Here is a 72,089-nt window from a genome sequence, read left to right on the forward strand (position 1 = left end):
CTCTCATAGAATTCTTTGGCTGATAGAAACTATGACAACTAGATAAAATATGAAAAGAGCTTTTTAAAGGTATCATAGATAAAGCAAGGAAACCAGCATTGCTGCTGCTGCTGCTAAGTCGCTTCAGTCGTGTCCGACTCTGTGCAACCCCATAGACGGCAGCCCACCAGGCTCCCCCATTCCTGGGATTCTCTAGGCAAGAATACTGGAGTGGGTTGATATTTCCTTCTCCAATTCATGAAAGTGAAAAGTCAAAGTGAAGTTGCTCAGTCGTGTCCAATTCTTAGCGACCCCATGGACTGCAGCCTACCAGGCTCCTTTATTCATGGTATTTTCCAGGCAAGAGTACTGGAGTGGGGTGCCATTGCCTTCTCCGAAACCAGCATTAGAGAGGTCTAAATGATTACGTGAAGGGAAACACATTGAGGTGAGCTGCTTCTTTTTCCCCTGAGGAATTTGTCAATTCCTAAGCTGTGTGGAGCCAAGATGAAGAGCAAAAGGTAGTGATTCAGAACTTTGAGAAATTTAATGAAATAGGACACAAAAATTGGATTTATGGTTATTAAGAAAGCCAAGACTTCAAGGTCAAGATCCAATTAAAAAAAAAAAAAAAAAGGAACCACAGAAAATGGAGCTCCAAATTTTGAGCACAATTTCTAAACTACATAAGACAAGATGTCATGAAATCAAGTGGAAAGCAACAACTAAAAAGCTAAAAATTTAAGCAGAGCTTTTGGAAGTCTCATAGCAATACAGGCACAAAAACTAGAAAACTAAAGATCAGGGTCTGCCAGGCTTTCAGGTAAAAGTTCTGAATGGTTTTGTCCTAGGAGAGGCAAACCAGTTATGGATCAGCCCTCATGAAGACAAAATAGATTATGAAATCATTTTAATCCTTGATGACTAAGGTTATCTTCTTCTACTATATCTGGCCCCAAGAAGAAAAGTAAATTGTTTCTAGAGGATGAAACATCATCCAGAGAAATTTTTTAAACTCTTCATATACAATTTATGGCATTCAACAATAACAAAATATCACAAACATGCCATGAGTCAGAAGAAGGAAACCAAGATAAAACAGATAAGATAAATAAACCCAACAGTGATCCAAGATAAATAAACCAAACGGTGATCCAAGTATTTGAGTTATCAAATATTTAACACAACTTAAAAAAAAACCCTATGATTACTATGCTCGAGAAATTAGGTGACAAAATTACTGACATTAGAAAGAATCAAATGGAGATTCTAGAGCTAAAAAACACGCTTTAAATTAGCACTAAACTGATATTAAATGCCAAAGTGCATGCTCAGTCATGTCCAACTCTGCGACCCAAAGGAACATAGCCCACCAGGCTCTTCTGTCCATAGGATTCTTCAGGCAAGAATACTGGAATGATTAGCTGTTTCCTCCTCCACGGGATCTTCCTGACCCAGAGACTGAAACCACATCTGCATGGCAGGTAGATTTTTTTTTTTTTTAATTAAAGGGTAATTGCTTTATGGAATTTAGTTGTTTTCTGTCAAACCTCAACATGAATCAGCCATAGGTATACATATATCCTATCCCTTTTGAACCTCCCTCCCACCTCCCGCCCCATCCCACCCCTCTAGATTGATACAGAGCCCCTGTTTGAGTTGCCTGAGACATACAGCAAATTCCTGTTGGCTATCTGTTTTACATATGGTAATGTAAGTTTCCATGTTACTCCTTCCATACATCTCATCCTCTCCTCCCCTCTCCGCATGTCCTTAAGTCTATTCTGTTTGCTTTCTCCATTGCTGCCCTGAAAATAAATTCTTCAGTACCATTTTTCTAGATTCCGTATATATGCATTAGAATATGATATTTAACTTTCTCTTTCTGACTCACTTCACTCTGTATAATAAGTTCTAGGTTCATCCACCTCATCAGAACTGACTCAAATGCGTTCCTTTTTATGGCCAAATAACATTCCATTGTGTATATGTACCACAACTTCTTTATCCATTCATCTGTCGATGGACATCTAGGTTGCTTCCATGTTCTAGCCATTGTAAATAGTGCTGGGATGAACAACGGGATACATGGGTCTTTTTCAATTTTGGTTTCCTCGGGGTATGTGCCTAGGAGTGGGATTGCTGGGTCATATGGTAGTTTTATGTCTAGTTTTTTAAGGAATCTCCATACTGTTTTCCATGGTAGCTGTATCAATTTAGATTCCCACCAATAGTGCAAAAGTGTTCCGTTTTCTCCACACGCTCTCCAGCATTTACTGTTTGTGGACTTCTTGATGGGAAGCCATTCTGACCAGTGTGAAGTGATATCTCACTGTGGTTTTGATTTGCATTTCTCTAATAATGAGCGATGTTGGGCATCTTTTCATGTGTTTGTTAGCCATCTGTGTGTCTTCTTTGGAGAAATACCTGTTTAGGTCTTTTCCTACTTTTTAGTTGGGTTGTTTGTTTTCCTGGCAGTGAGTTGTATGAGCTGCTTGTATATTTTGGAAATTAATCCTTTGTCAGTTGTTTCATTTGCTATTGTTTTCTCCCATTCTGAGGGTTGTCTTTTCACCTTGCTTATAGTTTCCTTTGCTGTGCAAAAGCTTTTAAGTTTAATCAAGTCCCACTTGTTTACTTTTGTTTTTATTTCCATTACTCTAGGAGGTGGGTCATAGAGGATCTTGCTTTGATTTATGTCATTGAGTGTTCTGCCTATGTTTTCTTCTAAGTTTTATAGTTTCTGGTCTTACATTTAGGTCTTTAATCCATTTTGAGTTTATCTTTGTGTATGGTGTTAGGAAGTGTTCTAATTTCATTCATTTACACATAGCTGTCCAGTTTTCCCAGCACCATTTATTGAAGAGGCTGTCTTTGCCCCACTGTATGTTCTTGCCACCTTTGTCAAAAATAAGGTACCCATGGGTGCATGGGTTTATTTCTTGGCTTTCTATTTTGTTCCATTGGTTTATATTTCTGTGTTTGTGCCAGTACCATACTGTCTTGATGAATGTAGCTTTGTAGTATAATCTGAAGTCAGGAAGGTTGATTCTTCCAGCCTCATACTTCTTTCTCAAGACTGCTTTGCCTATTCAGGGTCTTTTGTGTTTCCATATAAACTGTAAAATTTTTTGTTCTAGTTCTGTGAAAAATTCCATTGGTAATTTGATAGGGATAACATCGAACCTGTAGACTGCATTTGGTAGTATAGTCATTTTCACAACATTGATTCTTCCTACCCAGGTAATCTCTCTCCATCTGTTTATGTGGTCTTTGATTTCTTTCATCAGTGTCTTATAATTTTCTGTGTACAGTTGTTTTGTGTCTTTAGGTAAGTTTATTCCTAGATATTTCTTTTCTTTTTTTTTTTTTTTTGCAATGGTGAATGGGATTGATTCCTTAATTTCTTTTTCTGATTTTTAATTGTTAGTATATAGAAATGCAAGTGATTTCTGTGTGTTGGTTTTGTATCCTGCAACTTTGCTAAATTCACTTATTGGCTCTAATAATTTTCTGATTCTATCTTTAGGGCTTTCCATGCACAGTATTATGTCATCTTCAGTGAGAGCTTTACTTCTTCTTTTCCAATCTGGATTCCTTTTATTTCTTTTTCTTATGATTGCTGTAGCTAAGACTTCCCTAACTATGTTGAATAGTAATGCTGAAAGTGGACACCCTTGTCTTGTTCCTGATCTTAGGGGCAATGCTTTCAGTTTTTCACCATTGAGAATACTGTTTGCTGTATGCTTATCATATATGTCCTTTACTATGTTGAGGTAGGTTCCTTCTACACCCATTTTTTGAAGAGTTTTCATCATAAATGGGTGCGGAATTTTGTCAAAGGCTTTTTCTACATCTATTGAGATGATCATATTTTCTCTTTCAAATTGTTAATATGGTGTATCATATTGATTGATTTCCGTATATTGAGGAATTCTTGCATCCCTGGAATAAACCCAACTTGATCATGGTGTATGAGCTTTTTGATGTGTTTCTGAATTCTGTTTGCTAAAATTTTGTTGAGGATTTTTGCATCTATGTTCACCAATGATATTGGCCTGTAGTTTTCTTTTTTTGTGTTGTCTTTGTCTGGTTTTGGTATCAGGGTGATGGTGGCTTCACAGAATGAGTTTGGAAGTGTTCCTTCCTCTGCAATTTTTTGAAAGAGTTTTAGAAGGGTAGGCATTAGCTCTTCTCTAAATGTTGGTAGGCTGCAGTCCATGGGGTCACTAAGAGTCAGACATGACTGAACGACTTCACTTTCATTTTTCACTTTCATGCATTGGAGAAGGAAATGGCAACCCACTCCAGTGTTCTTGCCTGGAGAATCCCAGGGACGGGGGAGCCTGGTGGGCTGCCGTCTGTGGGGTCGCACAGAGTCGGACATGACTGAAGCAACTTCGCAGCAGCAGCAGCAGCAGCAAATGTTGGATAGAATTCTCCTGTGAAGCCATCTGTTCCTGGGCTTTTGGTTTTTTTTTTTTTTTTGGGGGGGGGGGGGATTTTTGATCACAGCTTCAATTTCAGTGCTTGTAATTGGGTTTTTCACAATTTCTATTTCTTTCTGGTTCAGTCTTGGAAGATTGAACTTTTATAAGAATCTGTCCATTTCTTCTAGGTTATCCATTTTATTGCCATATAGTTGTTCACAGTAGTCTCTTATAATCCTTTGTATTTCTGCATTGTCTTTTGTAACCTCTCCTTTTTCATTTCGCATTTTGTTCATTTGATTTTTCTTTTTTTTCTTGATGAGTCTGACTAAAGGCTTGGCAATTTTGTTTATCTTTTCAAAGAACCAGCTTTTAGTTTTATTAATCTTTACTATTGTTTCTTTCATTTCTTTTTCATGAATTTCTGCTCAGATCTTTATGATTTTTTTATCTTCTACTAATTTTGGGCTTTTCTTGGTCTTCTTTTTCCAGTTGTTTTAGGTGTAAAGTTAGGTAGTCTATTTGATGTTTTTCTTGTTTGTTGAGGTAAGATTGTATTGCTATAAACTTCCCTCTTAGAACTGCTTTCACTGCATCCCATAGGCTTTGAGTTGTCTTGTTTTCAGTGTCATTTGTTTCTAGAAATTTTTTTATTTCCCTTTTGATTTCTTCAATAAACTGTTGTTTATTTACAAACATGTTGTTTAATCTCCATGTGTTTGTGTTTCTTACAGTTTTTTTCCTGTAATTGATATCTAGTCTCACTGCATCGTGGTTGGAGAAGATGCTTGATACAATTTAAATTTTATTAAATTAACTGAGTTTTGATTTGTTACCCAAGACGTGGTCTATTCTGGAGAATTCTCTATATGCACTTGAGAAGAAGGTGTATTCTTCTGCATTGTCCTCAAGATATCAATGAGATCCATCTCATCTAATGTATCATTTAAGACTCGTGTTTCCTTATTAATTTTCTGTTTGGAAGATCTGTCCATTGGTATGAGTGGGGTGTTAAAGTCTCCTACTATGACTGTGTTATTGTCAATTTCTCCTTTTTGTCTGTTAGTGTTTGTCTTATATAGAGGTGCTCCTATGTTGGGTACATAGACATTTACAATTGTTATATCTTCCTCTTGGATTGATCCCTTGATCATTATGTAGTGTCCTTCCTTATCTCTTGTAATCCTCTTTATTTTAAGGTCTATTTTGTCTGGTATGAGGATTGCTACTCCATCTTTCTTTTGCTTCCCATTTGCATGGGATATATTTTTCCATCCTCTCACTTTCAGTCTATATGTGTCTTTAGGTCAGAAGTGGGTTTCTTGTAGACAGCATATGCATGGGTCTTGTTTTTGTATCAATTCAGTCAGTCTGTGTCTTTTGGTTGGAGCATTTAATCCATTTAAATTTAAAGTAATTATTGATATATATGTTCCTATTGCCATTTTATTAATTGTTTGGGGATGATTTTGCAGATCTTTTTTCTTCTCCTGTATTTCTTGACTATATAAGTCCATTTAACATTTGTTGTAAAGCTGGTTTTGAACTACTGAATTCTCTTAACTTTTGCATGTCTGAAAAATTTTACTTCTCCATCAATTCTGAATGTAATCCATCCTGGGTACTGTAATGTTGGTTGTAGATTTTTCCCTTTCAATACTTTAAATAAGACTCATCAAGAAAAAAAGGGAGAAGAATCAAATCAACAAAATTAGAAATGAAAATGGAGAAATCTCAACAGAGAACACAGAAATACGAAGGATCATAAGAGACTACTATCAGCAACTATATGCCAATAAAATGGACAACTTGGAAGCAATGGAGAGGGAGGGTATGGGGAGGGAGGAGGGAGGAGGGTTCAGGATGGGGAACACAGGTATACCTGTGGCAGATTCATTTCGATATTTGGCAAAACTAATACAATATTGTAAAGTTTAAAAATAAAATTAAATTAAAAAAAAAACTGAACCAGGAAGAAACAGAAAATATTAACAGACCCATCACAGGCATGGAAATTGAAACTGTAATCATAAAACTCCCAGCAAACAAAAGCCCAGGACCAGATGGCTTTACAGCTGAATTCTACCAAAAATTTAAAGAAGCGCTAACACCTATCCTACTGAAAGTCTTCCCGAAAATTGCAGAGGAAGGTAAACTTCCAAACTCATTCTATGAGGTCACCATCACCCTAATACCAAAACCAGAAAAAGATGCCACAAAAAAAGAAAACTACAGGCCAATATTACTGATGAACATAGATACAAAAATCCTTAACAAAATTCTAGCAAACAGAATCCAACAACATATCAGAAAGATCATACATCATGAGCAAGTGGGCTTTATTCCAGGGATGCAAGGATTCTTAAGTATTTGCAAATCAATCAATGTGATATACCACATTAACAAATTTAAAGATAAAAACCATATGATTATCTCAACAGATGCAGAGAAAGCCTTTGACAAAATTCAACATCCATTTATGATTTAAAAAAAACCCCTCCAGAAAGCAGGAATAGAAGGAACATACCTCAACATAATAAAAGCCATATATGATAAACCCACAGCAAACATTATTCTCAATGGTGAAAAATTGAAAGTATTTACCCTAAGGTCAGGAACAAGACAGGGGTGCCCACTCTCACCACTACTATTCAACATAGTTTTGGAAGTTTTAGCCACAGCAATCAGAGAAGAAAAAGAAATAAAAGGAATCCAAATTGGAAAAGAAAAAGTAAAACTCTCACTGTTTGCAGATAACATGATCCTCTACATAGAAAAACCTAAAGACTCCACCAGAAAATTACTAGAGCTAATTAATGAATATAGTAAAGTTGCAGGATATAAAATCAACACACAGAAATCCCTTGCATTCCTGTATACTAACAATGAGAAAACAGAAGGAGAAATTAAGGAAACAATTCCATTCACCATTGCAATGAAAATAATAAAATACTTAGGAATAAATCTACCTAAAGAAACAAAATACCTATATATAGAAAACTATAAAACACTGATGAAAGAAATCAAAGATGACACAAGTGGATGCAGAAATATACCATGTTCATGGATCGGAAGAATCAATATAGTAAAAATGAGTATACTACCCAAAGCAATCTATAGATTCAATGCAATCCCTATCAAGCTACCAATGGTATTTTTCAGAGAAATAGAACAATTTCACAATTTGTATGGAAATACAAAAAACCTCAAATAGCCAAAGCAATCTTTGGAAAAAAGAATGGAACTGGAGGAATCAACCTGCCTAACTTCAGACTATAGTACAAAGCTACAGTCATCAAGACAGTATGGTACTGGCACAAACACAGAAATATAGATCAATGGAACAAAATAGAAATCCCAGAGATTAATCCATGCACCTATGGACACCTTATTTTTGACAAAGGAGGCAAGAATATACAATGGAGAAAAGACAATCTCTTTAATTAGACATGCTGGGAAAACTGATCAACCAACTTGTAAAAGAATGAAAATAGAACACTTTCTAACACCATACACAAAAATAAACTCAAAATTGATTAAAGATCTAAATGTAAGACCAGGAACTATAGAACTCCTAGAGGAAAACATAGGCAAAACACTCTCTGACATAAATCACAGCAGGATCCTCTATGACCCACCTCCCAGAGTAATGGAAATAAAAGCAAAAATAAACAAATGGGGTCTAATTAAACTTAAAAGCTTTTGCACAACGAAGGAAACCATCAGCAAGGTGAAAAGACAGCCTTCAGAATGGGAGAAAATAATAGCAAACAAAGCAACTGACAAAGAATTAATCTCAAAAATATACAAGCAACTCCTGAAGCTCAATTCCAGAAAAATAAATAAGTGACCCAATTAAAAAAAAAATGGGTCATAGAACTAAACAGACATTTCTCCAAAGAAGACATACAGATGGCTAACAAACACATGAAAAGATGCTCAACATTACTCATTATCAGAGAAATGCAAATCAAAACCACAATGAGGTACCATCTCACGCTGGTCAGAATGGCTGCTATCAAAATGTCTACAAACAATAAATGCTGGAGAGGGTGCTGAGAAAAAGGAACCCTCTTACACTGTTGGTGGGAATGCAAACTAGTACAGACACTATGGAGAACAGTGTGGAGATTCCTTAAAAAAAGTGGAAATAGAACTTCCATACGACCCAGCAATCCCACTGCTAGGCGTACACACCGAAGAAACCAGAACTGAAAAAGACACGTTTACCCCAATCTTCAGTGCAGCACTGTTTATAATAGCTAGGACATGGAAGCAAACTAGATGTCCATTGGCTGATGGATGGATAAGAAAGCAGTGGTACATATACACAATGGAATATCACTCAGCCATTAAAAAGAATGCATTTGAATCATTTCTAATGAGGTGGATGAAACTGGAACCTATTATACAGAATGAAGTAAGTCAGGAAGAAAAACCAATATAGTATACTAATGCATATATATGGAATTTAGAAAGATGGTAACAATGACCCTATATGTGAAACAGCAAGAGAGACACAGATGTAAAGAACAGACTTTTGGACTCTGTGGGAGAAGGCGAGGGTGGGATAATTTGAGAGGGTAGCACTGAAACATGTATATTATCATATGTGAAGTGAATCGCCGGTCCAGGTTTGATGCATGAGACAGGGTGCTCAGGGCTGGTGCACTGGGATGACCCTGGGGGATGGGATGGGGAGGGAGATGGTAGGTGGATTCTGGATGGGGAACACATGTGTGCCCATGGCTGATTCATGTAGATGTTTGGCAAAAACAACTACAATATTGTAAAGTAATTAGGCTTCAATTTAAATAAATAAATAAATAAATAAATAAAAATACTTTAAATATATCCTGCCATTCCCTTCTGGCCTGCAGAGTTTCTGCTGAAAGATCAGCTGTTAAGTGTATGGGATTTACCTTGTATGTTACTTGTTGCTTCTCCCTTGCTGCTTTTAATATTCTTTCTTTTTTAGTCTGTGTTTATTCTTTCTGTGTTTTGTCTTTGTTAGTTTGATTAGTATGTGTCTTGGAGTGTTTCTTCTTTGGTTCATCCTGTATGGGACTCTTTGTGCCTCTTGGACTTGATTGACTATTTCCTTTTCCATTTGGGGAAATTTTCAACTATAATCTCTTCAAACTTTTTCTCATATCCTTTCTTTCTCTCTTCTTCTTCTGGGACCCCTATAATTCGAATGTTGGTGCATTTGATATTGTCCCAGAGGTCTCTAAGACTATCCTCAGTTCTTTCCATTCTTTTTACTTTATTCTGCTCTTCATAAGTTATTTCCACCATTTATCTTCCAGCTCACTGATTTTTTTCTTCTGCTTCAGATATTCTGCTTTTGATTCCTTCTAGAGTGCAGTGGCACCCCACTCCAGTACTCTTGCCTGGAAAATCCCATGGACGGAGGAGCCTGGTGAGCTGCAGTCCGTGGGGTCGCTAGAAGTTGGACACGACTGAGCAACTTCACTTTCTGTTTTCACTTTCATGCATTGGAGAAGGAAATGGCAACCCACTCCAGTGTTCTTGCCTGGAGAATCCCAGGGATGGGGGAGCCTGGTGGGCTGCCATCTCTGGGGTCGCACAGAGTTGGACATGACTGAAGCAGCTTAGCAGCAGCAGCAGCAGAGTATTTTTAATTTCAGGAATTGTGTTGTCTCTGTGTGTTTATTCTTTAACTCTTCTAGGTCTTTGTTGATTGATTGTTGCATTTTCTCCATTTTGTTTTCAAGGCTTTTGATCACCTTTACTGTCATTATTCTGAATTTTTTTTCAGGTAGTTTGCCTATTTCCTTGTCATTTATTTGGACTTCTGTGTTTCTAGTTTGTTCCTTCATTTGTGTAGTATTTCTCTGCCTTTTCATTATTTTTTTTTAACTTATTGTGTTTGAGGTCTCCTTTTCCCAGGCTTCAAGGTTGAATTCTTTCTTTCTTTAGGTTTCTGCCCTCCTAAGGTTGGTCCAGTCGTTTGTGTAAGCTTCATATAGGGTGAGATTTGTGCTGAGTTTTTGTTTGTTTCTTTTTCCTCTGATGGGCAAGGCAGAGTGAGGCAGTAACCCTGTCTGCTGATGATTGGGTTTGTACTTTTGTTTTGTTTGTTGTTTAGATGATACATCCTGCACAGTGTGATACTGGTGGTTGGGTGACACTTAGTCTTGTATTCAAGTGGTTTCCTTTGTGTGGGTTCTCACTATTTGACACTCCCTATAGTTAGTTTTCTGGTTGTCAAGGGTCTTGGACTCAGTGCTCCCACTCCAAAGGATCAGGGCTTGATCTCCCTCCAAAGACCAGCCTAGGTCCAATCTATCAAGAGGAATTTCACCTGCAATGAGAAGGCCTTTACTTGAGTTCCAAAAGCCAATGCACAAGAACACAATGGAGATCTCTGACTCAGCGGAAACTCACTATTGCTTTCCACATGGAATGGCCTCCTTGGATTGCAACAGATGATTAGACGATCTGTCCTTGGCAGTGGTCAGCAGAACTGAAGCTGAGAGGGAACTAAAGGCAGAATCTTTACCACTGAGCCATCAGGGAAGCCCAAAATAGATGTTAGATATAGCACTAATAGAAGTTTAGTGAACTGAGAGAGTTAGCAGACAGGCTGGAGCATTATGGAAAAAAAGGAATTAAAAATAATGGAAAGAGTGTAAGAGACATAGTGTATATGTTTAATTGGAAGTAATAACAGATCAAAGAGATACTAAAATTGACAAGTGATACCAAGCCATTGATTCAAAAAAACTAGTGATCTGAAGCAGAATGAATCAGAATGAAGCAGAATGAATCATAACTAGGCACTTCACAGTCAAACTGAGAAGACAGTAAAAAGGAAAATATAATTGCAGCCAGAGAAAAGAAAGCACACTACATTCAAAGGAGAAACAATAAGAAGAGCAACTGACTTTCAAGAAATACAATGAAATGATATCTTTAAAGTGCCGAAATAAAATACTGTAACTGCTAAGCCAGGACTTGACTCTCAGGGAAAATACTCTTTTAAATGAAGATGAAATAAAGTTTATTTGGTGGCTCAGATGGTAAAGCGTCTGCCTGCAATGCGGGAGACCCAGGTTCAATCCCTGGGTTGGGAAGATCCCCTGGAGAAAGAAATGGCAACCCACTCCAGTACTCTTGCCTGGAGAATCCCACGGACGGAGGAGCCTGGTAGGCTACAGTCCATGGGGTCACAAAGAGTCGGACACGACTGAGCGACTTCACTTTCACTTTTCACTTTCAGAAAAGTCAAAAACTGATACAACTTATTGCCAGCAGACTACACTAAAAAAACACTAAAGAGATTTCTTAAAGTTAGGAAATACTGATCCTTAAAAAATAAAAAGTGAAAAAGTTATGAAGAATACTTTAAAAAGTAAATATGTGGATAAATCTATATGAACACTGACTGTATTAAGGAATTATAATAATACATTGAGAGGTTTAAAATATGCATAGAATTAAAATTCAGGTCAACAATAGTACACTAGATAAGGAGGGATTGAGTTAAAATATTTTATATCATTGAATTATGGAGGAAGTGGTAAAAGTATTAGTCTATAGAAGGCTAATAACGTGAGGATGTATGTCATAATCTCTAGCATAACCACTAAAAGAATAATTAAAAACTGAAAAACTAACAAGTCAATAGAAGGAAAACGGAATAATAAAAATTAACTGATCAATCTAGACAAATTGCCCATAATCTCCCAAGATTTCTTCAGCCCTTCATGGTATCAGTGTTATATCTTCTTATATCCATGAATTGTCACATTTTTACATGTACCTGACTTTCCCAAAAAGTCCTCTATCTTGTACATTCTATGATGATAAAACCTGAGAGTTTGGGCTGCATCAGCTACCACAGTAGTGTCCGGATTTGGGGGGGGTCCTCTCTTGTCCCTTCGGAGAAGGCAATGGCACCCCACTCCAGTACTCTTGCCTGGAAAATCCCATGGATGGAGGAGCCTGGTAGGCTGCAGTCTATGGGGTCGCTCAGAGTCGGACACGACTGAGTGACTTCATTTTCACTTTTCACTTTCCACTTTCATGCATTGGAGAAGGAAATGGCAACCCACTCCAGTATTCTTGCCTGGAGAATCCCAGGTACGGGGGAACCTGGTGGGCTGCCGTCTCAGGGGTCACACAGAGTTGGACACGACTGAAGTGACTTAGCAGCAGCAGCAGCAGCTCTTGTCCCTTTCTCATCATCTTTAAAAGAAGAGTAGCTGAGAGATCTAACGACGGTTAGCCTTGTTTCTCAGTGTCAATTTTTCATAGAAACATAGCTAAAGTATCTGCCCATTCTGTTGTGCATCTGTGGCCCCTAGACATTTTAACTACCCAGTGACTAGCCATCAAGAAGCAAATGAATTGCCCATTTGGCAATATTTTTGGGACTTACAGACATTGTGGCCATATCATAAGCACTAGTGGTTATTTGCCCTCAACACCAGAGAAGATGCTTCCCACCCTTCAAATGAAACAGTTCAACTTTTCTGCCATGTTCATTCCACATTTGGTACCACTGTCAAGAAAAGGGTTCAGTCAATCACCAGTAAGATACATTGAGGCAGGCTGAGTCACAGACACATGGGTGAGCAAAAAGCACAAGTCCCATTCTCTCCTTATCCTATAAAGAGACATGCTTGGGTTGGGTGCAGCTGGAAGCACCAGGACCACCCTGTGTCAATCTTCCTTTCCATACTATGAGCATGAAAGTGCCACGGTAAGCACAGGATAAATATTTGAGCTCGGGTGATGGTTGTTCAGCAAACATGTTGAAAACGAGAGCTGTTCAGCAACCTTGAGGGAAGTTGAGATCATGAGAAGCCCCTCACTTTATTAGGGGGATGGAGGAGCCAGTGGTCCCACTTAGCCCACTGTCAAGTCACCCTGAGGAAGCCTGTTATTATTCCATATATAATTTTTTTTAATTTCCCAACATGTTTTCTGGGAAAAGTTCTATGGTGAAATACATTTGGAAAATGCTGTATTTTATAGACCCTTTGGGAAATAACAGAATGATCTCTGTTCATTTCCAAGGCAAACCATTCAGTATCATGGTAATCCAAGTCTATGACCCGACCACTAATGCTGAAGAAGCTGAAGTTGAATGGTTCTATGAAGACCTACAAGGCCTTTTAGAACTAACACCCCCAAAAGATGTCCTTTTCATTATAGGGGACTGGAATGCAAAAGTAGGAAGTCAAGAAACACCTGGAGTAACAGGCAAATTTGGCCTTGGAGTACAGAGGAAGCAGGACAAAGGGTAATAGAGTTTTGCCAAGAGAATGCACTGGTCATAGCAAACATCCTCTTCCAACAACACAAGAGAAGACTCTACACGTGGACATCACCAAATGGCCAACACCAAAATTAGATTGATTATATTTTTTTGTGGCCAAAGATGGAGAAGCTCTATACAGTCAGAAAAAACAAGACTGGGAGCTGACTACGGCACAGATCATGAACTCCTTATTGCAAAATTCAGACATAAATTGAAGAAAGTAGGGAAAACCACTAGACCATTCAGATATGACCTAAATCACTTTCCTTATGATTATACAGTGGAAGTGAGAAATAGATTTAAGGGACTAGATGTGATAGGCAGAGTGCCTGATGAAGAATGGTTGGAGGTTCATGACATTGTACAGGAGACAGAGATCAAGACCATCCCTGAGAAAAAGAAATGAAAAAAAGCAAAATGGCTGTCTGATGAGGCTTTACAAATAGCTGTGAAAAGAAGAGAAGAGAAAAGCAAAGGAGAAAAGGAAAGCTATACCCATTTGAATGCAGAGTTCCAAAGAATAGCAAGGAGAGATAAGAAAGCCTTTCTCAGTGATCAATGCAAAGAAATAGAGGAAAACAATAGAATGGGAAAGAGAGCTAGAGAGCTCTTCAAGAAAATTAGAGATATCAAGGGAACATTTCATGCAAAGATGGGCTCGATAAAGGACAGAAATGGTATGGACCTAACAGAAGCAGAAGATATTAAGAGGTGGCAAGAATACACAGAAGAACTGTACAAAAAAGATCTCCATGACCCAGATAATCACAATGGTGTGATCACTCACCTAGAGCCAAACATCATGGAATGTGAAGTCAAGGGGGCCTTAGGAAGCATCACTACAAACAAAGCTAGTGGAGGTGATGGAATTTCAGTTGAGCTATTTCAAATCCTGAAAGATGATGCTGTGAAAGTGCTGCACTCAATATGCCAGCAAATTTGGAAAACTCAGCAGTGGCCACAGGACTGGAAAAGGTCAGTTTTCATTCCAATCCGAAAGAAAGGAAATGCTAAAGAATGCTCAAACTACCACACAATTGCACTCATCTCACATGCTAGTAAAGTAATGCTCAAAATTCTCCAAGCCAGGCTTCAGCAATACGTGAACCATGAACTTCCAGATGTTCAAGCTGGTTTTAGAAAAGGCAGAGGAACAAGAGATCAAATTGCCAACATCCGCTAGATCATCAAAAAAGCAAGAGAGTTTCAGAAAAACATCTCTTTCTGCTTTATTGACTATGCCAACGCCTTTGATTGTGTGGATCACCACAAACTGTAGAAAATTCTGAGAGGTGGGAATACCAGACCACCTGAGTTGTCTCTTGAGAAATCTGTATGCAGGTCAGGAAGCAACAGTTAGAACTGGACATGGAACAACAGACTGGTTCCAAATAGGAAAAGGAGTACGTCAAGGCTGTATATTGTCACCCTGCTTATTTAACTTATATGCAGAGTACATCATGAGAAACTCTGGGCTGGAGGAAGCACAGGTTGCAATCAAGATTGCTGGGAGAAATATCAATAACCTCAGATATGCAGGTGACACCACCCTTATGGCAGAAAGTGAAGAAGAACTAAAGAGCCTCTTGATGAAAGTGAAAGAGGAGAGTGAAAAGGTTGGCTTAAAGCTCAACATTGAGAAAACGAAGATCATGGCATCTGGTCCCATCATTTCATGGGAAATAGATGGGAAAACAGTGGAACCAGTGGCTGACTTTATTTTTTTGGGCTCCAAAATTACTGCAGATGGTGATTGCAGCCATGAAATTAAAAGATGCTTACTCCTTGGAAGGAAAGTTATGACCAACGTAGACAACATATTAAAAAGCAGAGACATTACTTTGCTGACAAAGGTCCATATAGCCAAAGCTATGATTTTTCCAGTAGTCACGTATGGATGTGAGAGTTGGACTATAAAGAAAGCTGAGTGCTGAAGAATTGATGCTTTTGAACTTGGTGTTGGAGAAGACTCTTGAAAGTCATTCGGACTGCAAGGAGATCCAACCAGTCCATCCTAAAGGAGATCAGTGCTGAGTGTTCGTTGGAAGGACTGATGTTGAAGTTGAAACCCCAATACTTTGGCCACCTGATGCAAAGAGCTGAGTCATTTGAAAAGACCCTGATGCTGGGAAAGAGTGAAGGCAGGAGGAGAAGGGGATGACAGAGGATGAAATGGTTGGATGATATGACCGACTCAATGGACATGGGTAAACTCTGGGGGTTGGTGATGGACAGGGAGGCCTGGTGTGCTGCGGTCCATGGGGTCGCAAAGAGTTGGACACGACTGAGCGAGTGAACTGAACCGAACCGGAGATCTATCTAGTAAATTAGTATCCTTGTGGTTCTAGAAGTCCCTCCATTTAAAAACAAAACAAAACAAAACACACACACACACACACACACACACACACACACACACACACACGTGTAAACAATGTTTTCCAAGTTTTCATGTTTTATTGTTGTTCAGTCACTCAGTTGTGTCACTTAGTCACTCAGTTGTGTTGTTCAGTCACTCAGTTTTTTGTGACATCACGGACTGCAGCATACCATTCATGATTAGAGAACCTTTTAATCACATCATGATTTTTAATAAGCCAGAGAACCACTGTTTCATTGAATAGATTCTATGAATGCTGACCCAGGACAGGCATGGCAAATAGATTTCAGCACGATTTCCAACTCTGACCAGTAGAGGTAGTCTAGAACATACTGTTGAGAAGAATATAAGAGTTTGATCTTATCAGAAAGAATACAATTATTGACAAACCATAGCTGCCGTGTAGGCAGACTATAATGGCAGTATAAGGGTAATGGACTTGCTGGCCTTAATCTAGGTTCTTTAGCTTCATTTTCTCTGGCAAAGGATTGTTCTAGTTCAGAATTAGTGACACAAGAATTCCTCCAATAGGAACTCAACCAGGAAAATGTGAAATCTTTATTCCTTATAATTTGTTCTTGTTCACTGAGTCTTTACTGAGTGGACTGGTCCTTCAGGAAGGGGAGGAGGTTCTTTATACTGAAGGGAATGCTCTCAAAGCTACCATATAAAATAAATCCTGGAATTGGAATCTAACTCCAAGCTCAGTACCCAGGAGGATACTCCATACCCAGATGTCCCCATGCCTGTAGCCTTGGTCAGGAGCATTTGAGCAGAATCTAGGAATTTCTCCCAATTCTCTGAAGCCTCTTTGGCTCTATCACCTATGAATATTTTGGGATCCTCCACTGTGAAGCTGCTCAGGGCTTTGGAGCCCAGTGCTCTCCACCTGGGGATCTGTTGTCAGAGATGTGGTTTTGTGTGTGTACCTGCACACCTAGAAGTACATACATGTACAAGTGTGTACAAACATAGTGGGGTGCACAAACACAGTGGGGGGCACAGATTAGGACTCACCTGATATCCACAGGGTCCAGGGCCAGAAGAAGAAAATTCTATGATACAAACCACTTCAGCAGCTGATGCTTCTTCAGTTTGCAGTGTCACCGGAGACACTGGTAGTCTGGAAGGAGGAAAAGGGAGACAAATGTTTCAGCTTTAATGGGATTTTCAAAGATGTGCCAGGTATTGTCTGTTGGGACTCCGTTGACACTCCCACCCTTCCCCTCCCCTGTGCTGAAGAGACTGGAAGCATTGAGATGAGAGTTCTCAGACTCCCTTGCCAATGTGAGCTCTCTGCATGAAATTTGGAAGGGAGCAGGGAGTTAGAAACCATACTTCCCCTCTAGCTGGAAAAGTAGATAAGTATCTTTCAACAGATGAGAGTTTAGTTTTCATTTTATTGTAGTTGATTTACAGTGTTGCATTAATTTCTGCTATAAGCAGATGTGGGCTTCCCAGATAGCTCAGTTGTTAAGAATCCACTTGCAATGCAGGAGACCCCTGTTTGATTCCTGGGTCAGGAAGATCCCCCGGAGAAGGGATAGACTACCCACTCCAGTGTTCTTGGGCTTCCCTTGTGGCTCAGCTAGTAAAGAATCCACCTGCAATGTGGGAGACCTGGGTTCGATCCCTGGGTTGGGAAGATCCCCTAGAGAAGGGAAAGGCTCCCTACTCCAGTATTCTGGCCTGGAGAATTCCATGGACTGTATAGTCCAAGGGGTCACAAAGAGTCAGACATGACTGAGCAACTTTCACTTTCACTTTCATAAGCAGATGTGAGTTTTGCAGCACCTGCTAGACTCCCTTACATGTTAATCACCCAATCACCCTGGAGCCATGAAACTCCTGTGCTGTCAGCAATGATTTTCTGCGGTTTTCTGACCTCTGGGTCTCCGAAAAAACTTTCTGACCTTTTTCTGTACCATGGTGATCCTGAAAGGTAGTGGTGGCTCCTGATCTGTACTCCTCCATTCTCTTTTTCACTTCTGGAATGATGACAACCAGAGTTCCCTGGAAATCATGTTGAAGAGGGCAGAAATGTCAACAGCCTGGGTCCATATGGGGAATGCCATCTGTCATTATGGAATACCAAAGGTTAATTTTTTTTTCTTGTTTTGTTATTCTTTCTTTAAAAAATTAGTTTAATTGGAGGCTGATTACTTTAAAATATTGTGGTGGTTTTTGCCATACATTGACAAGAATCAGCCATGGTGTACATTCTAAACCCCACTCCTACCCCCCTCCCAATCCCATCCATCTGGGTTGTCCCAGTTTACCAGCTTTGAGTGCCGTTTCATGCATCAAATTTGGACTGGTGATCTATTTCACATATGGTAATATACATGTTTCAATGCTATTCTCTCAAATCATCCCACCATCGCCATCAGCCACAGAGTCCAAAAGTCTGTTCTTTAGATCTACGTCTCTTTTGCTGTCTCGCATATAGGGTTATCGTTACCATCTTTCTAAATTCCATATATATGCTTTAATGTACTGTATTGGTGTCTTTCTTTCTGACTTACTTCACTCTGTATAATAGGCTCCAGTTTCATCCACCTCATTAGAATTGATTCAAATGCATTTTTTAATAGCTGAGTAATATTCCATTGTGTATATGTACAACTTTCTTATCCATTAGTCTGCTGATGGACATCTAGGTTGCTTCCATGTTGTAGCTATTGTAAACAGTGCTGTGATGAACACTGTAAACGGTAATAAACATTATAAACAGCTATTGTACACAGTGCTGTGTGGTAAACGTGTCTCTTTCAATTCTGGTTTCCTTGGTGTGTATGCCCAGCAGTGGGATTGCTGGGTTGTATGGCTGTTCTATTTCCAGTTTTTTAAGGAATCTCCCACACTGTTCTCCATAGTGGCTGTACTAGTTTGCATTCCCACCAACAGTATAAGAGGGTTCCCTTTTCTCCACACCCTCTCCAGCATTTATTGTTTGTAGATTTTTTTATGGGAGCCATTCTGACCAGGGTGAGATGGTACCTCATTGTGGTTTTGATTTGCATTTCTCTGATAATGAGTGATGTTGAGCATCTTTTCATGTGGTTTTTTATTTTATTTTATTTTATTTTTTTAGCCATCTGCATGTCTTCTTTGGAGAAATGTCTGTTTAGTTCTTTGGCCCATTTTTGATTGGGTCATTTATTTTTCTGGTAATGAGCTGCACGAGCTGTTTGTATATTTTGGAGATTAATTCTTTGTCAGCTGTTTCATTTTCTATTATTTTCTCCCATTCTGAAGGCTGTCTTTTCACCTTGCTTACAGTTTCCTTCACTGTGCAAAAGTTTTTAAGTTTAATTAGGTCCCATTCATTTATTTTAGCTTTTATTTCCATTACTCTGGGAGGTGGGTCATGGAAGATCTTGCTGTGATTTATGTCAGAGAGTGTTTTGCCTATGCTTTTCTCTAAGAGTTTTATAGTTTCGAGTCCTACATTTAGATATTTAATCCATTTTGAGTTTAGTGTATGGTGTTAGAAAGTGTTCTAGTTTCATTCTTTTACAAGTGGTTGACCAGTTTTCCCAGCACCACTTGTTAAAGAGATTGTCTTTTCTCCATTTTATATTTTTGCCTGCTTTGTCAAAGATAAGATGTCGATAGGTACGTGGGTTAATCTCTGGGCTATTTTCTTCCATTGATCTATATTTCTGTCTTTGTGCCAGTACCATACTATCTTGATGACTGTAACTTTGTAGTATAGTCTGAAGTCAGGCAGGTTGATTCCTTCAGTTCCATTCTTTTTTCCATGGTTGATTCATATGTAAGTAGGAAAGCAATTGTGTCTGAGCCATTATATATATATATATATATATATATATATATATACACACACACACACACACATATATATATATATACACATATATATATATATATATATATATATACCTTTTGGTCTAATTCAGCCTAATACAAGTGTTGTTCCATATGTGTAGTTACTGGTAGTCCCTGGAGTTTGTGGACAGGCAGTTGAGCTTACAAATAGTGTGTCTGGGCATCTGAGAGGTGCCTGGGGTCTATTTTCCCCATGGTGTTACCAGCACAGGTATGTAGACTTACAAAGAGAGCTATTTGGACCTTTTTCCTGGGCTCAGTACAGCTGGGTCCTCTTGAGTGGCTGAGACATGTACAACATGGAGGACAAGGAGGCCTGGATTGGAGATCACTGCAGTGGTTCTTAAAAAGTCTTAAGTAATCCATCATTGAGCACCCATTCCTTTACTATTCTCCTCCCTCACAAGCTCCTGTACAACAGAGGGAGGGAAGGAGTAGGGAGAAACATTGGCTGGGAAGTCAAGTAGATTAGGTCCTAGTCTCAGCCTATTAACAACTCTCTGAAGCTTCCTTTCCCTCCATCGGCTTGAGAGTCTTCAAACTCAGAAGGAAATTAGTGAGAAGCATCAGTACTGAGAATCAGAGAGCATCCCAATCCTATCCCTCATCCCTGATTATATCTGTGTCTCTGTGTGTCAAGCAGAAGTCATAGCTGCTAAACTAGAGGGTCTGAGAAACCTTATTTGGATTCAAGGTGTATATTCTGAGGACCAGTACATTAGCACCACCTGGGAGCTCATTAGAAACAGACTCTCAAGGCCCACCACATAACTACTGACTCAGAGTCTGCAATTTAATCCCAAGGGGATCCCTCTATGCCTTCAAGTCTCAGATGTACTGATCCAGAGGCGTGGGGGAAATGGCCAATGTCAGCTTGAAAATAAAGAATGGGATTTGCAGTCAGGAGACCTAGGCTCTACTTTGAGTTCTGCCCTTTACTTGCTCTACACAATTCACCAAAATATGTCACCACTCTCAACTTTATTCTTAAATGAGGTTGCTCTCATAACCACTGAATGGAGTAGAGGTTAATGGTATATATTCTGGAGCCAAACTGCCTAATCTTAATTGTTTATTTCATTTACTAGCTGTGAAGCTTTCAGTAAGTCACTTGACATGCACATCCTTCTGTTTCCTTATCTGGAAAGTATAGTTTAATAACGAGGGATTCTAATAATAATTTTAAGTTAGAAGTGAATATAAATAACATAGGACAGTGCCTAGCACAGCCTAAGTCCACAGCACATATTATTACACACCGGCTTTTTACAGCATCTTTTAAGAACACAAAGAGACCTTATTCCTTATGGGGTTTGCATGGTGTACACCCTTCTCAGCTGAAGGACACAAACACCCAAAGGCTGAGGTTCTAACCTCTAGGCCATCAGACATCCATGAGACTGGCTTCATGCTATCATTTTGGAGCCATCAACCAGTCCCCTGGGTTCGATTCCCACTTTGTCTATTCCAGCTCCACTCACTCCACACATTTTCCTGCCTGCGGGAAATCTGCAGGAGTAGCGGCTCAGAGAGCTATGCAGTCCACTCAGGAGATGAACACTTGAATTGGCCTTCCCTTTTCCTACAGAAACTCATGCAGTTCAAAAAGCAGAATGTAATCAAGGCATTGCTCAACAGACCTGTCACCACAGTCATTGCAGGGAAGACTTCCAGGAAGAGGGCGGTACCAGGGACCTTCAGCAGAACCCTACAGCTCAGCAAGAAAACAAGCTCCCTCAGCTGCCACTAGGCAAACCTAGACAGTGTATTAAAAAACAGACACATTACTTTGCTGACAAAGGTCTGTATAGCCAAAGCTATGCTTTTTCCAGTAGTCATGTATGGATGTGAGAGTTGGACTATAAAGAAAGCTGAGCGCTGAAGAGTTGATGCTTTTGAACTGTGGTGTTGGAGAAGACTCTTGAGAGTCCCTTGGACTGCAAGGAGATCAAACCAGTCCATCATAAAGGAAATCAGTCCTGAATATTCATTGGAAGTACTGATGATGAAGCTGAAACTCCAATACTTTGGCTACCTGATGTGAAGAACTGACTCATTGGAAGAGACCCTGATGCTGGGAAAGATAGAAGGCAGGAGGAGAAGGGGACAAAAGAGGATATGTTTGGATGGCATCACTGACTCAATGGACATGAATTTTAACAAGCTCCAGTAAATGGTAAAGGACAGGGAAGCCTGGTGTGCTGCAGTCCATGGGATCTCAAAGAGTCGGACATGACTGAGCGACTGAACATCAACAATAGCTGCTGCCCAATGCACATCCTCAGGACCTCTGCTCCTCAGAGGTGGGAAAATCCCAGCCTTGCTCTCTGAGTGCTGCTCCTTAGGTTGGCCACCTCCTCACAAACACCAAGCAGATGTACTGCTGAGGGCACAGTCAGAGTGTATTCACGAGCCCCACCCACTGGGATGGTTGTAACAACCAACCTGGGAATCTACAGCGACAATGTGTGCAGGGTCCCCATGGCTGGATGATTCCCTAGGATGACTCAGGACTTGGAAACACTGTTATGACTTCTCAGAGTCTGGGAGTCCTACTGAATTGTTATATACATATTTGATTTATGACAGTTAAAGTAAAATCAGCAAAGGGAAAGGCGCAGGGGTGAAGTCCAATGGAACCAGTTGTGAAATCCAGTTGTTCTCTCCCAAACGAGTCACATGGACAACACTTAATTCTCCCAGAAACGATCTGTGACAACGCATGCAGTGTCACCAATCAGGGAAGTTCAGCCATGACTAGGGGTCCAGAGATTGTACTGGAGGTCAGGCATGCAGGCATGCAGCTTCCATGTGACCACTTCAGCTACTCAGTCTACAGCCCCCAGATGTCAAATGAACACAGCATGGCCCAGGCAGACACAAAAAAGATGCTCATCATAAATCACACTGTTAGCAGGAGCTACCTGGTCAAATGAAACAGAGAGGGTTGAAATACAGAAATACCCTACTAGGCAGAACATACCAGGGTCTTTGGGGTGGCTTCCCAGGAGCGGACAAGGACCAGTCTTCATCAGACAGGCTTTTCTTTGGAATATAAGGGTTTGAGTAACTGGGATCTTCTGGAGTTACCATTTACAATGAATTTTAACTTATTAATAATTAGAGACTTAATTGCCATTTAGAAATGTTTTCAGTTGGGTATGAGTGGTGATCCTGGGCAAGGGTGGTGGCAAAGTGGAAGTCCACAGTGCAGGAAGGAGCAGTAATGGGGACTAGCATGCTCCCTAGTGTTGGGGAGAGGACAGCAAATGCTGCCACCAATTGCCAGGTGCCTGCTGTGGGCAAAGTCCTGGGTTTGGAGTTCTAGAGATGTTCCTTCAAGCAATCATGAGAACTGTTTGGATGGGTGGTCTTTAGCTATGATGTAAACGAGGCTCAAAGGGCCAGTAAGTGGTGGAGCCAAACCTTCTCTTCTATGGACAGAAAGATCCCAACAGCTGGGCAGAGTGTGGGTTAGAAGAATACCTTGGCATGTTTCCTGGATCCTGGATGCCCAAGTCACACTAGAAAAAAGCTGTCACTGTGTGAACAACCACACGTCCTTCACCAGCCCCTACTTTCTGTGTGAACACTCATTCCTGCCAAGTCAGGATATGGGGAGAGTCTGACCAGGACAAAAGACCAGGTCTTTCTGCAACTAGGGGTTTCTCTACTGTCCTAGGGACACTATCACACTAACTCCATTAAATTTCTCTTGCCTCTTGACAGTGTTGTCAGAAAAGGTTATCAGGTCACTTCTTCTGGAACTAGACAGGTTAGGATCCCCAAATCTGGCCATCATTTACAAATGCACAAAGAATTCATGGGGCGGGGAGTCCCCACTCACATGACAGTAAATAGACTCTTCTAGGGCTTCTACACAAGACTGGGACAGAGTCACTTCCCAGGAGACGTCCAGGTTGTAGATTTGGGCTATGATTCATCCAACTACCCTGGGAGTATCAATTAACTCATAGGGGCAAAGGGAAAGAGAGGGAGAAAGCAATGTGTTCATATGGAAGAATAAATAAATGTATGCTGGATGCCATGACTGCTTTCCTCACTTCTATCTCTCAACAGTGCCTGGCAGATATTGGCTGTAGCACAGGAGTGGGCGTTCTGAGCCCAGATTCTGCCCTGCCCAGACCAAGTTCTGCTTGCAACCAGGGAAGTGCCACAGGCACACAGCACACACTTAGCCTCTCTCCCCAAGACCCTGACAAGAAACAGAAAGCTTTCCTGACGAGCACTACAGGCCTTTTTAGCAGACCACGTTGCCACAGGCTGGCATCATCAGAGAAACTGTTCTCCCCTAATTTATGCTGCATTTTCAAAATGGGCAAAGCCCAGGTTCTCCAAAGATCCCCAGGCTCCAAGAAACCAGAACTCCTCGGTTTATTTCAGGAGAATCAGGCATCATGGTTTCTTCATTCGTGCATGCTGCCGGCCCAGCAACCTGGCTCCCATCCGCTGCTCCAGGCAGCTTCTTGAACTCTGCCTGACCTCTGCCCTCTGATCCCTGACCTGACACCAGAGCCCGGGTCCAACGGGCCGGCCCCGCCTCCAAGATGGCCGCACTCATGTAGGTTGTAGTTACGCTGAGGCTTCTTATTCTGATGATCTAAAGAAAGAGGAGAGCGTGGCTTTGCGGGATGGAGGGATGGGAACTCCCCAGGGAGCACAGCCACAAGGAGACCCGGCGGCGCAAGAGGACGGGGAGAGGAGGCCTCGGAGGCAGCGGACCCGGCTCCACTACGACAGTCTGCGCGGAGGCCGCTTGCCTCCCGCCGCCCGAGACGCCCCCCACCCCCCAAGCCCCAGCCTTTCGTACGACTCGTCGCGGAAAATGGTCGCACTCCCTCGTCGCTTCATCTAACCTCAGAGGGAGCCACGTCAGAACCAGCGTCCCTGAAAGGCGCCATGTTGCCCACTGGCTGTCTTGCCATCCCCCCAGCCCCCTCACCTCCCTCCTGCGCGTGCGCAGCACTTGGGCTCCCAGGGCAACGGGGAGCGGAAGTGTTCTGCTCACCAAGAGGGCGGTGCGAATTGGCGCTGGCTGTTTTACGCCCTCAGACCTCGGGTTCCTGGTAGTTTAGTAAGGGGAGGCGAAATTGGGGACGGGCTGGATGGGGAGGTCGGAGGGGCCGTGGGCCGTGGGTAATGAGCTCGCGCCCCGGGGGTGTTGAGTGTCAGGGCCGTGGGGCGGGGAGGGGACTACGGAGTTTACGAGCGAATGGTTCATTAATTGATTCCTTTAGCAACTGTTTACTTGGTGGTGGTTTAGTCGCTAAGTCCTGTCCGACTCTTGTGACCCCATGGACTGTAGCTCGCCTCTGTCTATGGGAGTTTTCAGGCAAGAATACTGGAGTGGATTGCCATTTCCTTATCCAGGGGAATCTTCCCAACCCAGGAGTCGAATCCGGGTCTTTTGCATTGCAGGCAGATTATTTACCGACTGAGCTATGAGGGAAGCCCAACTGTTTACTTAGTGCGTAGTGAATACCAGACAGCATTGTTGCACGTTAGTCATCACAATAGCCCCATGAGTAGGCACGATGATTCTCTTCATTTTACAGAGAGAAAGCAAGAACAGAAAGGCTCGGGCACGTGACCAAAGTCACACAGTAAACTACGGGGATCCTTGTTATTTTTTTCAGCATACTATTTATGTGTTTCTAACTAACATACCTTGAATTTATCACCTTTATTGCTTACTGTCTCTCCCCTGCTAAGAATATGGCTCCTCAAGATGGGGGAACTCTGTTCATCTAGAACAGGCATAGTAGGCACTCACCTCTGTTATTAACCAAAGAAAAGCAGCAGAGCAGGTGGTCAGCTTCATTCCAGAGCCCAGACTCTTAGGAAGTAAGGCAGTCCCTAGCTCTTTATCTAATGGTGGTGGTAACTGAGCTTACTAATGTCAATTTTTAAAACTAGAGGGAGGCACTGTGCCTTCTAGTGTCAAGGGAAACATTTGGATTTTCCTCAACTTTGCTCCATCATAGACGTTGCTAACTGCATCTCCTGTGTGGTCATTCCCTTTCCAGGGTCAGGGTTCATAACAGCCAACAGCTCACCAGCTTCAGATGCCAGCTGATCTACCATGGGCTTCCTTAGTTAGTCTACAGAAGACCCAGTCTGAGACCTCAAAAGGAGGTGAGTTTGCCTGGTCAAAGGTAGAGACATGGTCCTGAAGGGAAGGTCCTAGCAAAGGTATCTTTGTCTTTGAATCCTTGGGTCCTGCCTCCTTAGTAATAAGACAGCTCATTTGGGAATTCCCTGGTGGTCCAGTGGTTAGGACTCCATGCTTTCACTGCTGAGGGTCCAGGGTTCGATCCTTGGTAAGGGAACTAAGATCCCACAAGCCGAGCAGCCAGACCAAAAAAACAAAAAACCCTAAACCTCAAAAAGATAGCTTCTCTGAGGGGAGTTGGAAGAGAAGCACCAGACCAGACCTCAGGGCAGAGTGGGGAGATCCACAGGACAGACTCAAATGCTCTAGTTAGAGGTAAGTGGCTCACAGTATAGCAGGTTCTAGAAGAACTGAACCTGCAGTGCCCTCTGTCCCTTCCTTCAGCTGAGAGAGAGCAAGACTTCTAGCCACCATCAAGAGCTATGTCATGGTGGTCAGTTGAACCTCTATTGCAGGAGAGAGATGAAAGTTATGGATGGATGGAGGGATGCTGCCCTGCGGTAGTGCTAGCAAGGACATGATCAGGCTGGAAAGATTGACTCCCTACCTCCCAGGACTTTCTCCACTCTTAACACATTTGTGCACACAACATTTGTGCTCCCCTCTTGTGCTGTGGGCTATTTCAGTCAGTCCCATAGTAGGAACAATCCACTTGCCTATAGCAGAAATGTTGAATCTCCTCTGCCCTGACAAAATGACTAAATGTTTTTGGTTTCTGCATGTCTGTGAAATCTCAGAGTAGTCTCTACGTAGCCATCACCTAGCTATGCTACCCCATTTTCATGCTAGTAACTGGGTCTGGAAGCATGACTCACTAAGCTCCATCTTGCTGAACCCTGTGGTTCTGACACTAAGGCAGGGATTGCTAGAGTGGCAGTGGTTAACAAAAGCTCCTTGCTGAAAATTTGTTTTGAAAACTGCCAAATAAGGAAGAGCTTGGCAATCAAATGGCCATGATGGGAAATAAGGAAGTATTAGGGAGGGAACAGGGAGCTGGTGGGCCGGAAGGACCAGGGTGGGGGGGAGCAAGGTCAGTGGTTTCCAGTTCCATGTGGACGTGACCAATGCCAGGCCCTTAACCTCCCTCCATCCCCCTACCTTTCACCCTCCACCCCTTTCCCTTCCGCCCTGCACTCAGCCCTGGTTAGTCTCCTTCCTCCAAACTGCAAGTTGTCCCTGTCTCCAGACTGCTCAGGGTGTGTCACTTCAAGGGCTCAGTGTGATAATTAGGTGATTTGTAATGATTTCTCCTTTTTATTTTACTAGTAATTAATATTGTCAAAAGTGATAAAATGCAAGTAAACAAAAAAGGAAAGGTGAAATCAACCCTCAGAGGTAAGCGGGGTCAACATTTTAATAGACGTTCTTCAGTACATGCATATAGCTTAACAAAGGAGATCCCACCCACCTGCTTTCTGGTAACCTACTTTTAAATATGTTAAGACATGAGAACAGGATTCCATTGCATTTTTAAAGCCCATGTGGTATTTCCCATTTTGTGTGTCTTATTTTTTTTAAACTTGAGTCCCCTTTACTGGAGGTTTAGTTGCTTCCAGATTGTCGAATGGTGGAAACACCTAAAGTTAACATCTTTGCAAATAAATTATGATAAATTCCCAGGCATAGAATTCTTGAGAGAAAGGAAATATCAGGTTGTTAATGGCTTCTGAGTAGAAGTCTTTAAACACAAGTCATACATCTGTCTAGGGAGAGAAAATCAATTCCCATGAGATTGTGCAAAACTCATGGGATCTTAGCCAAGGGAACAGCCTGGAGCTACCAAGCCTTGTGTTCTGATCATCCTCACTGTGGGGCAGGGGTGATTGTTATTAGGTTGGTGATGGTGGTCTCAGGGCTGTGTGCAATGACCTTGACCCTCCTGATTCTGCCTTCCTAGATCTCCATCCTTGGTCTGAGCAGGACTGATGGTCATGTCCCAGGTGAGTTACTAATTTACCCCTACTTTGTTTCCTGTTAATTTGAGGCAGCAATTAGGAAATTATATGGCAACCTTGAAAAAATATCTGTTAGTTCCCTCAGCTCTGGCTGTTTTCTGCTCAACCTGTCATCCACCTCAGGTTTCTCCAGTCCTTCCTCTTTTCACCAAAAAGGAAAAAAAAAAAAAGGAACAAGATAGAGAAGAAAAGACATTTTTGTCTACTTCTTACTCTTGGAACTGTACTTCATATTTTTGCCTTCTCAAAGAAAATTGCTTAAATGCATAAACTTACCTTGCTTTTTCTATTCACTTTCAGTTCACTTTTTGCCTTTTCTTTATGTTTAAAATTGTGAAAGTGTCTCATGTTCTAATATGCATAAAATAAACAGTATCCAAAAGATCCCTATTTCTTCCCCCAGTACCACATTCTTCCTCAGAGATGCCCACTGTTAGCAGTTTGTTGATAAGGTGCTGTAGATGCATTTACTTCAGTTTAATTAACTAAAAATAGAGGTACATGTTGGAGAAGGAAATGGTAACCCACTCTAGTACTCGTGCCTGGAAAATCCCATGGACGGAGGAGCCTGGTAGGCTACAGTCCATGGGGTCTCGAAGAGTCCAACAGGACTGAGCAACTTCACTTTCATTTTTCACTTTCATGAATTGGAGAAGGAAATGGCAATCCACTCCAGTGTTCTTGCCTAGAGAATCTCAGGGATGGGGGAACCTGGTGGGCTGTCATCTGTGGGGTCGCACGGAGTCAGACATGACTGAAACGACTTAGCAGCAGCAGCAGAGGTACATGTAATGTGTATTTTTTCTCAAATGCCATCACACCCCCATACCCATCTTGCTTTTCCCCCTTGATTATATTATGAGTGTTGTTCCCCATCAGTACATAGAAACTGTTTCAGTTCCTCTTTCATGGTATGGATGTCTCATTTAACTATTTCTCTCTTCATGAATATTTGAGTTTTTTTGTTTTATTTTTCTGTTGTAAACAGTGCCTCATGAACCACTTTATATTTATCTGTTGGCCCACTAGTACAGGTATTTATGGAGAGTACACCTGGAAGAATTTTTGAACCAAAGGTATTCACACTTTAAATTTGCTTTCCCAAATCCTGGACTGATTGTACTTTCACAAAATTTTAAATACCAGATAATTTCTGTGTTCAACTCTTCTAGGCTGTTGTTGAAAGGTTAGAAGGAATCCAGTTCATGCTATGATGCCACCTAAATTCGAGGAAGTTACTACAGAAAAGTAAAAAGCGAAAGACCATTTTTATTTAAGAATATGGATGTGGAAATTCTAAAAATGTGTTCTGAATAGAGCATTAATAAATTGAATTGAGCATTTTTTAAAAAGTACTCTGTACCTAAACTAACACTTTGTTCAACAAAAGGTGAAAAATAATTTTCCTTCTCACCCTGTTTCCATATCTCCTTCATATTTCATGCATGCTGCCAGAAATCGTGTGTGCATATTTATTTGTCTCGATGGAAGAATCCCCCTTTCTTTTATTTTCTTCCTTTTCACATATTACAGCACATTCTAGTCCTTTCTGTGGCCATTTCATTTCACTGTGTGTTTGATCAACCTTAGCTTTTCTCACCTCAGCACTTTTGACCTTTGGGTCACATAATGCTATGTTGTGGAGGGGTGCCATGTGCATTGGAGGATATTTAGCAACATATCTGGCCTCTACCCTCTGGGTAGAGGGATGCCAGTGCCCTCCCCCCCCTCCCCCCCGCCTTGTTGTGACAGTGGGCTAAGGAGAAGTGTGTTGTTGCAGGAAACATTGACCTTCAGGGACGTGTTTGTGGACTTCACCAAGGAGGAGTGGCAGCAGCTGGACGCTGCTCAGAAGAACCTCCACAGGGATGTCATGCTGGAGAACTACAGCCACCTGGTCTCCGTTGGTGAGGAACCCGCCACAGGGTGACTGGAACACACCCCCTCGTGTTTCCCTCTCTGGGCTGCTGCAGCTCAGGGGCGTCTGGGCCCTGAATGAGGCAGGCCTCAGGCTCCCGGTCAGGAATGGTCATGCTCTCGCCTTCTCTGTGGATGGTCTGCACTGAGGGCCCACTGGCTAGGCTCACAGGGCAGTCACCAAAGCCAGACCATCCCCACCCTGCAAGAATGGGCCTTGGTTCTGGGATGCTGCAGGTGTTCATAACCAAGTCCTCTGTCATTTCCCCTCAACAGGATACCTTGTGGCCCAGCCACATGGGATCTTCAGGTTGGGACAAGGAGAAGAGGAAGCCAGGATAGCAGCTGGAGAAAGCGTGATGTGGAGCTGTCCAGGTAAGCCCATGCCAGGCCAGCTGGGCCAGACAAGGGGACCTTCACGGCTCAGGGAGATCTTGGCCTCAGTGGCACGTCCAGGAACTTGTCTCAAAAACCCCAGGCTTGGGGACACAACTGAGGGCTGATGGAACAAGCTGCTGTGATAGCTACATGATGCCCCACCTGCCACCCCTCTGCAGCCCCTTATTCTTGGGGTTCAGAAAGAGGCAGCTGCTATTGTTCTCTAGATCCTGTCTCCACCTTCTAGCATCTCCAGTATAGGGAGATGTGCCTAGGTTTGTCTCTTTCCTCTTCCTCCCCCTTTCTGAAAGCTGTTAAACCTTCTCTCTTGGGTATTTACATGTTCATCAGAAGCCAAGCAGATGGAAGGATGATCTTTCCTCTTTATTTGGCATATTGTGGGCCCTTAAAGTCTGAAATGCAGTATCTTTTACCTCAGGGAAATTATCCTGCCTGGTTTATTAGTTTATTGGAGTTGGGATGGACAAAAGAGCTTTGCTTAGTGACCTTCAGCTCTACCAGGCCAGGTACCACTGTGTCCTTGTCTGTTCTCAGTTTGAGGCTAAACAGTGTCAACTTCACACAGATTTCTGTTTGCTTATTTCTCTCAGGCCATTCCAAATCTTACTTGATTCCACCTGTTGTCAGATTCCTCCTCTTATCAATACTTCCCTCCTGCTTAACTCTTTTGTCTTTTGTAGTATCTCTGTCTACTAAAATAAGTAAACCTGAGAGCATATTACTTACACAGTGGCATGCTTCAGTGAGCACTGTCTGCTTTCCTGTTTGTTTGTTTTTGCTCAGGGTCCCTTATGGTGACCAAGGAAGTCTCGAGACATTGCTCTTCGTCTTTTTCTCTCCCACTCTTGGTGGTTACCCTTCACTGCACTCCATGGACCAGCAGCCTGGGCATGGCCTGGGCTCAGAGTAGAAGTGCAGATTTGGGATCCATTTCAGCTTTACTGAATCTGCATCTGCTTTTCAACAGCTGTTCAGAGATTAGTTTCATGGCTGCAGCTGTAGTCAGACAGGCCCAGCTGATTCCAGGTGACTCTCTAGATGGCTTCCCTAGAGCCCACTCCTGCCTGGCAGGTGCACCCTCTCACTCAGAGCATCCCTGAACCTTCTCCCAGGGACATTTTGACCTACAGTTTACTCTTTATCAATCAATCCCATATCTGCTGCTCCATAGAGATTCATCAGGGTTTCTGGTCTGCTGATGGCCTGCTTTTTCCTTCTTCCAGTGTTTCCAGGAATTGAGTCTCATTCTTATTTCAATATTAATTGTGGAAGGAGGAAGCACAGACTCAAAGGCAGCTTCCACCCTTTGAAGACACATTTCCCATGTTGAGTCTGAGTGTGCAGAACAGTCTGGGATATGAAGTAATTGCAGTGCGTTTGCAGTCACACCTCCAAGGGCAGCTTCTTTTCAAGGTTTCTAATTCCTCTGATGAGCATCTCCAAAGGTCCAGGGAATACCTTCACACCTACATTTCTCTGTTCGCTTTCCCTCCTATGAAAAATAAGGATTTAGTTCAATTAACCTTGATCTTCTGCTCTGCAGGGCTTCACAATGTTCGTTAAATTTTTATTTTTCCTTTCTTTGTTGGCTATCTATGTAACTTTCAGCAACATTGCTAAGCTTCTGTTTTTGCATTCCAGTTGGTAACTTTCTTTAAACTGTAGCCAAAAGCCTGTGGCTTAATTTTCTACCTGGAACACAAACCCCTAGAGGCAAGAGTCCATATCTTATTCTCATTCATCCAGGTGTGGGGCTGTAGAGGCACTAAGTAAGTATTGCTTTGATTGTTTTGGACTGGGGCAGAGGAAGGAGGTTTGTTATTCTTCCATAGCCCAGTGGTGAAGAGCTTGGACTTCGGAGCTCACAGCCTAGATTCAGATTCTAGCTTCTTCACTCACAAGCTGTCACTTTGTACACGTGACTTAGCTGCTCTTTGCCTGTTTGTAGAATGGGGCTAAAGGCTGAACTTACAGGACTGACAGAATTTAATGCGTTGATAAATGTCAAGCACCAAAAAAATGTGCATAGAAATAAAGGAAGTTCTCAATATATGTTATCACTCTTTGTATTATTGTTATTAGCCATATAGAATATTTGTTTAATGTAATGGTTGTCAACCAGAGGTGTATCACTTATGGAGGTCTAGTTATGTGCATTGTCACATTCCAGATAGTTCTGATATCCATGTCTAGTTCAGATTCATTGCTTTAAATGTCTGCTGACAGAAGTTCAAAGGACTGTGAGACTTAGCAAGGCCATCACCCAGGAGCATGGGTCAGATTGGATAGTAAATAAGAGCACATAGCCTCACTACTGGATAGCTTGGTTCTCTTCCCCCATTCCTCCATTCTTCAAGCTACTTCAGGGCTTATATTTTCCTCTGGGCCCTGGATGAAATCTCTGACAGATCTCATAAATTCTCAGATTGTTCAGAGATAATAAAAATCTTCTGTCAGGATCCACAGATCAAGAGTAGCCTCGCTGTCATATTTATTATTTTCAATTTGTTGAGGTTTTCACAGAAAGAACTACCTTTGTTAATTTTCTTTATTGTGTTTTCCATTTTGTTGATTTCTCCTTTTACATTTATTTCCATTTCTACTTCTTTGGGTTTACTTTGCTGTTCTGTATCAGTGTCTTTTTCCCTTCAACATTTTATTATAAAAATTTTCATACAAAACAAGCAAAATAATTATAGTTTGAACATCCATGTAATACCATTTAGATTCTACAATGAATGTTTTGCTGTATTTGCTTTATTGCCTATCTGTGTGCTAATTCCTCTCTTCTTCCATCGGTCTCCCTATTTTTTGTGTGTGGAATGCATTTCAAAGCGAGTTGTGGATATCAGTACACTTCACACCTAAATACTCCCACAGGCATGTCATTAACTAGAATAAAATATTTCTTAGTATTTTTTCTATCCTTAATGCTTAACAGGTATTTTCATAAAAGGAAATGCAAAACTAGCACAATATGATAGTGGGTTGTATGTGGTAATGTTTTAATGTAATTTCCAGATGCATTTTCCATGTACTGTCATGATATATGTAATTCCAGTGTCTTCTTGAAAATGAGGTTTGGGTTATTGAGGTATAATTTATATACCATGAAGTTCACCTCTCTTAAGTGTACAGTTCTATGTATATTGACAAATATATAGTCATTTAAATACCACCACAGTCAAGCTATTGGACATTTTCATTCCCCTAAAACATTCGCTTGTTCCTGTTTACAATTAAACTTCTCCCCTACTCTCACATCTGATCTTGTTTCTTCTAGTTTTGTTTTTTTCTAGAATGTTATATAAATGAATCTTATAGTATATAGCCTTATGCATCTTGCTTCTTTCATTTACCTTAATGCTTTTTAGGTTCATCTGTGTTGTGACATGTTTCAACAGTCTGTTCCTTTCTGTAGTCAAATGATACTCCATTTGCTTACCATAGACCAAGATATGCACTTTTGAATTTTTTCTTATTTTTGGTTATTATGAAAGAAGCTGGTATGAACACACTCATGTTTAGGCATTTGTGTGGGAATGTATTTTCATATTTTTGGGGTAAATAGAGTGGGATTGCTTGGTCATGTGGTAAGTGTATGTTTAACTTCACAAGACATTACCAAACTGTTTTACAGTGTAACTGTACCATTTTGGATGCCTACCAGCAACATATAAAAGTACTAGTGTTTTGCTCTCTTGACAGCACTTGGTATTATTAGTATTGTTAGTCTTTCTAGAAGCTGTGTAAGAGTAGCTCATTGTACAATGAATTTGCATTTCTTCAATAACTGATATTCAGCATCTTTTCATGTTCTTTTGTTTGCCATCTATATATCTTTGGTGAACTATTTCTTGTAATCTTTTGCCATTTTTGTTATTATTAAATTGTGAGAGTTCTTTATATATTCTGGATGCAAGCCCTCTATCACTATGTGTTTTCCAAGTCTTTACTCCCATGCTGTGGCTTGTTTTTATCTTAACAGTGTCTTTCCCAAAAAAGACATTTTTAATTTTGATAAAGTGCAATTTATCAAATTTTTCTTCTACGGTTCATGCTGTTATACCCTGTATAACAATTCTCTAACACAAGGTAACAGAGATTTTCTCATATTTTTATTTCAGAGGATTTATAATGTTAGCTCTTATATTTATCAGGCTTTCCTGATTGCCTAGTTGGTAAAGAATCCACCTGCAATGCAGGAGACCCCGGTTCAATTCCTGGGTCAGGAAGATCTGCTGGAAAAGGGATAGGCTACCCAATCCAGTGTTCTTGGGCTTCCTTTGTGGCTTAGTTGGTAAAGAATCCGCCTGCAATGCAGGAGACCTGGGTTTGATCCCTGGGTTGGGAAGATCCCCTGGAGAAGGGAAAGGCTACCTACTCCAGTATTCTGGGCTAGAGAATTCCATGGACTGTATAGTCCATGAGGTCACAAAGAGTTGGACACGACTGAGTGACTTTCACTTTCACTTATATTTAGGCCCATGGCCAATAATGAGATGAATATTTTTACCTGGTATGAGTTAAGGGTCATTGTTTTCCTTTTTTTTTTTTTGGCATATGCATATTTAATTGTTCAAGCAGCATTTTTTAGAAGACTGTGTCTTCTCCATTGACTTACCTTGGTACCCTTATCAAAAACAGTTGAGCACATATGCATTGATCTGTCTGCCAACATGGCAGACAGGTATCAGGTACAGGTATCAGGTACATGGCATCAGGTACAGTGAATCTTCCAACTTTGTTCTTTTCATAATGTTTTGGTCCTTGATATTTTCATATAAATTTAAAAATTGGCAGCTTGCCAATTTCTGCATGAAAGCCTACAGGGATTTTGTTTGGGATTACTTTGAGTCTGTGGATCATTGAAATACTAAGAATATTGAGTCTTCCAATTCATAAACATAGTGTATCTCTCAATTTATTTAGGTCTATAAAAATTTATCTCAGTATCTCAGTAATATTTGGTAGTGCATAGGTCTTGCATAGGGAATACAACTGCAATTTAATATTTCATTTTAAACACACCTATTTGCTTTTTGTCAGTATCTCCTTTGTGTGTTTTTTTTTAATTTAGTGGTTGCTCTAGCAATTAAGAGATACATACTTTATTAACCCTTTCACCACATATAGTTATATTTTAAGACTTCAAGTCATATGTAGAAAGTTTATAGCAATATAGGTCACTTCCCTCCCCTCTTTTATCTTATGCTATAGGTTTCAAATGTATCCACAACTGTCATACATATTTTAAAGAATTCAAAAGGAGAAAAATAGCCTGTATGTTTTTTTTTTTTTTGCACCCCCATGGACTGTAGCCCACCAGGCTCCTCTGTCCATGGGATTTCCCAGGCAAGAATACTGGAGTGGGTTGCCATTTCCTTCTTCAGGGGATCTTCCCAACCCAGGGATTGAACCTGTATCTTCTGCAAGTCTCCTGTATTGCAGGTGGATTATTTACTGCTGAGCTACCAGAGAAGCTCATTCTGTATATTTACCCAAATGTTTTTGTTGTGGTGGTTGTTAATTAATTTTAATTAGAGGTTATAGTTACTTTACAATATTTTAGTGTTTTTTTCCGTACACTCACATGAATCAGCCATGGGTGTACATGTGTCCTCCATATCCTAAACTGTCTTCCCACCTCCCTCCCCATCCCATCCCTCAGGATCGTCCCAGTGGACCGGCCCTGAGTGCCCTGTCTCATGCATCGAACCTGGACTGGCGATTTATTTCACATATGGTAATAACACATGTTTCAATGCTGTCTCTCAAATCCCACCCTTGCCTTCTCCCACACTCCAAAAGTCTGTTCACATGAATCAGCCATGGGTGTACATGTGTCCTCCATATCCTAAACTGTCTTCCCACCTCCCTCCCCATCCCATCCCTCAGGATCGTCCCAGTGGACCGGCCCTGAGTGCCCTGTCTCATGCATCAAACCTGGACTGGTGATTTATTTCACATATGGTAATAACACATGTTTCAATGCTGTCTCTCAAATCCCACCCTTGCCTTCTCCCACACTCCAAAAGTCTGTTCTTTACATTTGTGTCTCTTTTGCTGTCTCGCATATAGGGTCATTGTTACCATCTTTCTAAATTCCATATATATGTGTTAATATACTGTATTGGTGTTTTTCTTTCTGACTTACTTCACTCTGTATAATAGTCTCCAGTTTCATCCACCTCATTAGAACTGATTCAAATAAATTCTTTTTAATAGCTGAGTAATACTCCATTGTGTATATGTACCATAGCTTTCTTATCCATTCAGCTGCTGATGGACATCTAGGTTGCTTCCATGTCGTAGCTATTGTAAACAGTGCTGCAGTGAACATTGGGGGACATATGTCTCTTTCAATTCTGGTTTCCTCAGTGTGTATGCCCATCAGTGGGATTTCTGGGTCATGTGGAAAATTCTGAAAGAGATGGGAATACCAGACCACCTGACCTGCCTCTTGAGAAACCTATATGCAGGTCAGGAAGCAACAGTTAGAACTGGACATGGAACAACAGACTGGTTCCAAATAGGAGAAGGAGTACGTCAAGGTTGTATATTGTCACCCTGCTTATTTAACTTCTATGCAGAGTACATTATGAGAAATGCTGGGCTGGAAGAAGCACAAGCTGGAATCAAGATTTCCGGGAGAAATATCAATGACCTCAGATATGCAGATGACACCACCCTTATGGCAGAAAGTGAAGAGGAACTAAAAAGCCTCTTGATGAAAGTGAAAGAGGAGAGTGAAAAAGTTGGCTTAAAGCTCAACATTCAGAAAACGAAGATCATGGCATCTGATCCCATCACTTCATGGGAAATAGATGGGGAAACTAGAAACAGTGTCAGACTTTATTTTTTTGGGCTCCAAAATCACTGCAGATGGTGATTGCAGCCATGAAATTAAAAGACGCTTACTCCTTGGAAGGAAAGTTATGACCAACCTAGATAGCATATTCAAAAGCAGAGACATTACTTTGCCAACAAAGGTCCTTCTAGTCAAGGCTATGGTTTTTCCAGTGGTCATGTATGGATGTGAAATTTGGACTGTGAAGAAAGCTGAGTGCTGAAGAATTGATGCTTTTGAACTGTGGTGTTGGAGAAGACTCTTGAGACTCCCTTGGACTGCAAGGAGATCCAACCAATCCATTCTAAAGGAGATCAGTCCTGGGATTTCTTTGGAAGGAATGATGCTAAATCTGAAACTCCAGTACTTTGTCCACCTCATGAGAAGAGTTGACTCATTGGAAAAGACTCTGATGCTGGGAGGGATTGGGGGCAGGAGGAGAAGGGGACAACAGAGGATGAGATGGCTGGATGGCGTCACTGACTCAATGGACAGGAGTTTGGGTGAACTCCGGGAGTTGGTGATGGACAGGGAGGCCTGGCGTGCTGCGGTTCATGGGGTTGCAAAGAGTCAGACATGACTGAGTGACTGAACTGAACTGAACCGAACTGATGGCCATTCTATTTCCAGTTTTTTTAAGGAGTATCCACACTGTTCTCCATAGTGGCTGTACTAGTTTGCATTCCCACCAACAGTATAAGAGGGTTCCTTTTTCTCTGCACCCTCTCCAGCATTTATTGTTTGTAGACTTTTTGATAGCAGCCATTCTGACCAGGGTGAGATGGTACCTCACTGTGGTTTTGATTTGCATTTCTCTGATAATGAGTGACGTTGAGCATCTTTTCATGTGTTTATTAGCCATCTGTATGTCTTCTTTGGAGAAATGTCTGTTTGGTTCTTTGGCCCATTTTTTTATTGTTACTCAGATATTTTATCATTTCTGTTGGTCTTCCCATCCACCCTGCAGAAGATCCTGTTTCATTTCTCTTAGAATAAATCTGATGACAAAATCTCTTTGCTTCAGTGTAGAATTCTGGGTTGACATTTTTTTGCCTTTAGTAATTTTAAGAAGTTCCAGTATCATCTGACCTTCATTGTTTCTGATGAGAACATCAGAGTCATTTGAATAATTGATTCATATGCAGTGTGCTTTTTTTTTAACTGACTACATTCAAGATATTTTCTTTTAACTTTGCTTTCCAGATATTTGACTGTAATATTCCTGGGTGTTTCTGTGAGTTTATGTTGTTTCTGCTATGCTGAGCATCTCGAATGTGTCATTTTATGTCTTTTTCCAAATTTGGGACTTTTTTGGCCATTATTTCTTCAGACCTTTTCTTCTGCACTAGTCTCATTTCCTTGGAGGACTCCAGTGATGTGAATGTTGGACCTTTTGATACTGTCCCATGGATACCTGATGCTGTATTTCTTTCTTTTATTTTTCTCAGTCTTTTTATCTCTGTTCCTCATATTTGCAGGTTGGACCATTTCTCTCAGTTTCATTGACTCTTGCCTCTCTCGTCTCCATTCTGCTGCTTAATTCACCACAGGTGTTGGTTGTCTTTCTGCTTTCAGATACTATCTTTTCTAGTTCTAAAATTTCCATTTTTAATAGTTTTTTTTATCTCAGTTGAGAACTTCTGTTTATACATTCACTTCAAGTGTGTCTGCCTCATAGAGCTGTTTCCATAGCTGTTTAAAATGTCTTTGGTATTTCCAGCATCTGGCAGCTGTTGGTTATCTTTTCTCTTGAGAATTGGTCACATTTTGCTAGTTGTTTGTTATGTTGAATGATTTTGGATTCTATCCTAGATAGTGGTGATTGTTTTGTTGCTTTTAATCTTTATTTATCACTTAATAAACCTAGTTAGACTCATATCACTGGTTTTGTGTTGTCCTCTGTGGGTACTGATTCTAATCGATATGGTGTGCAAAGGCTTTGCTTTGTGTATGCACCATTCAGGGGTTAATTTGAGACTTGAATGATGGTTTAAGTCTTTGTGCAGTTTTCAGAACCTTTGCTGGCCTGCTTCATGGTTGTCTCCATGCATTTGTCACTCAGGTGTTAGTCTCAGACTGAGCTGTGGTTGAAGTATTACTTTCGTTCAGTTCTTAAAGCTTTGGTGTGAGGCTTTTGCTTGGATGAGCTCAGGACTTCTGGAGGTTTATATACCATTGGGACAGAGTCTTGTGAAAAAAGAATGAGGACTAAAAAGAAACACCCTGGTATACGGGCTGCTTCTTCACTTGACTCACCTTCAGAGTCTGCCTGCTTTATTTTGCTTTTAACTTGTCAGAATCCTGCATAGCTACTTTACATATTTTGTCCAGAGTTCTTAGTTGCAATGATCAGTAGGAGAGGGGCTATAGTAGACATACTCCATTGTGCCCAGAAATGGAAACCTTAGTTTCATTCATTCTTGCTTTTATCTTTATTATTTCTATCCTCCTGGTAGTTTGAATTTAATTTTCTCTTTTCCTAGTTTCATAAGGTAGAAGCTTAGATAATTCATTTGATAGCTTCCCTGTCTAATATAAGTATTGTGAATGCTATGACTGCCTCTAAGAACTGATTTAGCTGTTTCAGCCTCTCTGTATTATACCACAGTATATAAGAAACATACAAGAAACTGCATGTATTTAAAATGTATAATTTGATAAGTTTTGACATGTAAACACCCAAGAATGTATCACCAGAATCAAGATAGTGAAGTCATAGAATGAGCTGGGAAGTATTCCCTTCCCTCTTTAGTTCTTTTGGAGAATTTATATGAAATTGGTATTATTTCTTCCTTAAATGTTTGATAGAATTCCCCAGTGAAGTCATTTGTGCCTGGAGTTTTCTTTATAGGAAGGCATTAAACTACAGTGTCAATTTCTTTAATAGATACTGGATTATTCAGATTATTTCTTCATGAACAAACTTTGGTAACTTGTGTCTTTCAAGGAGTTTGTCCATTTCACCTAAGTTGGCAAATTGATTGGCATAAAGTTGTGCATAGTTATTTCCTTATTATGCTTTTAATTTCTGAGGGTCTGTGGTAGTCGCATTTTAGTTTTAAAATAGTAGGCATGTGTAGAAGTGAAAACTATGAACTTCATTTAAAGGGAAATCTCTCCCCCCACTGAAGCTTTTAGTACCAAAGGAAGCATGCTCAGCTTTTTCTTTCTTTACTCTACTCTCCCCACCCCTGGCCCCTGCCACTCGCTGAATCACCAACTGGGCCATCTCTGGCTCCTTGGGTGAAGCAAGTGAAGAAGGAGGGAGTTAGAACAAAAATAGTTTGCCCTAACTTATAAAGATATAATCTGATATTGACACCCTCTGCATGTGGCAGATTCTGGAGACCGATTTCTTTCTGTCCCTGATATGTTTTGGGCTTCCCAAGTGGCACCAGTGGTAAAGAACCCACCTGCCAATGCAGGAGACATAAGAGACACAGGTTCAGTCCCTGGGTCGGGAAGATCCCCTGGAGGAGGAAATGGCACCCCTATGGCAGCCCCCTCCAGTATTCTTGCTTGGAGAATCCCCATGGGCAGAGGAAACTGGTGGGCTTCAGTCCATAGGGTCACAAAGAGTTGGACATGACTGAGCACACACAAACTGGTATGTTTATGGTTTCTTTGGAGATGCCCCAGCTAGGGCCCTTGATTGCAGTTCCCTCAATATAGGTGGTGCCTCTTTTCCAGCAAATTATTTAATATATCTCCTTCTTGTCCTCACAAAACAGCACCATCGTAGACATCCAGTCTCTCTTTTCTAAGGTCACCTTGATGCTAGGAGAAAGCCCCCTCTCCAAAGTAACCCAACCCTGTTTCTATCCAGAGGGTCCACATCTGGCTTGTGGAATGTATGTCTGTGTGATGGGGCCTTGATCTCTTCATCATCTCCCCCGACCACCCAATGCAACCTTTTTTCTGTGGCCACAGACTACCACAACCTGCCTGTCACGTGTAGAATTTTCTAGCCACAAACCAGGTGCCAAGTCCCATGTGTCCCCCAGACTCTAGTGGACATATATCAAGCAGGTTGTCTCCTTGAAGTTATCCTTACTAGATTAGGGCTGGGGCAAAAGTACTCCTCCTGCCCCTATTGTGTGAGAGAGAAAATGCCACCGCTTTCCAACAGCTCTGTCTGAAGACGGTTTCTTCCTCAGCTTCTTAAACCTTAATACTACTTAATACCTACTTTTATTTTTTTTAACTCCTACTTGTAAGGTGTCTTACTGCAGAGGGACTCCAAGTGGTTTAGACCTACTCCTTTAAGTCCTGTAAAGGTCTCGACTGCAAAAGCACTTGGTAGTATTTTATTACCAGCCTTTGAAATTAGTAGGGTTTTTTTTTTTTAATGTTTTATTTTCTTGTAGTGTACCTACATCTTATATTTTGTACCTTCATTTATTAGATTTTGGGAGTCCTCTTTGGTTTTAGTCCTCTATGTCTACTTTGTAGATTTCATCAACTGTGGTCTATTTTAGGTCTGTACTTTGATTTAGAATGGCATTGATTGTATTTTATTTCATTTTACATTAGTTTGAAGTAAATTATTTAATTTTGGGGAAAAAAAAAAAGATTCACTCTCTTAGCAACTTTCAAATACACAATACAGTATTATTAGCTACAGTTGGGCTTCCCATGTGGCTCAGTGGTAAAGAATCTTCCTTCCAGTGCAGGAGACGCAAGAGATGTTTGATCCCTGGGTTCGGAAGATCCCCAGAGGAAGAAATGACAACTTACTCCAGTTTTCTTGCCTGGAAAATTCCATAAACAGGAGGAGCCTGGCAGCTAGAATCCATGTGATCGCAAAGACTTGGACATGACTGAGCGACCAAGCATACACACACAGCTATAGTCACCATGCTGTTACTACTTCTGCAGTGTTTATTTAGAAAGCCCCAGGCTGGAATCAAACTAAGAAAAAATGTCACTGCTGTTTCCCAATTTACAGTGGAGCTGCCTCCTCACCCCTCCCCCCAAGTTAGTATCACCTTAATCCATGTGTACAGATCATTGTTGAATCTTGAGATGTGGGCAAGAGAAGTGGAAAAATAAAGGGCTCTACCAATGGTTTTTTCAAAGCAGATGGCCTGCAAAGAGCTGTACTGATATCATGTTAAGCCAGTTCCTTCAGAGCATAGATTGCAACTGGGTGGCAGATGTAGTTTCTGAAATATGTGAAACTTTGGGTTTTGAACAGGAAGCATCAATGTAAAAATGCAAAGCTCTGTAACCTTATGCAGCCAAACTGATGATACAGACAATGCATGATTTAGACCAGTGCTGCCCAAGAGAACTTTCTACAATGATAGCACTGTTCTCTCTATATAGAACTGTAGTATAGGCACACTCCTTGGGCTTCCCAGGTGGCGCTAGTGGTAAAGAACCCTTCTGCCAATTCAGGAGACGTAAGAGATGCGGGTTTGATTCCTGGGTCAGGAAGATTCCCTGGAGGAGGGCATGGCAACCCGCTCCAGTATTCTTGCCTGGAGAATCCTGTGGACAGAGGAGCCTGGTGGGCCATGACTAACAAAAGAGTCAGACACAACTGGAGCAACTTAGCACGCATGCATACAGGGGCACACTCTACATTTTGGTAATCTGTTAAGTACGAATTTGTATCTTACTGTAATTTTTGTTTCCCTGATTACAAGTCAAGGTATTTATCATTTCATATTTGGTGTGGACTGGATTTCCTCTTCTGTGGCTTACTTGTTTATATCGTTTATTTGTGTTTTTGTTGGGGGTATTTGTCTTTTTCAGATCTATACAGATTCTTTATATAGTCCCAATTCTGATTTTGTGTATAGTCAATATCTTTTTAAAAAATTTTTATTGGAGAGTATAGTTGATTTACAATGTTGTGTTAGTTTCAGAGGTATAACTGAATCAGTTACACACACACATATGTCCACTCTTTTTAGTTAGTATTCTTTCTTCATCTTGGTTATTGTTGGTGTTTTTTGAGTAGAGGTTTTCTTTGTAATGTAATTTCTTTGTAATTGATTGATTTTTTAGTTTGTACTTTTTGTGTAATTTCATGTAACTTTTCTCTGACTGAGCTCATAAAAATGTAATTTTCTTCCCCAAATTTCATATTTTGCATTTTACTTTCTTAAAATCTGCCTCAGTCAGTTCAGTCACTCAGTCATGTCTGACTCTTTGCGACCCCATGAACTGCAGCATGCCAGGCTTCCCTGTCCATCACCAACTCCTGGAGTTTACTCAAACTCATGTCCATTGAGTCAGTGATGCTATTCAACCTTCTCATCCTTTGTCATCCCCTTCTCCTCCTGCCTTCAATCTTTCCCAGCATCAGGGTCTTTTCCAGTGAGTCAGTTCTGTGCATCAGGTGGCCAAAGTATTGGAATTTCAGCTTCAGCATCAGTCCTTTCAATGAATATTCAGGACTGATTTCCTTTAGGATGGACTGGTTTAATCTCCTTGCAGTCCAAGGGACTTTCAAGAGTCTTCTCCAACACCAGAGTTCAAAAGCATCGATTCTTTGGCACTCAGATTTCTTTATAGTCCAACTTTCACATCCATTCACGACTACTGGAAAAACCATAGCTTTGATTAGATGGACCTTTGTTGGCAAAGTAATGTCTGTGCTTTTTAATATGCTGTCTAGGTTGGTCATAGCTTTTCTTCCAAGGAGCGAGCATCTTTTAATTTCATGGCTGCAGTCACCATCTGCAGTGATTTTGGAGCCCCCCAAAATAAAGTCTCTCACTGTTTCTGTTGTTTCCCCATCTATTTGTCATGAAGTGATGGGACCAGAAACTATGATCTTAGTTTTCTGAATGTTGAGCTTTAAGCCAACTTTTTCACTCTCCTCTTTCACTTTCATCAAGAGGCTCTTTAGTTCTTCTTTGCTTTCTGCCATATATATAGGCATATATAAAATCTGCCTAGACTTTACATAATTCATGAAGAAGGGAACTATTAGTTGTTCTTTTTTCCCCATGTGGACATCCACTTGTACCATGCCACATACTAAACCCTTTCAATGGTGGTGTGGGATACCCCTTCAACTAGAGGTCAAGTTCCATATCTGTGCGGGGCTTTTCCAAGGCTCTCTATTTTGTTCCATTAGTCTGTTTGTCCCTTTGCCATTTGCATGTTTTTCTAACTTAAAATGAATATGTAAAGCACTTTAAAGTGCCTAAGTGAATGCTATTACATGTCAACTGTTATTCTTACTGTTCTTGATGTTGTTAATAGCTGGTAGGATGATTCTCCTTATCTCTTTGGACTCTTTGGTCTTCAAATAGGAATCTAAGGATTAGTTTGTCAAGTTCCATGGAAAACTATTGGAGATTTCAATTGCAATTGACCTGTGTTTGGAGATGAGTTGGAAGTATGTTGGGGTTTGGTATCTTTACTCTATTGAATTTTACCATCAGTGAACTCTTATTCAACCTGTCCTTTCTGCCATTTAGTAATATTTTGAACTTGTCTTCAGGAAATGCTTGCACATCTTTTGTTACACTTATTCCTAGATACCTCCTAGCTATTATTGCAATTGTGATTAGGATTTTTTTTCATAGTATGGTTCCTAATTGGTTAATACTAATGTATGACAATGCATTGGTATTTATACATTCAATTTGTGTACAGAAACCTGTCTGAATGCTTTTATTAATACTAATAGCTTTTAGATTCTCTTGGTCTTCTATGTAAACAATTATCTTCTTAAAAGCAATTTTGGATTTCCAGTTATCACTTCAGTTCAGTCGCTCAGTTGTGTCTGACTCCTTGCGACCCCATGGACTGCAGCACACTAGGCTCCCTGTCCATCACCAGCTCCCGGAGCTTGCCTAAACTCATGTCCATCGAGTCAGTGATACCATCCGACCATCTCATCGTCTGTCATCCCCTTCTCCTCCTGCCTTCAATCTTTCCCAGCGTCAGGGTCTTTTCCAATTATACATTTTCTTTTTCATTTCCCATTCTGTTAGTCAGGGCCTGTAATACAGTGTCTAATAGATATAATGATAGTGAATTCCTTATTTGTTTCTGATTCTAATGCAAGTATTGGTGAGGACAATGATAGAAATGTAATGATAGTCAATGTGTAAGCGTGTGCTGTGTCCCACAAATGCAGTACTCTGTCTGCTTTATATACGTTATAGAGTTTAATCCTCCAAATGATCTTGTAAAGGAAACTGGTTATTATTTTATAGATGAGAAACTGAGGCACAGAGAGAATGTGATTTCTAAAACGTTCATCATTAAGTATATTTGCTGTGGTTTTTTGAAAAAATACCTTTCATCAAAAGCTTTTATGTCCCTGGTTTACTAAGACATTTAAAAAAAAATCATGAATGTGTGGTATTTTCTTGAATGCTTATTTTCTGCATCTATTAAGAAGATACTTTTTTCTCCTTTAATCTATTAATGTGGTAGATTATATTAACATTTTTTCAATGTTGTACTGTTCTTGCATTCCTGTGCTAAACTCTTAATTAGTTTTAAAGCATTTTTAATTGATTGAATTCAGTTTAGTCATGTTTAAGAGTTTTCCATTAGTGTTCAGAGTGAGACAGATCTTAGATTTTCTTTTCGTGTACTGTTCTCTTATTCTGGTATCCAAGGTTATCCTCACTGCATAAAAAAGACTGTACTTTTTGCTTTTTTTTCTAGTTTCTGAAATTATATTGACTGAACTATACCTGTTCTTAAGAGTTTGATAGCAGTCATCTACAACAGCATCTGGATAGGAAGCCTTTTTTAGGGGAAGACTTTCAAGTACAGAGTAAGATTTATAGTTTTTTAAAAGCAATTCCTGATTTATTCATGTTTTCTCTATCTTCTATCAGTTCTGGTAATTTTTTAAGATAATCATGTTTCATCTGAGACTTCAGATTACTGACCTAGGGTAGTATTCTCTTTTGAGTAAAAAAGCTTTAATTTTTATCAAATTAAATCATGTCCATGGTTTAAAGAATAAAATAAATGTGATAAAACTATAATGAATGTCAAGGGCATAATAGTGTACTTGGTCTTAGCTAACAAGCTGAGAAACAGGGCATGACAAATATAAAATTCAGGATAGTGATTATCTGAGAAGAAAGAGAATGAAATGAGCACATGAAGAACTTCAAAGGTAAAAATAATTTTTTTAATGAGTGGTGGATATGCAGATAATTTTTGATATCTCTGTTCTTTATAATTTACATATTTCTTATGAAAATTATTTAAAACTTTATGCTATGGAAGATGAAGATTTAGCTCACTTCATTGTTTTTGCCATTCATACACACACACACACAAAGACTTCTTTTTTGAATATCAAGTTTTTTTCTTTTTTTTGAAGTATAGTTGATTTATAATACTGTGTTAATTTCAGGTATACAACACAGTGATTTGATATTTTTATAGATTATACTCCATTTAAAGTTATTCTAAAATATTGGCTATATTCCATGTCTGGTTTTTATTTTATACCTAGTAATTTTTATCTTTTTAAAAATATTTATTTGGCTGAGCCAAGTCTTAGTTGCAGCATTCGGGATCTTTAGTTGTGGCATGTGAACTCTTAGTTGCGGCATGTGGGACCTAGTTCCCTGATCAGGGATCAAACTCAGGCCACCTGCATTGGAAGCACATAGTCTTAGCCACTGGACCACGAGGGAAGTCCCAGTTTTTATCTCTTAATCCCCTTCTCCTGTTTTGCCCCTCCCCTTTCCCTCTCCCAATTGGTAACAGCTAAATTGTTCTCAGTATCTGTAAGTCTGTTTCTCTTTTGGTACATTTAATTGTTTTATTTTTTAGATTCCACATACAAGCGAAAACATACAGTATTTGTCTTTCTCTGACTTATTTCACTAAGCAAGACTCAATGGACATTAGTTTGAGCAAACTTCAGGAAATAGTGAAGAACAGGGAAGCCTGGAGTACTGCAGTCCATGGGGTTGCAGAGAGTCAGACATAACTTAGCAACTGAACAAATATACCCTCCAGGTCTATCCATGTTCTTACAGAGGGCAGAATCGCATTCCTTTTTATGGTTAAGTAATATTCCATTGCATGTATGTGTTTGTGTATGTGTGTGTCTTCGTTATCCATACATCTGTTGATGAACACTTAGGTTGCTTCCATATCTTGGCTTTTGTAAATAACGCTGTTTTGAACATTGTGTCTTTTCAAATTAGTGTTTTCGTTTTCTTTTCAAATATGTGTCTTTTCAAATTAGTGTTTTCATTTTCTTCGGCTGTATAACTAGGAGTAAAATTACTGGATCATATGGTAGTTTTTGTTTTTAACTTCCTGAGGGACTTCATAGTGTTTTCCATAGTGACTGCACCAGTTTGCATTCCCACCAACAGTGTGGGAGGGTTCCCTTTTCTCCACATCTCTGCCAACATTGGTTGTGGTCTTTTTCATAGTAGCCATACTGACAGGTGTGAGGTGATAGCTCACTGTGATTTTGATTTGCATTTCCCTGATGGTTAGTGATGTTGAACCTCTTTTCATGTGCCTATTGGCCATCTGTATATTTTCCTTGCAACACAAAGACTTCTTGTTTGCCCATGTTCCCAGTATGATTATACCATAAATTTGCTTTCCATCAATACTATTGTTTACATAATGACTATATGAACAAAATGACTATATGAACACTACAGATAGCCATGTAGTGACCTATGATTAATTTACCTTTTCTGTATAACTTTTAGTTTCCTCTGGTTAATAATTGCTTTGTTTCTTTCATTTGCTTTTTTCTCTGAGTACTTCTCGCTAGTTCAGCTTAAACACTTCATGACCCATGATCCAGAGTGATTTTAAATGTTTCCAGAGCTAAAAGTGCTCCAGCAATGTCATATGCCTGAGTTTGTCTGGGGCTCTCTGACCACTCCCTTCTGGGTGGATTATCTTCATTCCTGTTTTGTGCAGCCACCATCCTGACATCTCTCTTCACCATCATTCTGGGAATTCCCTCCACTTTCTCATTGTTGGGAGTCCTCATTTGCTTTAATGCCATGCCTTCCTCTACATTTCACTGGAGCACATTCTTCCAGTGCTTTCCTAAGAAAGAATGCAGGCCCATGGGAGATACTTTTTTTTTTTTTTTTTTTTTAGATTTTTGAATACCTGAAAGCATTTGTTGAAACCTCATCCAAGATGGGGAGTTGAGCTTGGAGTAGAGTTCTAGGATGGACATTTCTTTCCCTTAGATTTATGAAGGCATTGTTCCATTGTCTTCTGACTGAAATTTTCCTTTTGAGAACTCTGAAGCTTCTAAGACTTTTTCCCCCTTTATTTCCTGCTTTCTGACATTTCTTCATGTGTCCTAATAGGGTTCATTTCCACCCATATTGCTGGGCACTTGGTAGGAGACAAATCCCTACAGCGATAGTTGCCCCTTTCTCATGCAAATCCAAGATGCTGCAGGGCTAGACAGCTGCAGTTCAAGTCCACGTGGCAAGTAAGACTTTTTAGAAAGCCCTTTTCGCTTTGTGGGAGATTCTCAGTTGACCCACTAAATAAAAATAGGCACATCCAGGTGTCTCGACACCCAGGAGAAAATCAGGTATTCAGTGCCCCAGGTAGGCTAAAATCATCAAAATAGGGAACATTCCACAATCTGCATTCCCAAACATCAGCCAGGAGCCAAGCATGCCACGTTAACACCTTGCTGGACATTACCTTTACTGGTGCTCTCTATTTTTTCATGGGGATTGTAGTTACTATATACTGTTTGGAACCGAGTTCCAAGTTAGATCAAGGTAGTAACAAAACTCTGGAGATGGGGCTTCCAGTGGAGCTCCCTTCAGCTGCTGTGAGGATGCCAGTTTTCATTCCTTCTGGACCACAGAGTTGAGGAGCCAGGGGTCTAGGGTGGAGGTGGGGGTGGGGAGAAATAACACCAAGTAAAAACCACATACTTGGCTGTTCTCAGTGAGGTTCACTGGTGGTTCTTGAATAAATGCTTTTTAACGTGGTGTATGACTTTGGTTAATTTCCAAAGTCCTGAAATGATAGATTTTGATAATTTTGCCAATATTTTCATTGCTTTTAAGGGGAAGACAATTTACTAAGGTCCTCACTCCACTGTTCCAGAAGCCCTGCTTTAAGGCATTTCTCTTGAAACTGCACAGAAGTATAGAAAGTCATAGTCATAAGAAATACTGTCATAGTTACCTTCCAATAATAGCAAATGCTAAGATTTTGTCATTTGGTGGTGATGTTTTTTTGTTTATAAAAGAAATAGAGGTTTACAAATAAAGGTGAAGCCTCCCTTTTCCCCTCCTGAGTCCTCTTGCCTTCATTTCCTCCATAGGCAAGCGGTATCATGAATTTGGTGAGTATCCTTCTAACCCATGTTTTTATACTTTTACTGCATAAATTTGCACCGGTAATCAATATAGCATTCTTTTTGTAAATTTACCAGATTAGTGCCCTAGAAACCATAGGAGGTCTTTGTACAACTTACTTTCTGTATTCACCTTTGAGTTTACCTGTGTTAGATTTAATTCATTCATTTTAACTCCTGTATAGCATTCCAACATCTCAGTATCGGAGTCTACCAATCTAAGCCTCTATTGGTGGGCATTTAGTTGTTTCTAATACCTTGTTGCCATTCTTGTACATGTACATATTTGCAGAATTTCTCTGTGGTGTAACTGTAAGTATAATACATAGTGGAATATATACATTTTCAACATTATTAGGTGTCTAACCTTTTTTCTCTCATAAATAGAATCAATTTGTCATGTATATTTAAGTGTTTTGCATCTGTGTAACTGAAACTGCTTTATAATATTTTCATATTCTGTCCTTATTTGCTTTTGGCATCCAGGTCATTCTATTTTGTATAACATCAGATCAGATCAGATCAGATCAGTTGCTCAGTCATGTCCGACTCTTTGTGACCCCATGAATTGCAGCACGCTAGGCCTCCCTGTCCATCACCATCTCCCGAAGTTCACTCAAACTGACATCCATTGAGTCGGTGATGCCGTCCAGCCATGTCATCCTCTGTCGTCCCCTTTTCCTCCTGCCCCCGATCCCTCCCAGCATCAGAGTCTTTTCCAATGAGTCAACTCTTCGCATGAGGTGGCCAAAGTACTAGAGTTTCAGCTTTAGCATCAATCCTTCCAAAGAACACCCAGGGCTGATCTCCTTTAAAATGGACTGGTTGGATCTCCTTGCAGTCCAAGGGGCTCTCAAGAGTCTTCTCCAACACCACAGTATAACATAACCGTTGTTTTACCAATTTTCTTTGGTTATTAAGTGCCAGGTGTATCTGTCTATGATTTTAACATTTCCCATTTTGTTGTAATTGTCTTTTAAAAACACATAGCTGATTTTTAAAAGCACAATTTAATATGGTTGGCCTATACTTAATGGGGTTAACATTTATTTATTGTTCTATTACTGTATTTGTATTTCTTCTTTTAGAGGAAACTGTATTTTCTAAAGATCCTGCTTTTCCTTTACCTTTTTTCATGCCTTTGCTGGGTTTTCTTTACCCTCCCCCCATACCTTTTTCCCCTTTACTCATTTTCCTCCTGAGTAATTCAAGTACAAAGCATATTCTTAGCAAGCTTTGTGTATGGCAAATTCTCTGTTTTCTTGTCCAAAAGCATCTTTATTTTGTCATCTTCCATTACAATAATTTAGCTGGGGATGGAAATATCTAAGGTTGTCTAAGGTGACAGCTTGTCTCAGGACTTTGAAAATATTCTTTTGGCTTCTTTTTTAGCTGATGAAATCTGTTGTTGACCTAATTGTTTCTTTATAGGTGGTTTTTAAAATTTCTCCATGGTAGCTTTCAATACTTACTTTCTTAACGTCTTACAGTTACACAGAACTATGTCTCAGTACTGTGTCTCACCACACTCAGGACTCTGGACATTCAAGGGTAGGATATAGGGGATATATGTATACCTATGGATGATTCATGTTGAGGTTTGACAGAAAACAACAAAATTCTGTAAAGCAATTATCCTTCAATTAAAAAATAAATAAATTTTAAAAAAGGGTAAGATACATGACAGAAATCTCTCATTCATTATCTCTTCAAATGCTGCCTAGACTGGGGGTCCCTCAAGACCACTGCCACTTTCAGAGATTCTTGAGAGGGACTCCCAGGCCTCGGCATCTAGCTGTATATACAGCTAAGATTATTACAGCAATGTAATAAGGATATACAGGCCTCCCCGGTGGCTCAGCAGGTTAAGAATCTGCCTGTAATATCAGAGACACAGGAGATGCAAGTTCAGTCCCTGGGTCTGGCAGATTCCCTGGAGGAGGAAATGGCAACCCACTCCAGTATTCTTGCCTGGAAAATTCCATGGACAGAGGAGCCTGGCAGGCTGTCGTCCATAGGGTCTCAAAGAGGCAGACATGACTTAGCGACTGGGGATATAAGGATATACAACTAGAGCATAAGGGGAGAAGACAGGAGCAGAGTCTGGAGGACTCCATGTAGAGTTCCTTATGTTCTCTCCCTCCCATCTAGGGTCACACAGCACATACTTCTCCCAGCATTGAAAAGGCAGCAACATGTGTGTGTTCACGCACAGAGAAGCCCATTAGAGAGACTCAGCATCTATACATACACCCCACACTTACCAACATTCCAGACTCCCAGAAGGAAAGCAGATCACCTTGTTTGTACAAGCAGCCTTATCAGTTAGCGAATGGTGGGGACATTCCTGAACTCTAAATTCCCAGGTGGTAGCCAAGGGCCAGCCTTGCAAGCTGGCCTTTCTAAGTATAGGAGTCTCAGTGTTGCTCTAGTAACCCATTTCTTGGCATATTGCCTCTCCCTTTTTCTCTAGTCCTCCATTTGGATTAGCTGTTAAACCTATTCTGGAACTTATCATTTCTATATTTCTCTTACCATATTTCCATTGTTAGCTCTTCATGCTACATTCTGGGTGATTCAAGGTCTGTCACCTAATCTGTTAAATCTGTCTTTATCTATGACTAGATAGAAAGTAGGTAGAGTTCTTCCCTTATTTCTTTAAACAGTTGAAATATATTTATCTTGAAGTCCACATGGTTTTACTAGCTATAGTTCTAGAAATGGGAGTATCTTTTAATATATATGCTGCTTCTCTTTCATAGTAGGTCATTTCCTTGTGAGGTTGTTAATTTTATACTGTTAACTCTTCAGTGATAATTGGTATACCATAGACATCCTATGAGCCCTAAGCTATAAAAATACAAAAATATATCTTTTGGAAGATGTGCCACCACTGGGAACCTACGAATACAGGACCAATTTTTAGTCTAATTTTTTAGCTTAGGGGGCTCTCTACTACACTTATAATCATTTGGATTGAGTTACAGAACTAGGCTTTTGATTTTTTTTATCTTATTAATGTATAATTGACTTACAATGTTGTGTACACTCTGCTATATAGAAAAGTGACTCAGTTACACATACATATATTCTTTTTCATATTTTTTCCATTATGGTTTATCACAGAATATTGAATATAGTTCCCTGTGCTATACAGTAGGACCTTATTCATTCATTCTATACATACTAGTTTGCATCTACTAATCCTAAACTCCCAATCCAACTCTCCTCCATCCCCGCTCCCCCTTAGCAACCACAAGTCTGTTCTCTATGTCTGTGAGTCTGTTTCAGTTTCATATATAGGTTCATTTGTATCATATTTTGGGAGAAGGCAATGGCAACCCACTCCAGTACTCTTGCCTGGAAAATCCCATGGATGGAGGAACCTGGTAGGCTGCAGTCCATGGGGTCGCAAAGAGTTGGACACAACTGAGTGACTTCACTTTCACTTTTCACTTTCATGCATTGGAGAAGGAAATGGCAAGCCACTCCAGTGTTCTTGCCTGGAGAATCCCAGGGACAGGGGAGTCTGGTGGGCTGCCGTCTGTGGGGTCGCACAGAGTTGGACACAACTAAAGCGACTTAGCAGCAGCAGTATCATATCTTAGATTCTACATATAAGTTATTTCATATGGTATTTGTCTTTCTCTGACTTCACTTAGTATGTTAATCTCTAGGTCCGTCCATGTTCCTTCAATGGCATTATGTCATTCTTTTTATGGCTGAATAATATTCCACTTTGGATATATATCTTTTTTACCCATTCATCTGTCAGTGGACATTTAGGTTGTTTCCATGTCTTGGCTATTATAAATAGTGCTGCTATGAATATAGGGTGTATGTATCTCTTTGAATTAGTGGTTATGTCCCGATACATGCCCAGGAGTAGGATTGCTGGATCATATGGCAACTCTTTTTTTAGTTTTTAGAAGAACCTCCATACTATTTTCCAGTGGCTGCACCAATTCACATTGTCACCAACAGTATAGGAGGGTTCCCTTTGCTCCACACCCTCTCCAGTATTTATTTGTAGACCTTTTAATGATGGACATTCTGACCTGTATAAGGTGGTACTTTATTGTAGTTTTCATTTGCATTTTTCTGATAATTAGCGATGTTGCGCATTTTTTTCATCTACCTATTGGCCATTTGCATGTCTTCTTTGCAGAAATGTCTATGTCTTGTGCCCATTTTTTTTTTCAGGAAAATTTTTTTTATTGCCATATAATTGCTTTACAATGTTGTGTTAGTTTCTGCTGTACAACAGAGTGAATCAGCCATAGGTACACATATATCCCCTTCCTCTTGAGTCTTCCTCCTCCCCGCCCCATTCCATTCTTCTAGGTCAAAACAGAGCACCAAGCTGAGCTTCCTGTGTTATACAGCAGCTTCCCACTAGATATCTATTTCACACATGCTAGTATATGTATGCCAGTGCTATTCTCTCAATTTTCCCCACCCTCTCCTTTGCCCCTTTGTCCAGAAGTCCATTCTCTACATCCACACCTCTTTTTCTGCCCTGCAGATAGGTTCACCAGTATCATTTTTCTAGATTCCAGATGTATGCCTTACTGTATGATATTTTTCTGATTTACTTCACTTTGTATGACAGACTCCAAGTCCGTCCACATCTTTATAAACGACCCAAATTCATTCTTTATAGCTAAGTAATAGTCCATTGTATATATGTACCATATCTTTATCCCTTTATCTGTTGATGGACATTTAGGTTGCTTCCATGTCCTGGCTATTGTAAATAGTGCTGCATTGAACATGGGGTGCATGTATCTTGTTTGATTTGTAAATTGGAACTCTAAAAATGTATTTGTGCATGTGTGCTCAGTCATATCCAATTCTTTGTGATCCCATGGACTATAGCCCATCAGGCTCCTCTGTCCATTTTTCCCAGGCAAGAATACTGGAGTAGGGTGTCATATCTTTCTCCAGGGGATCTTCCCAACCCAATGATCAAATGTGTTTCTGGCATCCCCTGCACTTGCAGGTGGGTTCTTTACCACTGTGCCACCTGGGGAGCCCCCAAAATGAAGTGTGTTAGTTGCTCAGTTGTATCCGACTCTATGTGATCCCATGGACTGTAGCCCACCAGGCTCCTCTGTCCATGGGGATTCTCCAGGCAAGAATACTGGAGTGGCTAGCCATTCCCTTCTCCAGGGGATCTTCCTGACACAGGGATCGAACCCAGTCTCCATTGCAGGAGGTCTCTTTACCATCTGAGCCACCAGGGAAGTCCCCCTCCCCCACAAAATTATTTGTCCATTTATTTATTTATGGCCGCCCTGTGTCTTCGTTGCTGTATGCAGGCCTTCTCTAGTTGCAGCGAGCAGGAGCTACTCTAGTTGCAGTGCAGTGGCTTCTCTTATCATGAAGCTCAGGCTCTAAGCCCATGGACTTCAGTTGTTGCAGCATACAACTTCAGTAGTGAACATGGGCCCTGGAGTGTTTGGGCTTCAGTAGTTGTGGTGCACAGGCTTAGTTGCTCCACAGCATGTGGGATCTTCCCAGACCAGGGATTGAACCCATGTCCCCTGCTTTGGCAGGTGAATTCTTAACCACTGGACCATCAGGGATATCCAGAATATACTTTCTTCTTACCTGAGAACAGTTTTTCAAACACTCAGTTACCATTTTTTCTGTCTATCCTTTTTTCAGGAAGGCAGAAAGGATCCTTAGAAACAACACCTCCTTGCATCCCAGGGCCCTCCCTTGATGCGGTACTCACCAAGGACAACCTGAACCACAAGATGACCAGCATTATGACCCTTAGGCCCATTTTTTGATTAGGTTGTTTTCTTGTTATTGAGTTGTATGAGCTGTTTGTATATTTTGGAAATATACAGATTTTGGAAATATACAAATATAGTTTGTATATTTAAGCCCTTGTTGGTCTCATCATTTGCAAATATTTTTTCACAGTCCATAAGTTGTCTTTTCATGTTGTTTATGGTTTTGTTTGCTATGCAAAAGCTGGTGGCTGAGATGGTAAAGAATCAGCCTGCAATGTGGGAGACCTGGGTTCAATCCCTGGATTAGGAAGATCCCCTGGCAGAGGGCATGGCAACACACTCCAGTATTCTTCCCTGGAGAATCCCCATGGACAGAGGAGCCTGGTGGGCTACAGTCCATGGGGTCACAAAGAGTTGGATACAACTGAGTGACTAAGCACACATGATTTCATTTGCTGTGCAAAAGCTTATAAGTTTGATTAGGTTCCATTTGTTTATTTCTGCTTTTATATCTATTGCCTTGGTAAACTGACCTAAGAAAACATGGGTATGATTAATGTCAGAGAATGTTTTGCCTATGTTCTTTTCTAGGAGTTTTATGGTATCCTGTCTTATATTTAAGTCTTTAAGCCATTTTGAGTTTATTTTTGTGCATGGTCTGAGAGTGTGTTCTAACTTCATTGATTTACATGTCATAGGTAATTTGATAGGTATTGCATTAAATCTGTAAATTCCTTTGGGTAGTATGACCATTTAAACATATTAATTTTTCCAATCAAAGAGGATGGGAGTTTTTTCCTTCAGACCATCTTCAGTTTCCTTTATCAATGTTTTAGGTTCTCAGCGTATTAAGTCTTTCACCTCTTTGGTCAGGTTTATTCCTAAGTATTTTATTTTTTGATGTGCTTTTAAAAGGGATTTTTTTTTTACTTTTCTGATATTTCACTGTTAGTATAAAGAAACATAAACAGTTTCTCTGTGTTAATCTCGTATCCTGCTACTATGCTGAATTTATCAGTTCTAGTAGTTTTTGTGTGGAGTCTTCAGGGTTTTCTATGTATAGTATCATATCAGACTTTTAATTTTTTATATATAATAGCATTCTTTCCAGTTTCCTTGACCAGTGGGGAGTCTTTCTAGTTCCTGTTTAACAAGCATGGATACCCTTTGTGGTTCCTACTTTAAGTGAAAATCACATTCCAGTTTCCTGAACATTTGTGCCCTGTAGTCTGGATTCCCCAGTAAATCCTCAAGCTTCAGTTTCTGTTCACCCCATCACTTTAAATTCTCATTTCACTTTTGATGTCTAAAATTTATATTTTCTTGGTCTTGAGCTTGACTGTGAATTAAATTATTTTTGTTAAATATAGGCCAGCATTTCTTTGTATTTACAGTTGAGGGAAGTGGTGGAGTATAGGGGGGGTGGTGGAATATAGGGAGGGTTCATTCACATCAGCTCAGGTCCATTAATAGGAGTTCACAGCAGGCATTTATGAATTAATTTTGTCCCATAACATTATCATAGAAATACTTACAAGTTTGATGAATCATTGCATTTTTCCCTAGAATTCTGGAAAGTTAATGACCAGACAGATAACCACAAGGAAAGCCAAGACAAACTTCTATGGCAAGCTGCATCCATAAATAAGGAAACACTGAAGAATAAAAGTGGCCAAGAATTCAGAACATATGGAGAAATCATTTATCCAAGCACAGGCTTTGTTTCTATAGGACAAAGACTCACTAAATATTATTCATGGGGAAAGTGTTCAAAACATAATTTTAATTTTCTTAGTCAAAGTAGAAGCTGTGTAAGAAAGAAAGGTGATGAATGTAAGGCATATTGGAAATTATGCTTCCATTCTAATCTTGATAAAGCTCAATCTGGAGAGAAATTCTTTGAGCCTAATGAACATGGAAAAGCCCTCCACTGTAAGCAAGCTCTTAATAAAAGTCCAAGAATTCAAAATGGGGAGAAACTCTATCAATGTTCTGAATGTGGAAAAGTGTTTATCCAGAAAGCAAACCTTGTTGTACATCAGAGAACTCACACTGGAGAGAAACCTTATGAATGCTGTGACTGTGCAAAAACTTTCAGCCAGAAGTCAACCCTAATTGCACACCAGAGAACTCATACAGGGGAAAAGCCATATGAATGCAGTGAATGTGGGAAAACATTTATCCAGAAGTCAACTCTGACGAAACATCAGCGAACTCATACAGGAGAGAAACCATTTGTATGTGGTGAATGTGCAAAAACTTTTAAGAGTTCATATCACCTTATTAGACATGAAAAAACACACATTAGACAAGCATTTTATGAAGCTATCAAATGTGATAAGTCCAGCCTTATATATCAAAGGACTCATATGGGTGAGAAACCTGAGTGCAATAAACATGGGAAAGGCTTTGATGAGACACCCACACCCATTAAACATCAGCTAACTCATACAAAAGAGACACTTTATGAGTGTAGTAAATGTGGAAAAGGCTTCAGGGGAAAGTCACATCTTTCTGTTCATCAGAGAGTTCATACACGAGAAAAATCCTATGAATGTAGCATATGTGGGAAGACTTTCAGTGGAAAATCACATCTCTCTGTCCATCATAGAACTCACACAGGAGAGAAACCTTATGAATGCAGAAGGTGTGGGAAAGCATTTGGTGAGAAGTCAACCCTTATTGTACATCAGAGAACTCATACAGGAGAAAAACCCTATAAATGCAATGAATGTGGGAAAGCTTTCAGTGAAAAGTCACCACTGATTAAACATCAGAGAATTCATACAGGAGAGAGACCCTATGAGTGCAGTGAATGTAGGAAAGCATTCAGTAGGAAGTCAACTCTCATTAAACATCAGAGAATTCATACAGGAGAAAAACCTTATGAATGCAGTGAATGTGGGAAAGCTTTCAGTGTGAAATCAACTCTCATTGTACATCACAGAACGCATACAGGAGAGAAACCTTATGAATGCAGAGAATGTGATAAAGCCTTCAGTGGGAAGTCAACTCTCATTAAACATCAGAAAAGTCACACAGGAGATAAAACCTATTAATATACTTACTAATAACCTATAATATGATATAATAACATATTATAACCTATTAATATATTAATATAGAGATAATTTCACTAGTTATACCTCATTATATATCAGTTCATCCTGGAGAGTAACCTTATAAATATCAAGAATGTAAAAAACTTCATATACTATTTAATGTTCATTTAACTTAAGAAAGCACAAAAGCACAATTCCAGAAGCATCTGATAAATGTGACCAATTTTTCATCCAGAATTCTTACACGAGTGGAGAATTATATATCAGAGAATTCAGAAGTGACAAAACTGTCAATATATTGATATAGAAAAAATTTACAAAGAATTTAAATGTCATTGACTATCAGAGTATGCTGAAAAGAAACTAAGAATTTAAAGTCTAGAAAACTGTTAGAAGTTATGAGAGAAATATGTTCCATATTCTATACCACACATTTTGTGGGAAAGGTCTAGAGGTTCCAAACAAGCACTCAGTAATTAAGACATGTTCACTGTGGAGTAAGTATGACATTTTTGAAAGAAAAATATAAAGTATAAAATTACTAATCCTAGCTATGGCAAACTACGTTCACTTCTTAAACAAATAGGAAAATTCCTCCCTTAAGTGGTATAAAGGGGGATGAGTCATTATGATCCCTGAAACAAGCACTCAAACAGGAGATCTTACACATGTTCATCAACACTTTCAGTGTAAAATACAAACCCCTTTCAGAAAAGGCATATAGTAAGCTTTAACACACCTCACTTAGGAACATAGCTTACAACTTAATATTTAAGGGTGACCATTTTATGGTTACATTTTATGCCTCATTTTATTAGTCAATAAAAATTTTTAATTTTCAGATTATCTCCCTTAACACAATATTATTTAAAATAGGAAAAAAATTGATTATCCAATAGTCAATTGATTCAAAATTGACATATCAATAAGATAGAATAGTATGCACTAATTAAAAGTGTTCTTACTGCTGCTGCTAAGTCACTTCAGTCGTGTCTGACTCTGTGAGACCCCATAGATGGCAGCCAACCACGCTCCTCCCTGGGATTCTCCAGGCAGAAATACTGGAGTGGGTTGCCATTTCCTTCTTCAAAAGTGTTCTTATGTTTGAGAATTTAAGGAAATGTTCATGATAATTGGCTAAGTGAAAAAAAATTTTAAATGTACCATATGATTTACATTGTAAAAATGCATTGAGAATGGATATGCAGCATTATATGAGTGATTCTGGGTGGCAGAAAAATAGTTTTATACTGAGTAAAATTATATGCACATATATGTATACAAATATATTTGTTTTATATTTGTATGTGTTTTAGATTGTATAGGTGGACACAGAACAAAATGCTTAGAAGGAAATATACCAAATTATTAAGCAGAGTATCCAGATTATTACTTGGGTGTTAGGACTGTTGATTTTTTAATTTTTAAATGTAGTCTCCAGAAACTACCAGTAAAATAAATTGTTTAAAGTAATCTTGGGCATGCTTGATTCTGTCTTTCCATCCATACTTTAATGTATGACATCATTGTTTTCTTAAAATAACCCCATTTTCATGTATGTGTATATATTCCTTATTCCTTTTTCATGTGGTTATCTGAGGGTATGGTTTTGAGTATATGTTTTGCATCTTGACAGTGAATATCCTGCAATTTTAATATCTGTGTGATTTTTTGGATAAAAATGTGTCTCCATAGTTATTTACTCTGTGACCACCAAACCTCATTACATAAATTATCAGCTAACAAACTTTACAGGTGAGGTAGTAAATTGGTCAGAGGTACAAGTAATGAGACAAAACTGACTTCTAACACCAAGTAGAAATCTCTTCAACTGTGATACTTGTGAATGTTCTTATTCCCTCTTTTCTCCTTGTCCTGTTGTCATCAGTTGTGTCAGGCACATCCTAGGTGACTCCAGTGATTTATGCCCTATATAATCCTCTCTGCTTAAGTGTAGGCAGAACTGAGACTTGCTTTCAGCCAATAGTTTATGGCAGAGGTATAGGATGTCACTCCCATGACTATGTTATGTTATACAACACTTCATCTTAGGAGACCAGAGAGAAAATTTCCTTGCTGGCCTGATAAAGTAAGCAGCCATGTTGAAGAAATACATGTGACAAGGAATTGCAGCTGGTTTCTAGGCCCTGAAGGAGCCCTGAGCTAAGACAGTGGGACTTGGGTGGCAAGCTCATGCAGGCAAGAAAAGTAGCAATAGACAGCTACTTTTTTCCCACAAGGAGCTCGCTGATTGGTAAATGGCATAGGACAGATTCAGAGATGTATAGCAGCCAAGAACCTTATGTGCGAAGGAGATCAACTTGGAGATCAGACCCCACTAGTGATTATGGGCCCAGGTAATTATCAGAGTTTCAGTTGGAACTTCTGAAGAACTTAGGAGGAAATTCATAAGAAAATATAAGTTAATCCCAATAATTATATACTTTTTTGCTTAGTTTTTTATTTTTCTGGAGTTTCTAACAATGCTTTTAAAAATTTTCTTGTTTATTTTTCCAGGGTCATAAAACATACAATCGTATCAATGGAATTCTCCTCTCTGGTATTAGAATTCACGATAGTTAATAACTTTGAGGGGGAGGACTTAGAAAGGGCAAGGGGAAGATCCTCAATTAGGGTCAATAGCAGGCTAGAAATTTTTTTTCTCTGAAGAATATCTGTCTGCAGAAGATGGCATCGCTATGCTCCAAAACCCTCACAGGCTGTACTGTGACTCACATACAGGGACCTTCCAAAATTTCCATACTCCATGTCCATCTGCCACAAACACTTCATATGCTAGGTCATTTGGTAATCCACACCTATTGCAAAGTCTATTCTTGCTCTAGGCCACACTGAAAATTGGCAGTTTTGTGGGTTATTCAGTAAATGGAGCAGAGCAGCAGGATAGAAGGAGGTTTATTGTGCCTAGTGCTCCTCATGAGTTACGGGACCCTGCTATCTCAAAAGTAGTATAATTCTCTGACACATATTTCATGACCTTACTCAAAAGTCTAAGGGGCTTGTTTCTCACTCTGCATCTTTTCCCACCACTGACACCTTCAGCCCCTTAGGGCAGCCAGACCATATGGTGCAAGCAACAAGACTGTTGGCACTAGAGCCTGGGCTAACTACAGAACCTTTCCTGCCCTAGGCCCCAGTCAAAGCTGGCAGCCTTTTGTGTCACCTGGAATATGGGCCAAACAAGTATTTCTAGGTGTAAAATGTGTCACCTCTGATCCCAAAGAGGACCTCAAGGTGCTATATTTCTCTCTTGTGAAGTTAAACTTGGTGTGGTTGAGCTTGTGGTAGTTTAAACTTATTCTCTGGGATCCAGCTGGTTTCCTCAGAGGCCAGAAAGATGAAATAAATAGAACTGTGGTAAGGACCACCACCCCTTAACCCCTGACCTGGCATGGGCTTACCTGGACAGCTCCACAGTGGGCTTTCTCCAGCTGCCATCCTGGCCTCATCTTCTCCTTGTCCCAACCTGAAGATCCCATGTGGCTGGGCCACAAGGTATCCTGTTAAGGGGAAATGACAGAGGACTTGGTTATGAACACCTGCAGCATTCCAGAACCGAGGCCCGTCCCTGCAGGGCTGGGATGGTCTGGCTTTGGTGACTGCCCTGTGAACCTAGCCAGTGGGCCCTCAGTGCAGACCATCTACAGAGAAGGCGAGAGCATGACCATTCTGGGCAGGGGGCAAATGCCATTAGGAATTCCTGACCAGGAGCCTGAGGCCTGACTCATTCAGGGCCCAGATGCCCCTGAGCTGCAGCAGCCCAGAGAGGGAGACACGAGGGGATGTGTACCAGTCACCCTGTGGAGGGTTCCTCACCAACAGAGACCAGGTGGCTGTAGTTCTCCAGCATGACATCCCTGTGGAGGTTCTTCTGAGCAGCATCCAGCTGCTGCTACTCTTCCTGGGTGAAGTCCACAAACACATCCCTGAAGGTCAGTGTTTCCTACAACAACACATCCTTAGCCCAGTGATTAGCTTGCAGATGGAGATAGTACGTCAAATCAAGTGCCCACTCTGTGCCCATCCTATGTTCTTCATATGTAGAAAGATTTCAGCCCTCCCCACCACCCAGGAGAACCCTGACAGATGAGGACAGGAAGGTTCATAGAGTGCAAGGTCACCTGCCCCGGGTCACACAGGTAGGAACTAGGAATCAAAATCCATGCAGTCTGGTTTCTGCACACACACTTTTAGACACTGCATTGCCTTTCTCTATGTAATTGTTATACTGTTCATCATCCACAATTTGACATAGTGTAGTATATAGGGTGCTTATGTAACTAAAATTATTTTAAACTATGGGAAAAGAGATGAAGTGTTAGAAATATCTCACCCTGGAAGTTCATTCTTTCAACATGTATTTATTGACTAGAGACCAAGCTGATAAGTTCTGAGGATTCAAAGATTAATAATAAACAAACACCTCCTGAGTTGAAGGAGTTACATACATTCTAGTAGAGGGAGAAAAACACCACTTATAAACTTACACATGAAAGGGCAGGAGGAAAGGAAGAAGGCAATGGCAGATGTAGGGCAGGGAATCCAAAAGAGGAAGAACTCAGTTCTGCTTGGGACCGACAGAGAAGGCTTTGGAAGGGATGTAGATCTAGAACAAACAGTTCAAAACATAGCCACTCAATCATGACCAACAGCACTGATTATCAGGTCAATCACGAGTCAAAGAACAGGACAGTATCTGGCCTGGTCAGCAAATTTAGGTAATAAAGAAAGGTCTATATTTGATCTTATCACCACCAAACAAGGATTTACTGCTCTAACTGCCTGGAGAGCAATAACCCACCCATTTCCATTCTGGATCCCATCCTGTCCCACTCCCCCTCGGTGGCCTTAAATTCAAGAAGACATGTTGCAGCCACAAGGCCCCCATGGGCCATGTGTGGCACCAGTTTACTCAGCTTTGCAGAGGGAGACAGGAAACAGTGGGCCAAAAGGTAGTAACAGGCCTGTGTCACCAGCAGGAGGACTTTGTACAATCCAGTAGCTCAACCTGCCCCTGCCACTCCCCCCCCGCCATGTACTAGTTGAGGTGCCCAGGAACCACACTGTCAAACACAGCCAGTATCTGGCCTAGAAGCCAAAAGCTGCTCCATACACCAGTATCTCTTGTAACAGACCCCCAGGCACACGTTTTGCCAAGTTTTACTTTCATTTTAGGTTCAAAGGATTCATTAGCAAAAGAAACCACTCGTTACTCACACACCAATTTGAATATTTAATACAGGATTATCTGACTTATTTTCAATATACAGTCATTAAAAGAAAAGAAATAGAAGCAACAGAGAGAAGTAACAGCATATACATCACCAAATTGGGCCAACACCTACATCCAGAATTTAACAGCGCTGGGACGTCCCAAGTAATAGCAATCTGGAGTCCCAATTGGGAGAGGGTCCTGGGCAATGCCTCCACCCCACTGGCGAGATCAAATTGCAGCTTTGGGGGCTCCTGCTTATAATCCCAGGCTGCAAATTGATACCATCATCAGTTTGTGAACAAAAATGCAGCTCTGGTTTTTCTTTAAACTTTGACAGTGCTGTTTATTCCATCTTCTGAGTCACCAGATTTTCCAGACCCCAGAGGCTGGCCAGGCCTCTAAGAGCTCAAGAAAATTCCAAGACCCATTCCCTCTCTTATCTAAAGAGCTGCTTGATAGCTGGTAACAATCTGCATGCTCATAGGCAGGCACGTAACCCAGGGAGTGTCCAGGCAGGTCAAAAGCAGGTCAGAGGCCTGCTACCTTGCCTCTGAAGCCTGAACAAGACTACCTCCATTTTAATTTCCCTAACAGCATATTTTCCAGGGTCCTGGTGAAGGACATGCTCAGTTATGAGAGTTACCCTGGACCCAGAAAAACCCAAATCAATGGCTTCCTACCAGCTATTTTTAGTTATTTGCAGGCCTCCCAGTCCAGGTGAAGTTTGTTTACCAATAAAGAATCATACTGATCCTAAGTAACAATGCCTGGTAATACAGCTGTTATTCCACAATTATTGGATTTACAGAGACACAAAGCTAAAGCCAGGTTATCTCAGATTTCTGTGATGAGGAGAAAGAGTTTTATTCATACTACACTCAATGTTATGCTTTAATAATGACAATGAAGGAATTTAAAAACTACTAATAGATCCTATACATACAGGGTCAGAATTTAGTTCAGAACGAAAGCATCTCAAATTGCTGCAGAAAAGAGGTTATTAGCAAAATCTGGCTACGTATTTATGCAGGAAAAAAGCATACCATAAAACTGCATTAGCTACCCCACTCCAAATTCCAAAATAAATTACAGATGAATTAGAGATTTAAATGTGTGCAGGATAACCATAAAATTACTAGTTAAAAGTTTTTATAAATGCAAAATAGCAAAAGTCTTTCTAAGCCATCCCCAAATTCAGAAAACATACAGTTAAAGACGGGCAAACTTGATTACCTAGACATTAGAAATATCTAAATTGAAGAAAATAACTTTAAATTCTCAAACATCAATATCAAAGTGGTAATGATATTTGTTTATTATATAACAATGATCTAATTTCCTTCATACACTAAAATTCTAACATCTTTAAGAAAAGAACCACAACCTACAACTGGAGGAATGTGAAATAAATTTATAATAGTATACCATTTATCACCCTTCAGATTCTTTTTCTTATTGAGATATAATTGACATATAACACTGTGTAAAGTCTGGATTTCCCTGGTGGCTCAGTGGTAAAGAATCAGCCTGCAATGTGGGAGACTCAGGTTCGATCCCTGGGTTGGGAAGATCCCCTGGAGAAGGAAATGGCAACTCACTCCAGTATTCTTGCCTGGAGAATCCCATGGACAGAGAAGCCTAGTGGGTTGCAGTCCATAGGGTCGTGACGAGTCGGACACTGAGGAACTGAGCATAACACATACAACATATTGACTTGATACATTTATATTTTGTAATATGATTACCACCAGTAGCATTAGTTAACACCTCTATCATGTCACACAATTATAATTTCTTTTTTTGTAGTGAGAACAATTAAAATGTAGTCTCTTGGCAACTTTGAAGTTTATAATACAGTATGGTTAACTATAATCATTATGCTGAGCATTAGATCTCCATTAATTATTTATACTCTTCAGCTTCTTAAACATTAAATAGGTTAATACCTAGTGCAATCAAGTGTGTAGAAAAATAACAAAGAAGTTATAAATGATTTAAAGCATTGGGTATGGGTGGAGCAACTGGTTAATATACATCAAAATGTATATTACAAATACTCTTTAATGCAGCAGTGCCATTTCTAGGATTTTACTCTAGAGTTTTTGATAAGTCAGTTAAGAAAAGACAACAGAATGGATAAAATGTTCATACCAACAGAAATAATTAGTTGACTAAAAATTTCATTTAGGTTTTTCTGTAAGATGGTATGGAAAAACCTGAATGAACTTTTTGGCCAAACCAATATAAGCAGCTGCTAAAGATACAAATAGATTATAAATCTCAATAGAGTTCAAATATATGCTGATTAAATAGTAAGAGACTCTTTTTTACCTATAAGGTTAGTAAACATTCAAAAGATAGAGAAGAGCCACTGTTCATGAAGGTATAGGAACATGAGTACTCTTAGTGTGGCAATAACTATTACATTTTTTTTTCTCATATTTTAACCAGGACTCTACCCTACTGACTTCCCTGGTGTCTCAGACAGTAAACAATCTTGCCTGCAATGCAGGAGACCCAGGTTCAATCCCTGGGTCAGGAAGATCCCCTGGAGAAGGAAATGGCAACCCACTCCAGTATTTTTGCCTGGAGAATTCCATGGACAGAGGAGCCTGCCGGGCTACAGTCCATAAGGTCACAAAGAGTCAGACTCCACTGAGTGACTAACACTTTCTTTCTATCTTACTGGAATATTTATATGGCCATATGGATGTTAAAGGCAGCATTATTCATATTAGCTAAAAGAAAAGGGACATGACTCAATGTCCTATGTTCCTGGGAATTCAATAATGGTGGCATGACAGTCATATCACCAGGTGACGTCGCTTCTGATAAAAATGACCTTTGATAGTAAACAAGCTGCATCTGGACTTGGAGGATGACAGTGTTTAAATTGTTATGGCTACACTCTGAAATGGCCATTATAACAATTGGCTGACATGAAAAGATGTCTGATGTATTTTTGTTAAATGATAAAAAGCACTTTAGTCAGAGTGGAGAGTGGAGGGATATTCAACATTTCTGCCAGAGGCAGGAGGGATGTTCATACTAAGGGATTGACTCAAATCCAGAAATAGCCCATGGCATAAGAGGGAAGAATAAGGTGTGTACACAAGTATGTCAGCATGGGGGAAAGTCCTGTGAAATTGTAGCCGAGCAGGACCCTTTGGGGTCTTCCCAGGCAGATGTCCTCCACCTGCCTCTTGTTTGTAGAAAAACTAGTCTCCTAGGCCTTCCCTCAGTTCCAAAGAATAAATTTAATCAAAGAAATGAGAAAATGCAGAAACAAAGGAAAACAGTAAAATAAGACAAAAGAGTAATAGTTAAGTCATTAAACAAAGTCAAATACTTCTGGTTCCTTCTCAAGGACTATAGATAATACTTCTGAGCCATATCCTTTGAGCTGTTTTGCAGAGACGGAAACTCTTACCAGGTGGAAGAAGTTAACTGCATGTTGACTACAAGCACAGAGACCCCCAGATGGGTTGGAACCAGAAGGTGGATAATGTTAACTCCCACTTATCTTACCACAATTTGATCAGAAAAATGTTTACAAGCTGATCATGGATCCTATAATCCCCCTCAGTTACCCTGTCTCAGTCACCCTGTTGTAAAAAAAAAAAAAACGTTTTCCTGACAGTCACCAGAGAGGTCGGGTCTTTTAAGCACTAGCTGCCTGGACTCCTTGCTTGGTGCCCTGTAATAAATGCTGCATTTTCCTTCACCACAACCCAGTGTTAGTAGATTTGGCAACCAGATGCAATTTGGTTTGGTAACATGGTGGGGAGTGATCTTTCCTAGCTTGATTCTGCCCTCACAGGCACTACAGCAGGGCACCTGCCCTCATGGCAGTGTCTCTCCAAACACTTCTAACTTTCATCTCTCTCCTCTGATAGGGATTTAACTGCCCTTTGTAACCTGGTCCCTCATGGGTGGCTGGAAGTTGAGTCACCATGCCAGTGTTGCTCTCTCTCAGCTGGGAGAAGGGACAGCACATTGCAGGCCCAGCTCTTGTAGGATCTGCTGTTCTTTGAGCCTTCCTCCTCTGCCCTGGTGTCTGGGTTCAGGGTTGAGGCATCCCCTGCAACTCCCCTCAGAGGAGCTTATTCCTAAGGAGGCAGAACCAAACACATTTCTGCAGAACCATCACTTCAGCACCCTCTCGCTGCCTCTGACCTGGGAACTTGCCTCCTTATGAGGTCTTTTGTAGATTAAGGAAACGCATGGCAGGTCAGCAGGTGTTTGAAGCTAGTGAGCCATTGGCTGTTATGAACCCTGACCCTGGAAAGGCAATGACCACACATGAGATGCCATTAGCAAACCATATGATGAAGCAAAGTTGAAGAAAACCTAAATGTTTTACTCAACACAAGGAGGCACAGTTTTTCATTCTGTGTTTAAGAGGTAAGGGCTCAATTGCTGACAGGGTCTCCTTCAGGATTTTGGGCCTCTGGATGCGTGCAGGGATCTGGGCCTTTGGACCGCCACCTGGCACTGGATTTGGCCCTTGCTGCTGGAGCCACCCACCTGGGCCTGAGTACTGATGTTGAGGAAGACTCTTGAGAGTCTCTTGGACTACAAGGAGATAAAGCCAGTCAATCCTAAAGGAAATCAGCCCAGAATGTTCATTGGAAGGACTGATGCTGAAGCTCTAATACTTTGGCCACCTGATGCGAAGAAGTGACTCACTGGAAAATACCCTGATGCTGGGAAAGACTGAGGGCAGGAGGAGAAGGGGACGACAGAGGATGAGATGGTTGGATGGCATCACCGACTTGATGGACATGGGTTTGAGCAAGCTCCAGGAGTTGGTGATAGACAGGGAAACCTGGCGTGCTGCAGTCCATGGGGTTGCAAAGTTGGACACGATTGAGTAACTGAACTGAAACAAAGAGCTCGATTATCGGTAGACAATGAGCTACAACTGCTTTACTTCTTTGAGAGTCCAGCCTCTGAAATCAAAGTCCTCTGCAGGTTTCACTCATTCAATATAAGAAGTGAGTGCCTACTATGTACTTATTCTATGCGTTGGATATACAAGAGTTCCCTGATTGTGTGGAGCTATACTTTTGCAGAGGAGAGAGAGTAAGCAACAAACTTGATAAGTAAATTAAGGGTATGTTAGTTAGAAAGGCATAAGTGCTATGTGGGGTGGGGAGGGGGGGTGGAGTGCTACCTGTAAGTCCTTTGCATCCTCCTCAGCCCTAGTCTGGCTAAGGCTCTCTGCCCCAGTTGGGGAGGGTTTTTTTCCCATTCCAGTTTGAGCAGCTAATAATGAAACGGAAGCTGAGATGGACACAGCACAAGCTTTATTCAGTGGCCAAAGAATGGAGAAGCAGGAACTAAGTTCACAGAGCAACTTCTCCTCACCCACCTGCAGCAGGGATTTAATTTTAAACAGTGAAGACAAAAGGGGGAGGAGTGAGGCTGAAGATGGGGATGCATATGCATTAGTCTAAAGACGCTTACTCCTTGGAAGGAAAGTTATGACCAACCTAGATAGCATATTGAAAAGCAGAGACATTACTTTGCCAACAAAGGTTCGTCTAGTCAAGGCTATGGTTTTTCCTGTGGTCATGTATGGATGTGAGAGTTGGACTGTGAAGAAAGCTTAGAGCTGAAGAATTGATGCTTTTGAACTGTGGTGTTGGAGAAGACTCTTGAGAGTCCCTTGGACTGCAAGGAGACCCAACCAGTCCATTCTGAAGGAGATCAGCCCTGGGATTTCTTTGGAAGGAATGATGCTAAAGCTGAAACTCCAGTACTTTGTCCACCTCATGCGAAGAGTTGACTCATTGGAAAAGACTCTGATGCTGGGAGGGATTGGGGGCAGGAGGAGAAGGGGGTGACAGAAGATGAGATGGCTGGATGGCATCACTGACTCGATGGCCGTGAGTCTGAGTGAACTCCGGGAGTTGGTGATGGACAGGGAGGCCTGGCGTGCTGTGATTCATGGGGTCGCAAAGAGTCGGACATGACTGAGCGACTGATGTGATCTGATCTGACTGGGGAGAAGGTGGTGCTTTTTCCAGGGGGTGTGGTATTACCCCCTTTTATCCTTTTATTATTATTATTATTGTTTGGTCTTTAATCTCTGGTCATGGCCACCGGTAAGTTATCTAAAATGCTAATGTAATAAAATCAGTGTATACTGAGACCCAGGGTCTGTTGGAGATCTGAAGAGTGAGCATCTCAGTCCCAGCTGGTTTGTAGTTTCCTTTCTAATCTCTGGGCCCTTTAACAGTAAGATTTCAGTTAATTCCTGCTAAAGGTGGGGGTTGGCATGTTTTGAGTAAGTTGGAGCAGCCCTGGCAACAAAGGGATCCTTTGGGTTTACTGTGTGACTTTGGCTAGGTTTCTAAGCCCTTCTGTTCTTGTTTTCTCCCTAGAAAATGAACAGAAGGGCAGTATCAAAGTACATACAGGGCAACTATGAAGACAAATGTGAAAAACAGTGCCAGGCATTTAGTAGACGCTGAGTAAACAGTGGCTGAATTAATCAATTAATGAAGCAATCACTCGCTGACCCCTGGAGCCCGCCCTTCTCCCACCACAGAGGCCTGGTCACTCAACACCGCCCCCACCCCAGGGGAGGGAGCTCTTTATCCATGGCCCCTCCTCCGACCTTCCTAAGTGGCCGATCCCCAATTTCGCCTCCCCTTAATCCACCACCAAGAACGCGAGATCTCTGGGCGGGTAACACCAACCAGCACCAACTTGCACCTCCCTGGGGTCAGCAGAGCACTTCCGTTCCCCGTTGCCCGGGGAGCCTGAGTGCTGCGCACGCGCAGGAGAGGGTTGAAGGGGCGAAGGGCAACCCAGCCAATGGGTAACATGGTACCTTTAGGGACACCGCTTCTGACGTGGCTCCCTCTGAGGTTAAATGGAACGACAAGAGTGCGACCATTTTCCGCGACAAGTAGTACAAAAGGCTGGGCAGACGTCTCGGGTGACGAGAGGCGAGCGGGCTCCGTGCGGACTGTCATTGCGACCCGGTTCCACCGCCTCCAAGTCCCGCTCCTCCGGTCCTCCTGCGCCGCTGGGCCTCCTTGTGGCTATGCACCCTGGAGAATTCCTGCCCCTCCATTCCCCAAAGCCATGCTCTCTTTCTCAGAATAAGAAAACCAGCACTGGTCCCCAGCAGCACATAGTTTGGGGCGGGGCCGGCCCATTAAAGAGGGGTTATGGTCCCAGGTCAGTGGTCAGTCCAGAATTGGCCTAGAGGAGGGGCTGGGCAAGGTTATACTTTAAAAGGTTATAGTCCGTTTAGTTATTATAAAATATTGACTGTATTCTCTGTGTTGTACAATATGTCCTTCTGGGTTATTTTATACATAATAATGTGTACCTCTTAATCTTCTACCCCTATATTGCACCTTTTCCCCCTTCCCTCTCCCCACTGGTAACCACTAGTGTATTCTCTATATCTGTGAGTCTGTTTCTTTTTTGTCATATGCACTAATTTGTTGTATTTTTTAGATTCCACGTGTAAGTGATATATGGTATTTGTCTTTGTCTTACATTTTATTTAGCACAATAGCCTTTAAGTCCATCCATGTTGTCACAGAGGGCAAAATTTCATTTTTTATGGTTGAGTAGCTTTCCTGTGTGTTTGTGTGTGTTCGTGTGTGCATGTGTGCATGTATGTGTGTAGTCACATCTTTATCATTCATCTGTTGATGGGAATTTAGGTTGCTTCCGTATCTTGACTATTGTAAATAGTGCTGCTATGAATATTGGGGTCTGTGTATCTTTTTGAATTACTGTTTGTTTGTTTTTTCAGATATGTAGCTGGGAATGAAATTACTGGGTCACATGGGAGTTGTATTTTTAGTTTTTTGAGAAAACTCTGTACTGTTTTCCACAGTGATTGCAGCAGTTTACATTCCTACCAGTGGCGTACAAGGTTTCTCTTTTCTCCACACTGTTGCCATCATTTGCTTGTGTTCTTGCTCTCTTTCCTGATTTTTTGGCCACACCATGTGGCTTGTGGGATTTTAGTTCCCTGACAAGGGATTGAACCCACACCCTCAGCAGTGAAAATGCATTACAGATGTAGTCTTTACCGCTGAGCTACCAGGGAAGCACAAAATGTCTTAAATATGTAACCTTTAAAATTAATCTGGTTTTAAATACTCAAACAATGCCTTAATAGTCTTCTCATTGCAGAAATATCATTGCAGCCTTAGTAGAGAGGGGTGACACGGTCTAATTCAGGGTCATAAGTGTTCAGAGAGCTTTTTAGCTGAAAATAAAAGTAGCAAAACTCATCATCTTTAAAAAATTTCTAAGTGGACTATCCCCACATTCTTGCTGTGTTAATACTTGCCATGGGTGTCCCATTTTCTTGGCTGGAAGCCAGAAGGCTAGGGAGCCTGGTGGATGCAGAGAACAGCATCCTGGGACACACAGCAGGATAGAGAGGGGTGGTGAGTAAGAATTTGTAGAAGAAAATGGGAATATTTGGCACAGACATGAGGGGAT

The 72,089-nt window shown here is 40.6% G+C and overlaps 1 protein-coding gene across 12 annotated transcripts; it reads left to right on the top strand.

Annotated features, from left to right (window-relative positions):
* Nucleotides 1-24,459: 24,459 nt before the first annotated feature.
* Nucleotides 24,460-59,842, top strand: ZNF674 (zinc finger protein 674). 12 transcript variants are annotated; one of them, XM_025275834.2, is made up of 8 exons: nt 24,460-24,515; nt 25,981-26,089; nt 27,393-27,461; nt 28,024-28,066; nt 29,116-29,157; nt 29,862-29,988; nt 30,275-30,373; nt 56,874-59,842. In XM_025275834.2, the coding sequence occupies exons 4-8, from the start codon at nt 28,052-28,054 to the stop codon at nt 58,364-58,366; spliced, it is 1,776 nt and encodes a 591-aa protein (XP_025131619.1). In that variant the 5' UTR covers nt 24,460-24,515; nt 25,981-26,089; nt 27,393-27,461; nt 28,024-28,051; the 3' UTR covers nt 58,367-59,842. The 12 variants fall into 12 exon arrangements, with proteins under 12 accessions (XP_025131619.1, XP_025131617.1, XP_044793473.1 ...); XM_025275836.2 differs by lacking the exon at nt 24,460-24,515 and adding an exon at nt 24,526-25,028 and having other exon boundaries at nt 29,111-29,157; XM_025275829.2 differs by lacking the exon at nt 24,460-24,515 and adding an exon at nt 24,526-25,028.
* Nucleotides 59,843-72,089: the final 12,247 nt, after the last annotated feature.

Source organism: Bubalus bubalis, chromosome X, assembly GCF_019923935.1.
Source record: "Bubalus bubalis isolate 160015118507 breed Murrah chromosome X, NDDB_SH_1, whole genome shotgun sequence".
In the NCBI taxonomy this organism is placed as follows: Eukaryota; Metazoa; Chordata; class Mammalia; order Artiodactyla; family Bovidae; genus Bubalus; species Bubalus bubalis.

Bases quoted from the DNA above. Each gene is read 5' to 3' on its own strand.
- ZNF674 (XM_025275834.2), top strand. The intron at 29,158-29,861 runs GTATTCACACTT...GTGTTGTTGCAG, and splicing joins GAAGAATTTTTGAACCAAAG to GAAACATTGACCTTCAGGGA. The intron at 29,989-30,274 runs GTGAGGAACCCG...TCCCCTCAACAG, and splicing joins CAGCCACCTGGTCTCCGTTG to GATACCTTGTGGCCCAGCCA.